At 34.4% G+C, this 72,089-nt stretch overlaps 3 protein-coding genes and 1 pseudogene across 3 annotated transcripts; all 4 read right to left on the bottom strand.

Annotated features, from left to right (window-relative positions):
- Window positions 1-5,462: 5,462 nt before the first annotated feature.
- LOC128216233 (polypeptide N-acetylgalactosaminyltransferase 3-like) lies at window positions 5,463-8,266 on the bottom strand (annotated as a pseudogene).
- Window positions 8,267-25,476: 17,210 nt separating this feature from the next.
- Window positions 25,477-31,344, bottom strand: LOC128216839 (uncharacterized). Its single transcript, XM_052923521.1, has 5 exons — window positions 31,232-31,344; window positions 30,084-30,094; window positions 28,703-29,023; window positions 25,886-26,098; window positions 25,477-25,679 (listed from the first exon to the last, which is right to left on the bottom strand). The coding sequence occupies exons 1-5, from the start codon at window positions 31,306-31,308 to the stop codon at window positions 25,477-25,479; spliced, it is 825 nt and encodes a 274-aa protein (XP_052779481.1). The 5' UTR covers window positions 31,309-31,344.
- Window positions 31,345-41,902: 10,558 nt separating this feature from the next.
- Window positions 41,903-45,853, bottom strand: LOC128218353 (uncharacterized). Its single transcript, XM_052926002.1, has 5 exons — window positions 45,706-45,853; window positions 44,767-44,787; window positions 43,693-43,980; window positions 42,507-42,692; window positions 41,903-42,331 (listed from the first exon to the last, which is right to left on the bottom strand). Exons 1-5 carry the CDS (start codon window positions 45,773-45,775, stop codon window positions 42,129-42,131), a joined length of 768 nt encoding a protein of 255 aa, XP_052781962.1. The 5' UTR covers window positions 45,776-45,853; the 3' UTR covers window positions 41,903-42,128.
- Window positions 45,854-61,692: 15,839 nt separating this feature from the next.
- Window positions 61,693-69,360, bottom strand: LOC128218128 (uncharacterized). The gene is made up of 5 exons (XM_052925678.1): window positions 69,221-69,360; window positions 67,356-67,376; window positions 64,741-65,019; window positions 62,505-62,696; window positions 61,693-62,000 (listed from the first exon to the last, which is right to left on the bottom strand). The coding sequence occupies exons 1-5, from the start codon at window positions 69,288-69,290 to the stop codon at window positions 61,795-61,797; spliced, it is 768 nt and encodes a 255-aa protein (XP_052781638.1). The 5' UTR covers window positions 69,291-69,360; the 3' UTR covers window positions 61,693-61,794.
- Window positions 69,361-72,089: the final 2,729 nt, after the last annotated feature.

The raw sequence follows: 72,089 nt of genomic DNA, 5'->3' as shown, positions 1-72,089 counted from the left end.
TTAAAAAATCAGGTCTGGTTAAAATGGTACATAGGAACACATAAGTATTAATTTTGAAATAATTTCTGAAACGCATATTTTCTTACAGCTTCTCTCTCACAGATTTACCATTTATGCATTTTTTGATTTTTTGTCGTTGAAAGAGCAAATTTTTGCGTAAATATCTGCAAACCAATGATATAAGATTGCTGAAATAAAAAATCAGATTGTAGATTTTCATATTTCCATTCAAAAATTAATGTTTTATGGCTTAAACCGTTAGTAACGGTTTAAGAAAAAAAGCACAAAACATCATTTTTTAACTTAAATAGAAAATACTACGATCGTATTTTTTGTCAACAGTCTTATATAACTGGTTTCCATTTATTTTGACAAAAATTGGCTCGTGCCAAGACAAAAAATAGTAAAGATGTCAAAACATTCAATCTGTGAAAGTGCAGCTTTAATATTGATTATACATTATTCGGTTGTTTTCTTTTACGCGTAAATATGAGGGTGTCAAGCCATGTCTTTCATTATCAGAAATAATTAGGAGATTAAGCGGAGTACCTTTTTAAGCACGACACTTGAGCGAGCCATCGATGCCTGAAGGTTTTTTTTTTTATTATTTTCGTCCCAATATGTTACACAAGATGGGAGCAGGAAGGGTGTTCGTCTCCTTAACTAAATGTTTGAAGAACACATATATAGAAGACACAATTACTAGCGTTTTAAGGGAAAAACAATTAGTGGAGTTAAAACAAACTTAAACTAGTAAAAAAGTTGCATGCATTTATCCCTCATAGCCTTTTCTTTTTTATTCTCAATCTCTGGAATCAAGCATTTGCCCTTTCGGGGTAAATATAATTGTACTGTTCGTCCGGGCGTATATAGTATGCCTAGAACGTCACCGAGTTTGGAAACTTCATCCAATCCGGACAATGAATAAATTAATAAAAGGAGCATTTGTTTTTCTAACATATGTTTTCATAAACATATATTCAAGCTTTGCTCCAATGATTAATGAGATAAACAGCAGGTTTATAAATCAGTTATACGAAAAGTATATCAGAGTATATATTTGAATGTTGAAATGGTAAGTTTTACGCATCGTTTTTAAGCATTCAGATTCAATATACATTGTTTTAACATTTGAAAGATAGTCTTACTTCATCTAACTTAAAATAAAACACTCTGACTTAAATCCACAAGTGAACATGTATCTTATAATGTTATAAAGCATAATTTTATTACAATATCTACAAAATGAATATATAAGACATACACCGCCCTCAAATTGTCTAATTTAACAAAAATGTGTCAATATCGGAGTAAAATGTTATAAGAACGAACTATATCGGACTATTCATAGCTTAAAAATTCGCGGGCAATTACCCTCAATCGCCCCTAGCCACTTTTAAACCATACATGTTTGATTGAATTTGAAGGGTGCATGTCAGAAGTCTTCCCTTGATGTTACGCACCCTCTTACTCCAAATCCTGGATTTATTGAATACAATATAGTTCGTGGCGAACTGTAGGCAGTGAAAAAGGGTACTGTATCTGACTTTTTAATAACCGTATGAGACTGTTCTTGCAATATCCCCATATTGAACACCCGTAGTCAATAATGTTAGCGCTGTAAAAACACTCTTTGCTTTTCTCCAAGTAGATGGCAATTTGAGTTGTTATTCGCACGAACGTGAGCAATTAGTCTTCAAAACGTTTAGTAATCTCTATTTACATCGGAAAGGCACGGTAAAAAGGCCAATCGGCAAGTAGCCGTAGAAAATATGGTCGGCTTTGGTTATTGGTGGAAGTATTTCTACACCAGTCAGAAGAAAGAATAGGTATACATAAGTAAAATAATGTATTATTTAAGTTACTTTAACAATGGTCGTACCCTTATCTATTGCTATAAGATATTCCACGAGAAGAAAAGGGTCGTATTAAATATCGATATGTGTTCGTGTTAGAATGTCATGTTGGGTCTGAGCGAGAGGGGTTAACCTTCCCCCAAAAAAATATTTCCAGAAAAAACGATAAGAAAAGAAACAAGTTCAAGTATTCTGTGCAAAATTATTTAGTGGAAAAAACTACACGTGTGTGAGTAGTTTGGTATGATCAATCCATTGCATGGTATTGTCGGTGTAAATTTCAAAGCATACGTAAATGTAGAATTTGTACAATAATCTGATTACACGAGTATCACCATAATCGTAAACTGTCGTGATCCGGTTAGCCTGTCAGAAAACTTTGGCCATTTTTCTTCGAATACAACCTTTACCATTTTTGGTAAAACAACCAAATATATATCGACGGTTAATAATGATTGGGATCTTTACATCGAACTTCGCTGCAAGTTGTTCGTGCGGTAATTTCAATTTAGCAGTTAAGTGTTTACTAGTCATAAGGGCTCCGAATGGTATCATATTTGAAAAGGGTGCAATTTGAAGGCATATTATGAGGTTATTTGCAACTGCTTTAGCATGTCACTAACTATGGACATTTGAACTTAATATCTTGAATGTTTTATAAGGCGTTAAGAAAACAATAAAATGTCATCATTTCTAAGTAAACAAAATACCAAATTAGTCAAAAGTCAAAATTTGTGAACTTTTTTCAGCATGTTATTAAGGAGTACGTCAAGGTGAATGCCTTTCACAATTTTTTATTAAGTATGTATCATAATGACAGAGAGAATACATTTATGCAATAAAGAGTACATGGTATCGAACAAGAAGATTTGAAATTACGTTTGTTATTGAACGTGGACAATATTAATTTGTTTGGAAAGAAATAAAAACAACTATGTACAGAATTCATTTAATGTTTTAGGTGATTTTTGTGATAGATAGAAGCTGACGATAAATATTGAAAAAAAACCCACTACAGTTATGTTTTTTTCAAAAAGGTTACCACAACATTTGCTTTTTAAATATAAGAATAAAGAAATAGTAAGTCATTTCAAATACCTTTTAACTTTTGGTTAAACTGTGTACGTGTAGAAATAACAAAAACATTAAATACGCGTATACTATGTCAAAAAAAAACCCGAATTGATGCAAATCATAACAAAATAAATGTTACTCTCTCAGTTAGGCCTCACGAAGCGTAGTTAAAACAAGGCGTAGGGAAAACGTTATTATTCTTACTGCTAGTTTAACAGAGACTAACGGACAATTATGTTCAAAATTTAAATTCATATATCTGAATCATCTAGGTCAATGTTTAACAGAACTATGTTCAGTTTTAAGATAATGGAGTCGCTCCACGTAGTTAACATTCCAAACTACAGAAATGCTTGATCTAGGATTGGCTTGACATCACACAGGTTAACTGCGGAAACCGGAAGCTGGTGAAGATGAATTTCATTTTGTTTTGGAATGCGATAGTTATAAATATATCAGGACAAATATAAATAACTACTTTTGGCGTAATCTAAGTTTCTTTTAGTAATTAATTAACAGTGAAATTTCAGTTGAAATATAAGTCTTTAGAAATAATTAAGACGCCAATTAGTAGTTCGTTTCGTACTTTTCCGTAAATGTTTGAAACGAGTACATGTTGTCTCTCTTGACTTGTTGTTCTATTTATGGTAGTTATTGACGTCGCGTAGAACCTTAAGTTCATAATTGTTAGTATTACAGCACCTGAGATTTGTATGCCCCAATTGGTGGCAGATAGTTATCTGATCGTATGTCCGTCCATTCCCACGGTTTCCAATCTATACATGAAGAACGCTTATCCAAATAAAGGCACAGGGTGCTTAAGCTTTGTAGGCAGGTAGATCATGACCTATAGATAAAGCCTTTAGATTTTGAGATCAGTTGGTCAAAGGACAATGTCGTTGTGACCTTAAGACAACCTTCAGCTGAAAATCGGTTTCCGATCAATATTTGAAGAACACTATGGCCCAAGGTCCTCAAACTTCGTAGGCAAGTTGGTCGGCTTTAGAGGTCAGTGGGTCAAAGGTCGAGGTCGTTGTGACCGTAAAATGAGAATGCGCAGATTCCCCATCAATAATTAAAAACGCTTAGTCCTAGAGACCTCGAACCTAGAGGTCTCTTAAAAATGACCAACACTCTATTTTGACGTCAGTTGGTCAAGAGTCAAGGTCCTTTAATAGCTGAAGAATGATTGTATCCACAAAGGTGGTATGCTGGTAAAGTGCATCTGCTTCCTTTTAGTCATGTTTCAAGAACTTTCGCGGCGCCTTGATGCTTTGCATGAAAATAAGTCTTGTTATAATACTATTATACTGCATAATAAGCATAAAAATGCAATAATTAAAGTATATCACATAGAGTTATTTAAAGATATTTTGTACAAATATTATGCCAGATAACATCTTGCTGTACCAGTATATTTACTTTGTTGTCAATTCTGCAATGCTATCGATCTTGTCAGATTTGCTTGCATAATATGTATATATATTTAATCTTGAACGTCTAAAAAGTTATTAACAAACAAAATAATAATGTTGACTGACAAACAGAGGGACGGACATGGTGATCATTAATGGGCACCAACATAAATTTGCGGGGTAATAAATATACTCTTCAGTGGGAATTAAGTTTACATATAACTAAATTATTGTTAAAACTCTATATGTATAGAATCAATTAAAATTATAACTATTAATCATTTTAAGAACTTCTTTTACTTATGTACCGGCACACATCCGAGTTTCGTCGTATGGCGGATTTGTCCGAGCTGTTGTCATTACCGATCAGCATCGTTACAGTTAGTGTAATGCGTTTCACAAATTGAGGTTACAAACCACTAAATAAATCTCTTGTATATTCTATAGCGAATTGACCAATAAGACAGATGTATTGTGTTTTACTACACCCACTACCCTTAAACGGCTAATAAGAAAGATGAGATGAAAAAACGATTACTTGTTTGCTTAACATAAAACAACGATATTCGATAATATGACACGGCGTAGGAGTACAAACAACGCAACGAAAATGTATACATTTTATCTCAAGTAGATCAACCATGTTCATGAAGTTATTTCTAAATAACAAACCATTAAGCTACAACACTTTAAACGGCGGAAAGTAGCCAATTAACTGAGATGGCATAACCACCCTGATTCTCTGTCATATGTTATAGAAGGGAAAACGCAACACAAGTAACACTGAGAAGTTTTTTCCAAGTATGTGTGATTTGTTTTTATCAAATGAGCCTTGAAAAATGGATCAACAGTATAAATCTTAGTACTGAGCATATATGTTCAAACAATAAAATCGAACCACGCGAATTGGCGGGATTCGGTTGTACAAATCAAGACAGATTCAACATCATTGCAATGGTATAGTACAGAAAAGCAGATGTGTATTATCCATGGGCATTTCTCTTTTGGTATAACAACGTAATCTTTTTGTCATTCACAACATAGCATTAAAACTGTTACTTGAATAAAATACCAAATATTGGCCATGCAACTGACTGTAAAACACGTGTATAGGGTTTTAAGGCTTTGCAACAGCTTTGGCACGTTTTTCCCCCCAGATCCAACTCTGAGCAGGACTACGGTCACAGTTCGTCATCATAGTCAATATTCCATTTGTTGCGGTAATACAGAGATTTGAAAAATCTTCACTCCGTATACTTCCAACAGGTTCATATATCCACTTTGTTCCGTTTTCGCCTCTATCCACGTGTCTTACGACATCAACTTTCACAGTATCTTCTTCTATGACAACAGACACTGTGTTACCTTCTGTGGAGCGAATTTGTCCAGTAGGTGTCAAAATGTAATACTGATTTGCTGGAATCACAGGATGACAAGGATACTGAATTAATTTGAACGCTTCATTTTCCTTTGCCACATCTAAGCACACATTAAAGGATTTGTTGTAAACTTGACCTTTCCATTGTATATCCTTTGGAATATAAACGTCCGAAATGGATTGAACAACGTTGACGAAGTATTGGTATGGCTTGCACTTATTTCTTCGTCGAATAGATATTCTTTAGGACAGGTCACCTATTGTAAAAATTCTGGTGCTCACATCAAGCCACACACGCGCAAATCGGATCTTGTTTCTTGAGTGAAAATCGTTTTCTTTTATGAAACCACCCCATGGAGTAATTCTGCAAGATAACAATTATACATTATGATCAGGCGAAACAAATGTGTGTCCTGTTTCACGACATATCCTTATATTTGTACCCGACCCTATATATTATTTTCACATTAAATAAAAAAAATTATTTTACCTCTAATTCTGGAATGTTTGTGTATGTCTTTTATTTTGGAAGTTTCTTGTACCGGAAAACTGTTTTATAGACTGCATTTACTTTTGATGTAGATAAAATTGCTGCGGTTTTAAAAATGAAAACATAGCTGAGACAGTTCCTAACTAGTGTTTCTGTTTTCCTAGCCAATATAAACGATATAGACATAAACGATGTGTGTATATACATTGTAGTATATTTATGTTAAGAAAACATAAATTTTCATTTCTGTCCCCTGTGTGGGAAAAGGATATTCAGATACAGCTTAAGCTAACAAAAAAGAAAAATTCGACCCTGATTGTTTTGCAGTGAAATAAAAAACAAACATGTTTCCATTACGACTTATACGGGCGATGCTTTCTGCCAAGTTCAATAGAAGCAAACAATAATCTTAGAAAAACGTTGTTGCCGATGATATGGAAAGTCAGCTCATTGGTATTCAAACACTTCAATATTACATGGTAATTGCATCCCAAAGCGGTTTTGATTGTGGACTTGTCTTTAGGCTTTTTATCTATGTGCGCAAAAAACCTAGAAAAGCCAATACAGTAAACCCCGGATATAGCGAACGCATCGAGACTTTAATGTCCGGGGTAACTTATATCCGGAATGTGTATAGCGAACTTTATTATATAAGGAACAAGGCGAACAAACGAACAAACACACGTCGAACGTTCAATTATAGAAACCACATTCATTTTATGGCATTATTTTGGTTTTCAAATAAACTCTGTGATATTAAACTTTGCTATTACAGTTTGTCTTTGTTTATTTATTTACTTCTGCATGCGTGCCTCCTTTAGGAGAGTTCTAGGGACAGTAACTGCAATTTCGTGTATTCAGTATCAGTATGCCTCACACTGTATTTCTCAGCGTATTGTACGTAACATAATGAACAAAGAAAACAAGGTACAACGCGCATATTGTATCATTGAACACGTTGGTGGGTTTTAAAAATCCGTCATTTGTATTTGCTCTACTTTTGCCTCATTCTTTAACGAGTATGTGTCACTGATCGCTGTTATATCAATACCCCGATCAAAAATGTAGTGTGTGTTCGGATTTTTATCATTGCCATTAAAAATAATTGATCTATAGTACATCTTTCTGATATTTTTAAACCCTTAACATGACGTGGATGGTCTTACCTAAACATATGAGCGACGGATGAGCACGGAAACATTTCGACCCGGCCTCCAAAGAGCCAAGTTTTTACAGAAATGTCAATCTGTTCGCTCTCCCAAATGGCCGGGTCAAATCCACTAATGGACATGAAAAACTCTTTGCGCATGACCATCATCATGCCTTGAATAACTGCATACGGAATCGGCGCAACACTCTGATTACGCGTTTGACGGAAATCCTCACTGTAAAAGGTCCACCTTTGGTCAAGAGTCACGTGGTCAAAGAATGGGAATTGTTCATCAAATATAAGGTTATTCGGATCGTTATTAGAGAGCTGGAAATGGAAATCCTCTTGGTTTATACTGCCAACATGAGAGCAAAGCAATGCATTTGGCTCTTGGACCAAACGATGAAAAAGGGGTTCAACCCATTTAGTTCCGACCTCCATGTGTCCGTCCAAAACAGCAAAATACCTGGCTGTTACTGCTTCAATTCCACTTTGGCGCGCCATCATAAGACCACGTGACGTTTCATGGCGGACAATGCGAACTTTTTTTTCAAAGCTTTTGCGTGTATCGCTACTTCTAGTCTTAGTTTAATATCTTTTGATCCATCGTCTACCAGTATTATCTCCTTCAGAAGTTTTTTCTGGGGTCATTTGTAAAACGCTGTAGACAGTCCGGAGTAAAATACTTGGCCATCCATCGCGGAAAATGATCACCACTCCAAATTGCGGCATTATTTTTCTTCGTAAACTAACCAATTCGCTAATGAATGTGTTGAATCTATGCTTATCGTTATTCGCTTTAAATTCCGGCAAAGAAATATTTAATTTTCCAATATCAACAGGTATCCCACCTTCTCCTGGCCCGTAGCGAATTCGTTCCGTCACATTTATAGATGTATTCATTTCTTTAAGTATCTCACTCAAACTCAGTTTATTCTTCTGAAATGTACCATTAATGTCAATGTCATTCGAAGGTCTTTCAAACTGCACATTGTGTGTTTTGTGAACTAGCACCAACAATGTTACAAGATAAAAGAAAAGAATCCATTTCTGCAAAACTTTGAGATTCATTTGCTGTTTATTTGCCATTCGGATTTTTTTTAACGGATTGATTTTTAATTCCCTCCACTTTCTAAGCTGACTATTAAAACTCAAAGCCTTTTAATTTTCAGTTAACCCCCATGCATCCGTGCACAGCTTCATGAAAATCCTAATACGTATCTACGTTCAAATAATATGATGATTACGTTTTGTATCACAACGGCCTGAACTATCATTCATTAGATAACAAAGGTGACGCAGCCCAATCCAATGGAATTGCTCTGGACATATGCTTTATCAGGCTGATGAAAGAGCAATTGTTTAAAAATAATGCCATTGTTTGTGCTTTGTATATTCACAAGCATATTATTTCCAGGTTTTGCAATTTCAGTAGTTATGCAAATGGTACATAGTAGAACATTAATATGAATGTTGAAATTACTTTACGTACCACATATTTTCTTAAGATTAAATATATATTGTACGTTTTCTTTAAAACGTATATATGAGGGCGTCACCCTGTCCCTTCCTCTGGCAAAAATATTGGTAAGATATGTGGCAGACCTCTAGCATTTTGAATGGTTCGCACGCACACTTGAGCGAGCTATTTAAATATGAACGTAGTTTATGAGTTTAGACTCGATGTGTTATACAGGGTGTGCGCGGGGAGGTTGTCTCCTCCATTAGGATTTTTTTGGAAACGAAATACAAGGAAGAACCATTTTCAAGTATTCTGGCCGTCAACTGTCACTTGAAATAAGGTAGTACCACCCTAATGGACATCTCATTTCAAAATATGATCAGCTTGATAATTTCTAAACGCGTATCATTGCCTGGATTCAAAAACAAAATATCAAGATTTTTACCATCAAATAATAATTTTAGCTAAACTTGAATTACCCTACCACCCCCCCCCCCCTCCCATCACCCGATAAAAATATAATCATTTCTTGCATACAGGTCATATGGTATGCCAATTTTAAAATACTGTTTTCACAGTAAAAATTAGAACATAGCCGTTTTAAAGCTAAATGAAACAAATTGTAGAAATAATCATGACCTGTTCTTTGTTAGTAATTAGCTTTAACCTTTTGGGAACGTTTTGCGAATAAAAATACTTTACCATCTCATTTAAAAAATAGAGTTTTAAATTCCCAACTACCTATTTCAACCGGGCCAGAAAGTAATAAAATCTTAAAAAAACGCTAATATCTATGTATAGAAATGTATTTTATTATTTTTCAATGAAGAAAATACAATATAAACTCCTGTAAAAATGTAAGCTAATGAAAAAAAGATGATCAAATAATAATAATATATTTGTGCTTCTGGATGTATTCGAACCTCTGCCTTGAAACCATCAATAGATTTGTAGTCCCTTGCTGAACAACATAGGCTAGGCGTTAAAAAAGTCTAAAGTTGTGGTTTTCATTACGGGTGTGCTACCTTAACCAGCTAAAAGCCACTTCTAAATGATATTAATATTATATTAATAATCATTATTATTATAATAATCATAATAATTATAATAATTATAATAATAATAAAATAAATAAATAATAATAATAATAATAATAATAATAATAATAATAATAATAATAATAATAATAATAATTAATTGTTTAATAAGGAATGTTCATCTTTGGAAACAAAAATATCAATGAGTCCGCGTCGATTTCGGGCATCAGAAGTATCCATGCTCTCAGTAATAATTTAAACCTAAAAAGTCATATAAAATACATGTAACACCGAAAGAATAAAGTGTACAAAAGCTGAACGACGTTTCAAAAAGTTTTGAAAAAAACTTAAAAGCTAAACACAAACTAATATTAATGATCAATCACAAATTACCACAAAGCAGTGGTTTGACGATTTTAAACGAGTTGATTAATCCCGACTTGCCGGACGTAGTACCAACAAGAACAATTAGCCATTTAATTTCAGATAGTGATATCGCAACATGGATATTACAGACGATGATATGTTTGATAACATCAGATCGTTGAAATCTAATACGGCAACAGCGGGTAGACTAACTGTAAATCATTTCAAACACAGTATTAATCATAAAGTATCAATACTACGTAATACTAGAATATTTACTCTTATATACTCATCGGGTGACTTTCCTGAACAATGGACATCGGAACTGGTGATACTCATACACAAGAGAGGAGCTAGAGATGTTCCCGATAATGATAGGGGAATATCCTTAATAGAAATATTTAGTATATTAAACTCTTTTAATACACATTTGACTTTTTTTATTGTGACGTGTTTAACAAAATAAATGAAATAAAGGCGGGTTTCAAAACAGTTTCTTCCTAAATTGATAACGCTTTTATTTTAAATTCTCTCGTATCGAAATACCTTTGTAAAATAACGTGTACAATTATATGTTGCATTTGTGGATTTTAAAAAGGCTTTCGACTATGTTAATCGAAGTAAGTTATATGTGTCATTGCTAAATCTCGGAATTAATGGTAAACAAGGCAATGCAATACAAGCTATATACGTGTCTGTAAAAATGCGAATAATAAAACTGTTATGAACGATGTGTAATTAAAACTTGTCCTCTGGGACTGCACCAAGGATGTAATTGAAGTCCAATTTTATTTAGTTTGTTCATTAATGAATTGTTTGACTTTCAAGAGTAAAACTGAGTTCGCGTAATACAGCTTTCACCTGATAGTATTGAAATATTCATGAGTTTATTTGCTGATAATGTAGCACTTATGTCAGATACAGTTAAAGATTTTCAATATCAATTTAACCAGTTGGATGATTATTGTGGAAATTGGAAACTAAAGGCTAATGTAAACTAAACAAAGATTGCTGCTTTTAAAAAGTGGTGGTTGCCTCTCGATATAGGAACATTGGTATTATGATAATGAAAAAGAATGTGTTAATGGTTTTAATTATGTTGGGGTCTACTTTAGTTCTACTTTGTCACTGAATAAACTGGACGATAGCATGGCTGTTAAAGGCAAACAGCTTCTTGTATCATTGTTGATTCCTTGTATGACCTAATGCCTTTATAAAAACATAGGTATTTCAAAATTGCTGACGCAAAAAGTTCTACCTACATTATTGCATGGGTCCGAAAATTGGGAATTACATAGACATAACGTTAGAGAAAGAGTGCACAACTATGACTGTTAAGGGTTTCTTTCTATACCTAAGTTTACATGTAATGCGCCACATTTAGGAGATTGTGGTCGACTCCCGCCGTATATCTTTTCTTGTAAGCGTGCTATATGCTATTGGTTAAAAGTTCTAAAGTGCACAATTATAAATATGTGTGTAAGTGCTATGCAATTTTAATGTCTTTTGGTTGTGTTTTGTTTTTAATTTGGTAACCCAGTTAAGAAGACATTTATTATCAAATGGTGTGGCTATATATGGGAAGTTCACTGTATTACTAATAAAAATGCTTCATGTCAACATACCTACAACGATTTAAAGCTGCACTCTGATTGAACGTTTTGACATTTTATTTGTTGTCTTGCAAAAGAGCATTTTTTTTGCGTAAATATCTGTAAACTAATGATAAAAAGACTGCTGACAAAAGATCAGATCGCTGATTTTCATATTTCCGTTCAAAAATGTTTTATGGCTTAACCCGTTACTAACGGTTTCAGGAAAGGCATAAAACATCATTTTTTGAACTTAAATATAAAAATCTGCGATCTTATGTTTTGTCAGCAGTCTTTTTTAACTAGTTTCCATGGAGTTTCGCCCCAAACTGGCTCGCTCCAGGAAAATATAAATGTTCAATCTGTGAAAGTGAAGCTTTAAATCGAATTATGAGACTGAAGCGCATGTTAATGCTCTTTGTAATAGGGAGTTTCGGAAAGTGTTTGCACGTTTTCGAGCTTCGGCTCATTCTCTCGCAATTAAACGTGGCCGCTTTACAAACGTTAAAAGATAACTAAGGTTTTGTCCTCATTGTAAAGATATCACAGAAACCGAATTTCATTTTCTATTTGCATGTTCTTTGTATGATAAAATTAGACAACATATAGGTAGAAAATTCTATGAACCCGAATATAATAAATTTTAATATATTGATATCTTGTAACATTGAAAATGTTGTAAAAAAACTGCACACTACATGTATTTATTTTCAGCTTTTGAAAATATATTGTATACCCGGTGAATAGTACATCGACGTAAGTGTATTGAAATGTACTTAAATATCATACTTTGTTTTGAAATGTGCTATTACATTTAAACACCGCCATTCCAAACACCGTTTATCCGAAAGTATCGCTTTTTCGAAATAATTTTTCGTTGCCGATTTTATTCCTTCTTTGTTTATCTAAATTTTTAATCTATAATCCGAAATCGCTAGTCCGAAATAATCGCTATTTGAAGTAAAAAAATACAGTCCTAATTTGACATTTCACACCTTTTTATCAATCCTTATTTCGAACTTGATCATCTCACAGTTTTTCCCACCGTACTGCGATAGCACCCGGGCACGGGCTTGAGGTGAAAATAAAGCACAAGTAGCGCTTGTTTAAGAATGCCATTGAGCACGCGTATGTTGCAAAAATCGATGTCAGAAAATCAGCGATTTGTTTGGGTGATGTAGTTTGTATATACTTGCTGGTTTACTTAACCTGAATAGCATTCGAAAATGTCAAATTCGATCGCCACATTGCTCAATGTAGGTATACTACGTGATAAATTGCGTCATAAATGCTACGTCGGAAGGCAATATTTTGCTTCGAATGATGACTTTCAACAAAAATAACTTCACTTTTTCTTCACCATTTTAAATGAAACATAGGGCAGTCCACGCCGCTCACGGAGCCCCGCTGTCGGTCTTTTACCAGAGTTTGATTGCGAGTTTAGTTTCTTAAAACACTTCGACAAACCTTTTCGCAATACGGTCGTCTGCCGGAGCACTGTCAAAACTATTTTGGTTTGCAAAGTGTTTGATTAAACTAATCACCTATCAAACTTCGGTAAAAAACGAAGGCGGGGCTCTTTAAGCGGCACAGAATGCCCTTTGTTTTATTTAAAATGGTGTAGTAAAAGAAAAGTTATTTTGATTTAAGTCTTTTTCTTAAGCAAAATATTGCCTTCAACGTAGCATATGTGGAGTAATATATCACGTGGTATACACACACTGTTGCTCACATGACCCACAACCGAACAATCCGGACCGAAGAATGGCCCGGTAATCATTCCGGACTGATATCTGGATGGGTAATCAAAGGGAAGCTTGTTAAGCGACCGGTGTTTAACGGTGTTTAAATGTATTTTATCCATACTTACTAATTTTCAAATGTATGTTGTGCGTGATTTTTGCATGGACCTTCTAGCAGCAATATGCCAACATAGTATTAAATAATATACACGCACCTGCTTTTAAAGCTTCACACATTTTATTTAAGATTCTTTAGAAATCTCCGTTATGAGTAACCATGGATTTGCATGTAGCCATTATCAATACTTCTGACTGATTCTTAAAATCAGCTCTCTGTGTTTTTTCATACAAAATATACATCGAAGTCCTCGGCGTTATTATATACTACTACTACTACTACTACTACCGCTACCACTACCACCACCACCACCACCACCACCACCACCACTACTACTACTACTACTACTACTAATAATAATAATAATAATAATAATAATAATAATAATAATAACAATAACAATAATATTATAATCATTATTGTTTGTATTATTATTTTTATTATTATTGAGAATAAGTCACATGTCAATGTTAAAACTAGAAAGATACATTTACATATAAAATTATTAAACATTCTGTTTATGAATGCATTTATACTTAAACGTTCACTGACAGACACTGAAAGGAAATGACTTTTAATTAAGCATATACATATGTCAAAGAACATGTAAAATAGCTTACAAAACTATATTGTGATTAAATGATTCAACAAAAGTAAATAGAATGGTCATTTGATGGTATAAAACAATCTTCTTGTCGTAAATAGCCTGAGAGGTTAGAATTCTCGTCGAAAGGGATTCTTTCGCATTCGGAACTCCTCGGCCATTTTCTTTTATCGAAGACATCCTCGGATATAGGCCGGTAAATCAGTTAAAGTAGTTCGTATTTTTTAGTTATATCATTAATTAAATGTTGTGTTTTAGAGTTGTATTTATTGATCTCAGTTTAAATTGATTGCCAATGAAGTGTATTATTGCAAGCATAATGAAGATTCCCAAGAGTTAAGTCATAAAGTTTAACTGCTTAATAAAAATACTACGCGATCTACTTGCAGCGGACTTAAACGTACCACTTTTTGAGTAGGTAAACCGTTCAAATACATCCGAGATTGGTTTCGAAAATAGCCGAGAAAATCCGAATGATTCTTTCGGTGACAGAGTTTTGACAATTGTGATTTTATTATCACGTGTCTACGACTCACTCTCTCGTTCGAACGACTTAGAATGTCGTGGCTACGACTCACTTACTCGTTTGAACGACTTAGAATGTCGTGGCTACGACTCACTTACTTGTTCCAACGACTTAGAATGTCGTGGCTACGACTCACTTACTCGTTCCAACGACTTAGAATGTCGTAGCTACGACTCACTTACTAGTTCCGACAACTTAGAATGTCGTGGCTACGACTTACTCTCTCATTCTAACGGCTTAGTTATGTTGTGCCCACGATTTAGAGGTAACTTAGTCGTTGGAAAGAAATACTTAAAAGTGGCCACCGCATATTAAGAGAGAGTTATGATAGAGTTTTTAAGTCGTGGCAACGAGATAAAAAAAACACACACATGCCACCTTGATAAATGCACAAAGAAAACGTATTTTTTTCATGTTCACCGTATATTCTTTATGTGCAAGGCATAAAAGACAATAACATATATATGACGATATTTTTGTGCAATCAACGGCGTCTCGGTCAATCAAAATAAAAATATTTTCAGATGATTTTTTTGCAAACATTGTAGATCCGATTGTGTGCATGCCATCGCGATTTATAATAACATTATACCACTGTCAGATTAAGCCGAGTGTTCGAAATTATATTTTGTCTAATTGGTCGTATTTTTTGTAGAATATGTCGTACATTAATTTTAGTAAGTCAGCAGTCAGGCGTTATTTATTTAAATCAGGTGAATCGGTAATTTTGATAGAGACTATGCCAGAAGATCAAAATATAATCTCGACATAAAGGCAGCTCAATGGTTTATTTTTAAGATAAATATTATGAACCGAATAGATATATTGGGAGGATTTCCAATAGATTAACTCTTTAATAGAAGTACTTTTATTATATTGACATCACGATTTTAACAAAAGATCTAACACTTTTAACAAACATTTTATTTAATTGCTTGATTAGGTATTTTAAATACCTATGTATTTACTTTATTAAATAAGACGTTAGAACGAAATGAAAACAAATATTAAGCTTACCAGTGACAATGTTTATCGCTTATGTAAGAATGGAACCCTTTACAATTTTTTTTAAGGCTGTACCCCCACAGATTCACCTGTTAGACAACTTGTTTATTTTTTGTCTCGGAATAAGCCAATATTTGCTTATCTGCAAACTAGTGATATATGACTGCTGACAAAAGATCCGATCGCAGATTTTCGTATTTCCGTTCGAAAATTAATGTTTTAAGGTCTAAAGCGTTACTAACGTTTTAAGAAAAATGCATAACATCAGTTTTTGAAGTTATATATGAAAATCTGCGATCTGATTTTTTGTCAGCAGTCTTATATCAATGGTTACCATGCATTTTCGCATGAATTGGCTCGTTCTAAGACATAAAATAAAAAAAAAGTTGTTAAAACGTCCAATCTATGAGAGTGCAGCTTTAATAGAAACACAAATTTTGACTTACTGTAGACGTATTTTGGTCGATTCCATTCAATGAAAATGTCAAAAGTAAGGTCACGATGCTCTTGATAATAAAGATTACATTAATTCACGAAAACACCCATTGTATACATATGTAAGTATTTATATATATACATATATATAAACAAACTAACAAATTACTATCACAAATATTAATTTAAGCTCAGAATATGTGTTATTGTACTCCTAATAAAAAAAAACTACAAGGAATAAATCATTCATTTAATAATTTATTTTATTTCACTCATTCCATTTCACTCACTCACTCACTCACTCACTCACTCACTCACTCACTCACTCACTCACTCACTCACTCACTCACTCACTCACTCACTCACTCACTCACTCACTCACTCACTCACTCACTCACTCACTCACTCACTCACTCACTCACTCACTCACTCACTCACTCACTCACTCACTCACTCACTCACTCACTCACTCACTCACTCACTCACTCACTCACTCACTCACTCACTCACTCACTCACTCACTCACTCACTCACTCACTCACTCACTCACTCACTCACTCACTCACTCACTCACTCACTCACTCACTCACTCACTCACTCACTCACTCACTCACTCACTCACTCACTCACTCACTCACTCACTCACTCACTCACTCACTCACTCACTCACTCACTCACTCACTCACTCACTCACTCACTCACTCACTCACTCACTCACTCACTCACTCACTCACTCACTCATTTTCAATTTTAAAATCTGCTCAGTGCTTAAATATATATTGAATGTTTGCACCTACCCTGAAATGCAATAATAGGCCTCGTGTCAAAGTCGCTGGTTGCCAAGTGGGTGGTTATTATTATTAGAAGTATTATCTTTTTTCTATATATTTAATACGTCTCAAATAAGTCACCAGATTTTCACCTTTGTAATCTACCTACCTATCGAGTGCTTTAGAAAACAGGGTACCCTATAAAAGACCCCGCCTTGCATAAAAGAAGCACAATGCTTTATCGGGGCTTGCCTAAGTTGTATTAAATTTTGTGGAGGTTGTTTGAACACCCAATGATGAAGGTGGTGCTGGTTTGTGTTGTTGTTGCTGTTGGTCTTTATTTGGGAGATGCTACAAGTCTTCGAGACCTGATTGAGAAAAATCAACTGGAGCAAGGTAAACTGTAACACTTATTATATAATTATTTTAACACTAATACAATGATATTTCTACCAAAAAATAATTATATTAATAACATCAAAAAATGAATTTCTAAATAAATATATGAATACTCTTATGGAATTTGGCAAAAAAAGTACTGTTGATTGTAAAGGGTTTAGGTTTAGTACCAGTGTCGTAGCTAAATATAGGCCTTGTTGGCATGGGCATACATATATTTTTTTTAAATGACAAAATTTAAACCCAAACATGCAATAAAAACCCATAGTTACTCGAACACTTTGAACATTTCAAAAGTTTGTTGTATTTTAACCAAAGTTTGGTCATTATTTGAACAAAATGCAGGGTGTATTGCTCGATTTTATTGTTATAATTATTTAATAATTTTTATATATATATATTACTATATGTATTACGACGATGTACTCTTGTATAAGTCGAATAAACTGTTTGTTCTGTTCTGCTCTGTTCTGTTCTATAATTGTAAATGCAATTAAGTGAGTGTAATGCACATATAAAAGTTCCCAAACTCACACAGAACCATCGGGCCTACAAGTTTTTTTATGCCTTGCTACGCCCCTGTTTACAAATGATATGTGCAAAGAAGAAACGTATATATTTTGATGCATTATTATGTTTAACTCATTTCACTAAAGTGATCAAAATAAGAAAAAACAATATAATTAATTTACATATTAAAACATTTATGCCTTTATAATTGGGGTTTTCAAATAATAGCTACGCCGCGATAACTCCAAAAGTAAGCGCCAACATATCAGTTATATTTTTAGCGGTACACAAATCATACGCTTTTTTGTTTTGATCATTAAAGTCAAAGTGTTGAACATGATAATGCATGAAAATTAAATACGTTTCCTTTGTGCAAGAGTATCAAGGGTAAACCTCTATTGTGCACCTTTAAAGCTGCACTCTCACAGATATACCGTTTTTACAACTTCTTTATTTTTTGTCTTGGAAAGAGCAAGTTTTTGCGTAAATATCTGCAAACCAATGATAAAAGATTGCTGACAAAAGATCAGATCGCAGATTTTCATATTTCCGTTCGAACATTAATGTTTTATGGCTTAAACCGTAGTAACGGTTTAAAAAAACCCGCATAAAACATCAATTTTTGAACTTAATAAATATCTGTGATCTTATTTTATGTCAGCAGTCTTATGTAATTGGTTTCCATGCATTTTCGCAAAAATTGGCTCGTTCCAAGACAAAAAATATAATAAAGTTGTAAAAACGGTATATCTGTGAGAGTGCAGCTTTAATAATGAGCAGTTCGTTAAGAAATGTACACTTTAAATGACTCGCTGGCAAATTGAAATTCACTGGTATTTATAAGGACCGGGCCAATTATTGTTATATTTGATATTGTCCTTAATGTAGCTTCAACTTAGTATTGTGTTGTAGCTTAAGCCTCCTATAATTTGTACTCTGAATGGCGATACATGTCATTAATCTGTAACTAATATATCATTCCTTTACTATAAGTGATTAAAGTAAAAAAAGTAAGTGATGAAGATTTTGCCTTTTGACGGCAATATGTTATGCATGTGCGTTTATTCACTCGCACACAAACTACGGCAAAAAAAGGAATAATGCCCTCGATTTTGTCATGATGAACACACGCATCGAATGTTTATTAACATTATGTTCGTCTGTGAATGTTGTTTAAAGACAAAAGGTGTGAACAACACCAACATATACATCAAAGTATCATTATGACTAAGTAATAATGCACCAGTCAATTGTTACCACGTGACCCCCCACCCCGGTCCGGGGAATAGCGCGGACTTTGACTTTTGGTCAAGCCAAGCCCGGGTAAAATCCCCACACTGCGGGGACGAACTGCTGGAAAAATCCCCGCAAAATGCCCCCGCACCCCAGGGACCCTAGGTAAGGACCATTCCCCGCTATTTTTTGCGCGAAGACAAAACCACCGCATTCACCCGGCACTTCGGGGCCACCTGAAAGGTAAAAACACGGCCCATTTCCCCAGCTATCCCCGGTATTCCCCCGGGTCTTCGGGGGGGGGGGCGTAGCTACAAATGACTGGTGCATAATAAGTAATTAATTCCTAGCTGATTGATAGCAACTAAAAAGGAACACCAACGCGGTTTTTGAGCAACCGGCTTTATTGTACAATTTGTCTTATTTACTTATAAAAGCAACTAGATTAAAGTAATGCAATGTATTCTTATTGTGGAGAGTAGGAAACAAACTTCTTAAATTTGGGAATTGTTAAACATAATCAAATTAATCGTTACTCCAAAATACAAAGACAAGACATTGTATAACATTTGATAAATAAATAAATAAATACTTATTTGCCGAAAATGGTCGCGATGCCAGTTATATAAGTAAGTCATTAGACAGAAGTAATAATACGTCGCGGCCAAATGCCCGTAATATATTTAACAATGCATTTAATTAATAACACATGTAAATTGCTTACTAACACAACCAATATAACAATAGTATAAAGGAGGGAGGGTTGGTTTGGGGTTAAATACTGGACGTCTGGACTGGACTATGACCAAAGCGGATTAACACATAAGAGACTATGGGTGACTGCGCATAAAAGTAGTTCCCATAATAATAATAATATTTTAGGCTAAAATGTGGTGAATTAAAAGTATTTAAAGAATTGTATATACACGCGTGTTGATTGCCGTAGCTATATTCGGATATTTTAAATATATTTTATATAATTAAAAGAGAAACTAAAAAAATGATATACGGTTCATAAAAAGAAAATCCTGTGAAAATATTTTTAAATCAGGCAAACGGTCCTTGAAGAGAAGATTTTCTATATAGATATATAGTAAAAAGTAGCCCCGCCCCTGGCAGCCATGTTGTTATACGAACCAAAATGGGGTGAAAAAAATTTGTTGATAGAGGATAACCTTATGAATGTCTCCGTGATTGTGTTTAAAAATAGGACCAGAGGATTCTGAGATTTTTTTCAAACTTTTCCAAATAAACATGCATTGAAAAGAAGTCCCGCTCCTTGGCGGCCATGTTTTTTACGAATCTTCATGGGGCGAAGGAATTTGAGATATGGTCAACTAAGGAACATTTCTGTGGTTTTCTTTAAAAAAAGGGGGGACCAGAGGAATCTGAGGAGAAGATTTTCAAAGTTTGCCATATAGACAAATATTGAAAAGAAGCTCCGACCCATGGCGGGCGTGTTTTTTTATAAATCAACATGGAGTGACGGAATTTGATAGAGTGCCACCTTAGGTACATTTCTGTAAAGTTGTTTCAAAATCGGACCAGAAGATTCTGAGGAGAATATTTTCAAAGTTTTCATTTTCGGTTGGTATGGCATACAGAGTTCTGCATTGAGCCACTTTAATCAAAGGAATTAGTTTGAAAATGTCCCAATGGTTTTGGAGGACAAGTTGTTTGAAGGAAAATGTTGACGACGGCGATGGGCGTTCTGACGAATCAATATAATCCAAATAGTATCCCTTACTGAATTTGTACAAACTCATTTATCATAGTTTTGACTGGTCATTATGTGAATTTATCCCTTATTTCAGTAGTTACCACGAGAACGAAAATTATTGGCAACATTTAAATAGGTTAAGTTAAGCTGTCAAAGTCCACTGCAATAAGCAAATGATCAGATGTAGCCATGAAATGAGCAAGTTTGTTCGCACATTTTTCTGCTATTTTATCGTCTGCCCGAAAAAACTGTACAGTGTCATTTGTGAACTACATATCTTAACAATCCGATATCATTTGGATATTCCAATTAATGTTTTGCAGTGCAGTACTATATAAGTTTAATTTACAATGTGAGAACACTACTAATTTGAATTCATTCATTTATAAGGTACGATATTTAAATACATTGAAGCGAAAAGTTATGCTCTGCGATGTGAATACTAAACATATGCACATTTCTTGACAGGGTCTTACCTGTCAAAAGATGATACACTGCTTGGCGCAATACAATCTGACCTGAATAACGTCGACAAGCTGAAAAGGGCTAAAGCGGCAATTCTACGTGATATGATTGAGAAAGAACAACTTGAACTAAGAGAAAGATCAGGTAAACTGTAATTATTGTTTTTATTTATTTTCAATTCATGGTTCGTATAATGTTTATTGTTTTGTTTGGTTCATTTTTAGTGATTTTATTTATTTACGTCGATTTTGCGATCCATACATGTGATACAGATGTGTACACGTGTGACATTCCTAAAATGAATCATTTTGGGATTAAAAATAATTCAGATGGTATGTGATTAATTATTTGTCGATAATTTTTCTACGGGCACTATATAATTTCACCGAAATCTAATTAGGTAATGTAAACTCAAAAAATAGCAATAATCATAGATATGATTACATATTGATATGATATTGATATGATAGTGCTATCATTACTCTATACTTTTTATTTGCACACAATCCCCGATAAGATCTTAATATCAAACTTTATGTGATAATTTGGAATACAATAAACATATATTTTTTGCAGGGTCGGCTCCGCAGGAAGACAAACTTGAACTCCGAGAAAGCTCTGGTAAACTGCATAGCTTCAGTAATGATGATGGTTTCTTGTGGCCAAAAAACGTTTTCAATTTAAAATTGATTTCTTTTGGCGATTTTGAGGTTTTCATTCTCTGTTCTGTAATGACATCATGTCGAAATCTATTTTCAACACTTTGTCTATTCAATGATTAAAGACGCATTATTCGTTGAATATATTCACTATTAGAAATCCTCTTAGTAACACCATCATTTATTATATTAAGTTGTGAGAAACGGAATTATAGCTATAGAGACCCGAGTATTTGTTTTCTCATCTTTCTCAAAAAGTATTTGAATTTAATAATTCAATACATAGTAAAAAAAAAAATCAAACGGCCTCTATAATGACGGACTACTTATACGTGTTGACAGGGTCGGCTCCGGAGGAAAAGACACTGCAACTCATGGGACTCTGGTAAACCACATTGCTTTGTTTTCATTTAATTGTGCATGGTATTCTATCTGAGGACTTATTATATGAATTGACCTCAGACGTTGTTATAAACAATATCATAACATAATGATTTAAAGTATTCTATTTCTTACCTAGTGTAGAACCATTTAAACTAGTCTATGTACGATACACTTTCCTAAGGAATTGAAATGATTTTAATTAGAACATGGGTTTCGCGACAGGGTCCTACGCACCGGAAGAAAAACTTCTACATAGCAACAACATGCTTGTTATGGCTTTTCGAAATCTGGTCGAGAAAGAACAGATTGAACGTAGAGAAAGCTCAGGTAAACTGCAGTGCTTTTATCTGTTTTTAATAATTGGTTATAAAATCATCACGTTAATATTCATGTGAATAACTACGGAAACAAGCTCAGTAGACAAAAGTTCAACCATATACCCGGTTTAATGGCACAGGGCAAACGCCAAAGACATGGAACACAAAAACTAAAAACCACAAACAAGAAACATTTCTGGTTGATGATTGCTCGTTTGTGTGTTCTATGTCTTTGACGTTGATAGATAGATAGATAGATAGATAGATAGATAGATAGATAGATAGATAGATAGATAGATAGATAGATAGATAGATAGATAGATAGATAGATAGATAGATAGATAGATAGATAGATAGATAGATAGATAGATAGATAGATAGATAGATAGATAGATAGATAGATAGATAGATAGATAGATAGATAGATAGATAGATAGATAGATAGATAGATAGATAGATAGATAGATAGATAGATAGATAGATAGATAGATAGATAGATAGATAGATAGATAGATAGATAGATAGATAGATAGATAGATAGATAGATAGATAGATAGATAGATAGATAGATAGATAGATAGATAGATAGATAGATAGATAGATAGATAGATAGATAGATAGATAGATAGATAGATAGATAGATAGATAGATAGATAGATAGATAGATAGATAGATAGATAGATAGATAGATAGATAGGTAGGTAGATAGATAGATAGATAGATAGGTAGGTAGGTAGATAGATAGATAGATAGGTAGGTAGGTAGATAGATAGATAGAAATAATAATAATAATAATAATAATAATAATAATAATAATAATAATGATAATGGTTATTATTATTATTACTAACCATACATAAATATAAAGTTTCATATTCGTTTTTAATTTTGTTTGCCTCTTTTTCGTTACTTTATATTTACCTTTTAATAATAATAATAATAATAATAATAATAATAATAATAATAATAATGATAATAATAATAATAATAATAATATATTGTTATTATTATATTTACTATCTTTACATATATACATATGTATATATATATATATATATATATATATATATATATATATATATATATATATATATATATATATATATATATATATGTTGTTATTATTATTATTATAATATTTTGAGGCGGTTTTCTCCCTTTAAAGCACAGCGTTAACTTGTATCAAACTTTTTGTAATCAATAAATATTAAAATGTGAGAAATAGTTTTTATACTATGTGAACTGTTTTATTCTTTCAGCACTTCTCAAACGCCTGTTCTAGCAGAAGAGCGAATAGTTTAGGAAGAAAGTGAAGCAGTATAATAAAATCCAATTTTGTATAACTATTGGCTAATTGTACAGAACTTTGTTAAAGTTAAAGGCCTAGTTTATGCCTTCTATAAGTGACCCCAACCGTGTATTTGTACACAACCTCTATTAATTTATCTTAATCTAATTGCCTAATTGTCTTATCAGATTATCCTGCTGTGCAGTTTGGGATGTTTTATGATAGAAATGGACCCTAAATGGCCCTGAGCCAATAAACGAATACACAGGAAATTGGCCCCTATTGTGACACCAGTAAAATTAGCAGGAGATGCACAGCAGGGGATTATCATGCCAAACATTCCTTAAACTAGAGCTTTAACATCGTGGTTAACGGCATTGTTGTTATGTTTTAAACGTGAAATAGTTGATAATGTGCTCGTGTATTTAGATATATACATGTTAACATGAAAGGGCTGTGCGAAATCTTGTTAGACTTGGGGTAGATCAAAACATTAACGATTTAACTTCCAGAGCATTAATTATTTGAAAGTTAACAACGATTAATTTAACAACGGTGCTAACTGTTATTAAATTCTAAACAATCGGCCTACTAGTCCGTCAAAATACTAGCAAAGTGTGAACAAATGTTATTAGTTAACATATGATTTAACGGGACAAAACTTACTTTAAATTTATTGGATGTCATTGAAAATATGAATGCATTGTTATTTTACTCAGATCTGTTTGTTTTTCTTCCTTTGAAAGATATGTGTTTTGTTAATGAAACTAAAAATGGATTAAAATATAGAAATGAGTTTTATCTGTTCCTTATTTATCAATTAAGGTTTGTGTCGTTATTTAAATATTTCGACCATTATTATCGTGACGATTAACTGTTACCTTAAAAACATTACCTATATAAAAAAGTATGATATAACATAACATGTCAGTTTGTGTCAAGTTTCGTAGCTATCAGTCGAGGCTAAATGGCAGATATTCGTAAAACTTGGCAATGTCATCAACCGAATACTGTACGCCATGCAAGTCCTCCGTAACTAGGCATATCATAACTAAGAGATGTTTAAATCTTAAGGATCGTTTTAAGAAGAATATTTCAACAAACATTATTAGAAATTATATATTTATTGCATACACTAAGTGTAAAAAATACATTTAACCTGAAAATGTAAATGCATCGGTAATATAAGGCATATAAAGGTTAAAGTTAGATACAGGGATTACATGGAATGTAATAAATACTTGTATATAATGATCAAAAGGTTGTTTTTTTGTCTTTTATAAGTTTTGGAGAATATTGCGGTGAAAAATTATTTATTTTTCTTTAACGTCCACTTTCAAATTCACATTTCGTTTTCAACGATTGTTTGTTCTTTGGTTTTCAAATTACTTTATCCGTGTGTCTATCTTCGGCGTTGGTAAGTTTGGCCCGAGTATTTCCGAAATTCGTAAGATTTCCCAATCTATGATGTCAGTTCCGGTCTATTTTCCACCATTTCCGGCATAGTTGACGTAAGCGGAGGCACAGGTTTCGGAGTACTGGTTCCAGACGAGTCCGGCAGGGCAGCTGTTTACATAGAGATCCCCCCATAGATCACACTGGATAAATTTGGTTGGGTCCGGGTGAGGCCAGAAAAGCTTGTTGTTAGCGATGTTTTCAGGTGAGCAATTGTTGGCGAGGGAACCTGAAAATAAATAATTAATTGTATGTCCATCGAACCGTGACCGTATGATACCGGTAAGAAATGTTGCGGCTGTGAATTTCATCAGCTTGATTAACATTGACTTCATGTATGCTTTTGTTTTTCATTCCCATTGTCAACATTAAGAAACTTTTGTAAACAACACTTTAAATGCTTAGAGTTTTCAAAATAGGCCAATGAAAAGTTACCTGCGCCAGTGCCGGGGCCTGTTCCGCCAGTGACAGTTCCGCCAGTTGCGGGGGTGACAATGATACCTCCGGTTCCAGTGTTTCCGGTTCCAACATTGACATTGAAGTTGTACACACAGGAAAGACGGCCCTCATCCCAGACAAGACCACTTGGGCACGGAAGAACATTGGGATGTCCAAGCATATCGCACTCGATGAATTTCGTGTTGTCATCTGAAATTTTGTCATGTTTAGATTTAAGCAAATAAAACTTTAGAATTATACATGTTAATTTATAATGCTGTCATACAAAATACGTATCGTTGTAGTATTATCACGTTAATCATTTGGATAATTAAAATCAGGTGTTTTAATAATAACAGCTACCCGAATTTCTCGAAACTTCTTAAAGTTTTATTATAGAATAGTCAACCCATTATGGCCTTCAGCCAATAAACAAACACGAAGGAAATTGGCTCCTACTGTGACACCAGTGCATTTAACAGGGGATGCACAGCAGGGGATCATCATGCCAAACTTTCCTTAAACTAGGCCTTAAAGTAGATTATTTCCATAAGCCAAAATACATAATAAAAATCGATTTTGATGAATAAAATTTGGTATATTGCGATAATCATAAAGATATTTTAATTACGACATAGCGTATAAAAACTCTTAAAGAAGTAAAAATAACGCATATTATAGAAAACTAAAATAGTGAGCTTAGCTTAATCATATTCTAAGGGACTGAAGAAGTTTCGAGTAATTGGGGAGGTATATGAAACGATAGTTGCCTAACTTATCCTAGCTAAAGCCGGTCGCAATCAGCACGTTCAGTGCTTTGATAATACACTTATATATATATAGAACATTTTATTTCGTTCAAGATTCAAATCATTTATATAACTGAATACATTTTTGGCATGAGTTAATTTAACTTACAGTTTTAAGAAAACTGATGTATAATGTTGGGAAATTGTGAGGCCTGGTATTATTTTAGCACCATTAAATAAGGTTTAATGTGTGGAAAGAATATCTAATGTGTACATAGAGACAGAATAAATACATATAATAGGAAAACTTAAATAGGTCATTTTATTTCCATTGGTAAGCCGTTCATATTTTGGATGCAGAGATATGTTGGTGCCTTTTAATTTATAACGTCAAGATTATTTCTATGTTTAATTCAAATTCATTAAACATTAAATTATTTAAATTATAAGCCTTATAGCGCTACTATTATTATATGATGAATTAAAAAGAGGTAATAGAACGAAACTTTTCTATGATTATTTATCAATCTTAATTATTTACTTTTACATAACTTAATGCCTATATTAAAAAAAACATTTCGGTAAAAACTTTGAGAATATTCAAACTTAACATTTTGTAATTCAAAAATGAAAAATTATAAGTAGCATTTTTTGTATAAATTATGGATGGCTTAAAGTTGAAATTAAGAGCAAAACAATAAATACCCAGAACTTTATCTGTAATGTGATTTCTGTCATTTAATTCACAGTATTTATTAGTAATTAGTTATTAGAACCCTTTCAAATGATCACATAATTATAAGAGGTAACCAGATATCAGAATTTAACATCTAATTCAATGGCTTGATAAAACAAATATCTTATAGTTAAATGAGGCCCAATTTTTTAGATGTTTTTAAGCGTAACTTGCTTAAGGTAGACTAATTCATGAAGCAAAATTTCTGATGAAAGACTTCGTTTGGCCTTTTTATTTGGCAAAACGGCTCTCTGGTTTGGAAGATTAACATTAAAAATAGGCCGATTATTAAATTGTTAAAGTTAACAACCTTGTTAACGTCATCGTTGTTAATTTCGAATAGTATTGTTCTTATCCGTTTCATAGGTACACTTGTTATTTGCAATATTCCTAACAAGATTTTAAATTGCTGTTTCAGCCGTTCTTTAGCGTGGTCACATGATCAAATATTTGACGTTTAAGAGTTAACAACGCTTGTCGCTAATCAAGTTGTGAACTTTAAAGATGCACTCTCACAGATTGAACGTTTTTACAACTTTTTTTTTATTTTTTTGTCGTGGAACGAACCAGTTTGTTCGAAAATGCATGTAAACCAGTCATTTAAGGCTGCTGACAAAAAAATAGATCGCAGTTTTTTATATTTAAGTTAAAAAAATGATGTTTTGTGCATTTTTCTTAAACCGTTAGTAACGGTTTAAGCCATAAAACATTAATTTTGGAATGGAAATATGAAAATCTATGATCTGATCTTTTGTCAACAGTCTTTTATCACTGGTTTGCAGGTATTTACGCAAAAGAATGCTCAATCCCAGACAAAAAATAAAAAAAAAAAGTTGTAAAAATGGTAAATCTGTGAGAGTGCTGCTTTAACGGAGTTCTGATACCGGCTAAATATCATACAATTCCGAGGCATAAAACACTTCAGCTCTCTAGTTAAGTAATTGAAGCCAACTTTCAAAACATGGAACAGAAACGATCGGAGCACCTCGGCCATTTTTCATCGAAAACAACCTCGGGTGTATAAGAACGGTTTACAATGTCAGAATTCATTGCATTTAACTACGCTGTAAGTATATCGCGTAGTAATCTTAGTTTAGCTGTCAAAGGACGTTACTCTTAGGAATCTTAAGTATTCATGGAATAATACAATTCGCTGAGAATCAATTTGAACTAGGTAATACAAAATGCACGTTAAAACACTAAAATTAATTAATACTAGTATTATTAAATGCACGAACTACTTCTACGAATGCATCGGCATACAACCGCCGTTGTGTTTTATGTAAATTTGCCGTGGTGTTTCGATTGAGAACGAAAAAGGAAACTCACTAGGGACGGAGAAATAGATGTTTCCGGCAGCGAGCGCCTGGGCAGTGCAGGGGTTTCCACTGGTGCCGGTATTTCCGGTGTTCACTGGTGGGTTCACAACGGGACCGGCGGTACTTCCGGCAGCCACGGGCGCCATGGTTGTTGCGGCCGCGCTACAGGTTGATGTAAGCCCGTTGTAGAGCAGGTTCTCTGGGCACTGAATGATGTACATACGTCCGTAACGGTCGCACTGGATGAATTTGGAGTTGTCCGAGGGGTGGGGGAAGTACACCTGTTGGCTGGGGTTGTTCGTGCAGGGGTTGGGGACATTCTTGAAAGAATCTGTAAAACAACACGTTGATCATATTGAGATATATGTTATCTTAAAAATTGTTAAAATACACCAGCGGATTTACAGTCCTATAAAGATGCATTAGTCTGGCCAATGTACGCAATAAAATAATATATGGAATTATGTGCGTCCCAAGATTTTGTGACACAAGGACGTATGGACGAGCGGACAACGGGAAATTAGATGCGTTTTCTTCAGAGTTATTCTTAATCATTGAAATTTTGCTAATGTTTGTCAAAAGAAGTACAGAAAGTTTGTAACACTTGATATCCAAAATTGATATTAAATTAGTAGTACCATACTATTTTGGTTTAACATTATTACTCATAATGTGCTCGTCTTTCGTTTTGCTGACGCTTGAACATACTTAATGACCATTCTTCGGAACTCCTTGGCCATTTTCCATCGAAAAACAACTTTGGATGTATATGGACAGTTTACAATGTCAGATTCCCTTACATTTAACTACGCTGCAAGTAGATCGCGTAGTTATTTCAATTTATCAGAAACACATATGGACTTTTAATTATTTGGGCAATAGTACAATTCACTTGGAATCAATTTCAACTTAGTTATATAAATGACACTACTAAAACGTTACAATTAATTATAATTATTATTTTTTTATGGAAAATGGCTAAGGAATTCCAATTGAAGGACCATCTTTGGGGAAATGGACAACGATATAGTTCTTTGTGCTTTGTAGTACCTATAAGGATCTTTGAGTCCGACCCCCACCACCTAAGCCGCCACCACCCTCCCACCCTCCCCCCATACACGCACCCCTCCCCCTCCTCCTGCTCTTTGGCACGCACGCAGAATACAGATAGTTTTTAAGGAGTAATTGGAACCCAAGGGCGGCAGTTCGCACACTTATAAAATTTGACATTATTCTGTTCCCGTACATATTTGGAAAAAATTGTTGTGAAAATATGTTACCCATGATTTGGGCTGAAAATGAAGGAGTATTCGGTACGCATGTGAGGGTGGGGGTCGGGGTGGATTGTTACCCTTACGTATGTGTACTGTTAAATACAAAATGCTACTCACCTAGGCAGTTACTGGCTTGACCTGCAAACATAAAATAATATTTTTTGAAATATACGAAATGAAAACATAAAACAAAGTTCCGGAGCCGCATATATTAAGCAACTTCATGACAAATTCAATTCTTTGGGCTTTTTTTCAGAACTTTGTTAAAGTTAACAACGTTGTTAACGTCATCGTTGTTAACTTTTAAATCAATATTGCTCGGTAAGTTTCAGAGATACACTTATGATCTGCCGTAATCCTAACCAGATTTGAGACAACCGTGTGTGTATAGCTGTACTTGATTTATTTTAATATATAAGCACATCGTCAAATATTTCACCTTTAAGAGTTAACAATGATGTCATTAATCCCGTTGTTAACTTGTACACAGTTCTGAACAATCAAGCCCTAGTGTTTGCCTAATAGTTTCAATCCCCGGTAATTGACATCAAATTAAGTCAAATGTATTCATAATTAAGACAATTTTCTTGCATGTTTTCATATTTTTATTTCAATTTTTTTTGTAAATTTTTATAAAGCTGAAAATTGAAAAAGTGCTCGTTGTAATTGACAAAAAAATAAGTGACATTTTAAAACTTTTTTTTTTGTTAAATGTGTACTCAACCTTATGAATATGTCTCTTTATTAAGAATGGTTAATTTGTTTAATCGAGAAGAATTAAGTCGAGACAACCTAAATTGTCACTTGAATTCGGAAAGCGCCTCATATTTTTAAAATGTACATGCAAGTTAAGCGAAACTAAAATATGACATGAATAGTATAAGCAATACCGTCGAAACTCGTTGGCTCGAAGTTCAAGGGATCGGCGAAAATACCTCGAGCCTCGGCATAATCGAGCCAAGCGGGAATGCGTACATTTATTACAAAGAAATCGGTCCTTTACATACAGTTCGAGCGAACTAGGAATTCGAGCCAAGCGAGTTCGAGCCAACGGGTTTCGACTGTATATTAAATAGCTCTCGAATCGAACTCTCAGTTTCATTGCACCTAAAGTTAAGAAGACGCTTCACATTACTTAAAAAGCACATGCAAATTAAGAGAAACTTAAATATCGAATCCAAAGTATTAGAAATATTATTAATGAATTCTCAATTCAAAGTCACAATTTCATTGTTTATATATATGTTAATAACTAATAACAAAACAACTTACGCCTTTCTCTTGCGGGCCCCGCAGCGACGAACGCCACCATCAAACTCAAAGCCACAATTTTGATCATCATGAAATATTTTAATTATTACCCGGACAAGAAATGTTAGTTAACTGATTTGCGGCGTATCTAAGAAGCCCGGTGACTTATATACCCGAGTTGGTTATCGCGGGGCAATGAGGCCGGTCTTATCAGGGGTAGCATTGAGTGAAAAGGTGTCGGTGGTCACTATTTAAAGAGGGATGTTCAAAATATTACCCGTGTTCGTGCTAAGCGCAATAAATTAACAAATGATGTAGCAATTGTTCGTAAAACAGGCGTTTTGACGTTGATGCCATGCATTTAAAGTTGTATACTGAACAAGTGTGTCGCGGAGCGAGAACCAAAGCTCGTCTGTTTTAGTTTCAGTTTAGTCGGAATGGGGCACATGTCAAAGACAAAAACAAACAATCACAAACCAGAAACATATAACAACAGCAAAGAACTCCAAAGACAACATATTACATATATATTATATAGAAAATTAGGTGTGTTTATCAGGGATTGTAAAGTACCGCCTTGGAACGGTCAGTAAAATGTTTGAGACTCAAGACGAAAAACTGAATTCTTAATAAAACAAGAGCTGTTGCAGTAAGTGACGAATGCCCCCGAAGTGCCATTCAGTTCTATGGATTATGTAACTACTGATATGCATACATTCAGGAAGAGCTATCATACACATAAAGCATAACCAGGCCCCAATGGTATTTGATGTCAAATTTGGAGGAGCGATTTAGTTAAAGGAAGAAGCATGAGTTTTGCACCCGAAAGACTTTTTATAAACCTAACACACTGCCGATTCATTTTAAAAACCCTCCAAGCATGACAAAGTTATAGGCCGGACAAGACCATCTACACTCTATGTGCAAATATGCAGAATTAAAAACTGATAAACCTGTAATTGTAATCTGGACCTCTATGGTACAGACGCGGTTCTTGCACGCGACACGTAGTTATTTATGTATGGAAAGCGTGTGCAAATTTGTTTTAAAAGTTACAGCCCGGACACAGAGAACCGGATGGATGAATATACGCACGATCGGACGGAATGTGCAATTTAAATATGCTCGTTTGCATATTTAATGTAAAATAAAGATCATCAATTTTGTTGAAGAAATCTGATGAAAATCTCTGTGAATTGAAAGGAGTGAATTACAGCCTGGTTTAAAATTTTACATTTCCTGGTCTTAGTCAGACTCAAAATGTAAGTAGAGTATTATAAACCAGTGTGTTTTTCCTTCTGATCATTTGTTAATGGGGCTGTGGAATGTCAGATTTGAAAAAAATAAAATTATTTTAAATTAAACTGAAAACTCATTTTTCACTAGAAGTTAACACGAACACAAACGTACAGATAGAGAAGATAAAATAATGTGATTTTGTTACTTTAACAATACTACAACCCATCGGTAAAACCCCCGTTTAGGGTCCATTTTATGTTTTATTTTTAAGACATAAAATTGGGAATTTTAGTTTTATATTTAAAAAAAATATTTGTTTTATCATTGGAAAATTTACAAATTGCGTCCCCAAATTTGTCGGATCTCCCCCTCCCCCATCACACACACGCACGCACACAATGCCACAATTTTATTGAACGTCCCCTCCGGAGAAGGCCAGGGTGGTCCCGGGCTTGTTTACTCGTGTGCTTCCTGACACAATGCAATCTACAAAGGGTGTCCACAATATACAACCATATCTAATAAGGCCACTCAAACACTCAGAATATCACAGAACAATATTTGCATAACCCTCATTTTAAGATGGTCTATAGTCATGGATTAGTATGGCATGAAACATGCTGTGAAACTAATTTTTACCATATTATGGTTGGCCAATCGCGTATGGTGTTTTTTTTCGCTGACAAAAGCCTTTTTTACAAAATAAACAGATAGGCCTCCATGAAAAGAAACTCGATACTAATAAAGTTTGTATTTAATGGTAAATTCAGAAAATATAGTTGACTAAACATTTTCGATTTTAATGATGGTTTTAACATTAGTAACCCAAATTAAATTAACTTTTGTCTTTACAAACGAATAATTAGCCATCGGATGATAACAACAAGGTGTATCGCAGCTTAACGAGCTTCAGTTGGGCGATAGTTACAAAAGCACCTAGTCACGACTTTAGATAGGGTGATGATAGACTCATTAAAGCTTCTTAGCTACCCCGGTATGTAGGCGAAGCCCTGGATTAAGAAGGGCAATATGGCATAACACCGGCTCATGGAGGCTGCTCTAACACCGGACGTTTGTCAGTCATACCGCGGCTGACGTCACTGATTCTATTTTTACATATATTGTGTCAGTAAGTCTAGCACTCGATTTGCGAAACAAACGTCGGCGACCTCTGGTTGAGAAAAGGCAAAATGAAGGCATTTACTAATTAGTCATTGCCCTATGGCGTGGTCTTTGAGCGAAACTGTTGTGCATGTTGGAATTACTATTTTTATCCCGGGATCCGACCAGTTGTGTATCCAGAACAAATAAAGTCATTCTCGTGGATAGCGCCTGTTAAAGAATATTTTACCGCGTAGTTATGACTATCGTTCAATGAAATCGCGACTTGATCAATCCGAAAATGGACATTTTAATCGAAAACAACCTCGGATGAATATGGACGGTTTACAATGTCAGAAATCGGTACACTTTAGGAACGCAGCAAGTAGATCGCGTAGTAATTTCAATTTAGCAGTTAAACTTAATTACTTAATTAAGACACTAGAGAATCTTAATAATGTTTGCAATAATACACTTCAATGGCAATCAATTTAAACTTAAGATCTACAAATACAACCTAAAATACTGCATTTAATTAATAATATAATTCAAATTTTTACGAGCTACTTCAACTGATATACTAGCATATACATCAAAGGTTGTTTTCGATCAAAATGGCCGAGTTCCGAATGGGACCGTCTTTGTAGCATTTGGAGCTCCTTTGTCAGTTTCCAATAAAAACTGCCTCGAATGTATGCCGGTACAACAGAAGAAGTAGTTCGATTTTTTTTAATAATAGAATAAATTAATTGAAGTGTCTTAACGTGCTTGTAGTATATATCAGTAAAATTGATTGCCATGAAGTGTTTTACTGCATCAATTATAACGATTCCAAATAATTAATTGGAAATTACTACGCGATCTAGTTGTAGTGTAGTTTAATGTTAAGATTTCTGACATTGAAAACTGTCCGTATACATCAAAATGGCCAAAGAAATCCGAATGTCTTTGTAGATATTTAGTTTAAAATTCGGATACGACCGGTATCCACGAAAATGTCTTTATTGGACAGTTCTCGAAATCTGGCACAGGCGGTATGTCCTGCCTACACGAATGGTCGGATCCCGTGATCAAATTTGTACGTTATATCGAGTCGAACTTTACTGTTCATATTTTGACATATATAGTGTCAGTTGCGTTAGAATCATAATCAAACTGATGGTCAATAATCAAGAAGTTTAAAACCAGGGCCCCATATTAAAGTACTACGCAAATATTTTCAAGCCGTGTTAATCGCGGAAGTTCTTTGTTTTTTCCATTTCTTAAATGAATCAATTTAATTGCCCAGAATGAAGAGGGTTAAAAATAAGGTCCCATATAAGATTGCTTACACGCAGATATTTAGAGCCGCGCCGATCGCAGGCGTTCTTTCTTTTGTCCATTCATTTAACGACATCATAAAAGTGCATTCCGGTTGCCTCGAAACGCCAATGACATTTCATAAGTTTAGCTGAAATTGGGTCAATTTATTTAAGAACATAACACGATAACATTTTAAGAGGGGGCATTCCACTAAATGATCTCGGAATATCGGAGTTGCAAATGGTATTCCAAAATTAGGTCAATTCCTTTGAGAACTCATGAGTACAGACACGATAAGGTCTCAAGTGGGGGCATTCAACCAGGCTAATAGTTTCACCCAATGCTTTCAAGTATGTAAAATTTGCTTATCAACTTTAAGATACGAAAATGAACTAGTTGTTATAAACTTGGCGAGGTTAAGTGTCTGTGTTACACTCTTTAATAGTTTTGTTTTACTACGATCCACTTTACTTAATTAATTAAGTGTCTGTATTTTACCTTCAATAGATTTGTTTTACCAAGTTACAGTTTAAAGGGATAGAACTATAAAGATTGAAGCAAACATTATTATTTTTTTATTACTATTTTAATGCATTTTAATGTTCAACTTATTTGAATAAAATTATGAACAATACAAAAAAACAGATAAAATAAACTAGCCTTTATGTATTTTTCAAAAAATGGTAGCTACGTGGCCAGTTAAAAAAGTTAAAAAGCGACAAACTATCGCTTATATTTTTATCTTTTCACAAATCATGTTTTTTATCATTTAAGTCAAATAATTTATACATTGTTATGCATTAAAATTAAAAAGTATATATTAAATTATGTTCACATCAGCCTATATAGTGTGCTCCTTTAACTTAAAACTGTTATCATTGTCTGCTTGTGTTTACCCATATTTATCAAACAAGTTCCATTCACGTTTAAGTACATAATACTGATACAGCTCATTTTGAACTTTTTTACATTGAACTTAACCACGTCTGGGTCAACACTGTACTATAAACCTGAGCTATCACAAAAATAATGACTTACTACGCTCACCGCATTTACATAGGATGTTATTAATTGACTCTGGCAAATGTTGAAATAAGAATCAAAATAAACGTTTATAACCGTTTTTATACTTTGTTCCATTTTGCAAAGGTTAAAATTACTGTAAATAATTACTTTGTCTCTTAATCAAGCGTAAACAAAATTCTTTATTTCCATTTATCCCCCCCCCCACCATAAATTTTTGCGTTCTGATCGATATGTGGTATTTTTTCAATAGTTTTCTAAATTAACGAATTTATTACAGTGAACATATTTGAATTTAACCATTTTAGATTTAAAATTTCTACAACAATGAAATACCCTGATACACGAGTGCGAAACACTGGCTCCAGAAATTTTAGGAGCTGTATATAAAAAAGAGCCAATGGCACTTCCGAGCTAGAGCAAAAGAACGGACATCATCATAAAACGTAAGTATGACTCGTTATTTTATCTAATATCACATTTATGAGGGCTTATTTGAAAAATCAGGGAATGCAGTGCCATATAAATATGTTTAATCTTCACGCGTATTCTGGTTATTTTGTAAACATATTGTTTATGGAGTTATAAGACCGATTCTCCCATCAAACACATGCATGTTTACAAACGAAAGTAGAACATTTTCACCATTTTTCAGCTGAATTTCCCTCAAGTGGCTTACATTTAAGATAAAACCAGTATTATCGAGTGCTTTTGTCGGGAATAAAAATGACCGCTTGGTTACCTGAATAAGCATGTATATACACTTTTTCTGGATTGAGCTTGAGCCAAAAGCCAGGGAGCTTGAGCCAAAGCGCACAGACTGAGCCAAAACATCGTAAAATAATGCACACAACTCGGCAGATTTGGAATAGTTGACGTTCTGTATTTATAACTTGCATTAAGATATTGTTGTTGGTTTTTACAATATCTAATTATTTATGAATACTTAATGCAATTCATCTGATAATGGGCGTTGTAATCTCAGAAATGGCTAAGCAATCCTTTCACAACATCTATAGGGATCTATACGCATGCGACACGTTTTCTCTATGTACAGAACACATCTGCCAAGTATTTTTAAAATCCCTCCCTGTGTGACAAGGTTTACTAGCAGAACACGACCAACTATAGTCTACATGTATTTGAATAGATGCAGCATTCCATATCGATAAACCGGAAAGTGTGACCTTGACCTTTGCGGTAAATATGTGGGTCTTGCAAGAGACACGTCGTCTTTATATACTAAACACATTTCCAAAGTAATTTTAAAATCCCTCCCTGCTTGATAAAAGTAACGGTCTGGACACGACCAATTATACTCTATGGGGATATATGCAGCATTCTATATTGATAAACCTGTTAGGGTTAGCCATTCTAAGTTGGGTCGTGGGTCTTGCCCGTGACGCGTTGTCTTTATGTAGCGAACACATGTATTGTAATATTGACAAAAGGTTGGCATTTAAATATTGATCAAGTTAAAGATTTTGTCTTAAAAGAAATGTATATGTTGTTAAAAACGGAATCCGTTTTCGTATTGACTGCCCCTTATATGAGGATCTTAGGTATCTTGATCTTGTAAACATGGGAACTATTGTTAATAGTGCAACTTGATTTGAAAAAAAAATATGACTGAAGTATGATTTTATTTTATTATTTCATTATCGAACTATTTGAAGATTTCATTTAAGTTAAGGGATGATTTTTAAAAGTTATATCGAACAACTTTTCAATTTATCATATATATTTTTCATATCGAGCCACTGCTATTTATTTATTTTTTGTTATGAATCATATCAAGAGACATATTCTTGTACAATTATCTGGATTATATAAATTTTGTTGTAAAAATACATTGAACACTTTAGATTTGTAGTTTGGGCCGGTGGCTTTTGTTAAGAAATAAAGCATTATTGTATTTTAAGTGTTATTTTGTCATTTTAAAATCCCTCTCTGCATGACAAAGTTTCAACCCGGACAGAGAAAACCCGAAAAGCCTGTTTAGTGTGACCTTTGCCTTTGAAGTATGGTCGTGGGTATTGCATGCGAAATATCGTCTTTATGTACCGAATACAAGTGCCAGATAATTTTAAAATCCTTCCGTGCTTAACAAAATTACAGCCCGGACACAATCAAATATACCTTTTGTATTGGCATAATCAGCATTCCATAATGATTGATGTTAGAACGTGGGTCTTGCAAGCAACACGTCTCCTTTATGTACCGGACACATAAGCCAATTTCTTTTGAATAATATCCGTACATGACAAAATTACAGCCCGGACTCGACCAACTACATCATATACTCCATATGGACAAATGCAGCATTCTAAAATGATAAGATCATAAATGTGACCTTGACCTTTGCTGTTGGGACGTGGGTCACGCCACACATCGTCTCATTTTATTTTCAATAATATTTTGTTGCATAAATGCTTTTACAATGTAACACTCAATACAACATAAACACAGACTTTTTGACAAATAATTTATTATCAAACATGCAAGGGATTGGGCCACGAGTTTTACCAACATCAGTTACGGCCCTCTCCCAAAACATCAAATTGGTTACCAAGCAAAGGTATTTTTTAGTTAGATAGTAATGGTAATGTTTGAAACAACGGACACAACGTTCGCCACGGTTTGTTTGAACAAATTTTTAATTTTACGCTTGAAAGAGTTGGTGATTACCATATAGTAATATATTAATCGAATTTCATAATGACAAGGACGACGGTAACGTTGAGTGGTTTTATATAAAAATAAATTCTAAACGTATATTCATTGTTACATTTTTTTTCTTTTTTTCTTTCTTAAATCTAAGGACAAGCATCGTTCACGATAATTGGAAAATATTATGATAAGAACGTAGGCAATTCACTAGGAGTATGCTTGTATACTAAAATCACATTTGCATTTCTCTTCAGTCGGACAAAGAAACCCACCCTATTTTGGTAATAAGTCTTGCAATTGATACTGAACATGTTAGTCCGTTTACAGTCCGTGCAGCTTCGTATCGGAGTTTTTCTAATGTTTCCTTTTCATATAGTGTACTGTTATCCCAGACTGTTGCGGCATATTGAATAATTGGTCTTATAAGGATGCATATACTTGCCCTTTCGGCGCCAAATAAATAGTCAAAAGTTCCTCTCAGTGCCAAATTAATTCCTGGAAGTCTAAGAGAATTCTACCAAGGTTATTCACTTGACCATAACTTTTTTGATTATAAAGCTTTTCTCTTCAAATTTTCACAGTAAATTAATTAAATAATATATTAAACATAAGATCAAAACAAAATGATTTTTTAAAATTTTATTATACGAAATATTTAATAAATTACATAATAAATTTAAAAAAATGAAAAATTGTCATTTAGTTTATAAATATTTAGTGATTACATTTATGTACATATCCTTTCTTTACTTCTTATACAATAGAAAAAATGACTATGTTAAAATGAAAACATTTTTGCTTATAAACAAATCTACATGTGTACAAACAACACATCTAGATAGTTATGCATCAACATTATGGACCATGCGTCCAGCTTCCTGAAAGTTCTTGTTTGTGTGAATGACACGGGGCTGCCCACATAGGAATGTTGCACTCATTGCATTTAAAATATGTTTGTTTTATACTCCATCCAGGAGTCTGTCTGTCACTTCGCACTGCACAATCTGGTCGATGCTTCTTCTTTTCGAATATTCCCCTCTCCCGATCGCTCTACCTTGTCCCCTCAACCTCTTGTCCGTGGTCTTAAATAAATAATAAATAATTCTATAACAGGCATAAATCAATCTAGGCATATGTTTAATTATCAAACTGCATTATAAATTGAGAATTTGATCAAAATAAGCAGCCAGAACTCAAAAACAGACGAATTTGAAGATATCATAAAAAAAACGACCGCCAACCTCTCAACCTACTGGGCAAAGTTTCATCCATATATTTTTTTTTTAATTTAGTCTTCTTTTATTTATATTATATTGAATTACTTAGCTACCAAGTGCTTATTTCTTTATTTATGGTATATTTGACATTTTCATGGGAACAAAACATCAATAATAACAGAAAAAAAAAGCATTATTCAAACTAACCTGAAGGTGTTTGTGGTCTGATTGACGGATTAGAAACAGTTTTTTCACAAATATCGTCATTCGAACTTTCATTTGACATATCCGAATCCAATTTCGATGTCCGGAATATTACTATTACTGTCATTACAGATCGTATTTAGCACTTCCTTGCAAGTATAAGCCCGCTTCCTTTTCCTGGAAGCCATCTTGAATTGTCCAAGTCGCTCTGCGATTTTAATTCACTTTAGAAGACTGTAATTAATTCAATTTTACGTGAAAAATTATTTGAGAATGCGGAAGTAACATGAAAAAGCCTCGTTCTGAGTCGAAAGTAGAAATCACTCGGCTCTGTAATAATATTTGAGCGTAAAAATAGCGAAAACACTACCCTATCGTTTTGTCGCAAATATGCGACTTTGGCGGTCAGCCTAGTTGTCGCAATTATGCGACTTTGGCGCCGAAAGGGTGGGTTTTACGATGCAATTTATATCTTAAAGCATGCATAGAACCAATATTTTCTAGGAGAACTAATAATTTTGTTTATATGGTGATGCCAAGTATCATCGGTAGTCAGTTTTACGTCTAATTGGTTGTGATGGTCGCAAAGTACTTGAGGAGTAGTAACAAAGACGAATTATGGTTGTTTATATAGCTTCTGTTAATGAAGGGTTGAATTGTACCAGCTATTGCTTAGATCATTCAGAATTTTTTTTGTAAATCTGACTGAATTTAACTCTCGTTGTAAGTGGTGCTCCTTGGTGATCTACAAGCGAGCTATCCTCTACTTCTTGCAGATGCTAGAGTATAAGCAAAATCGTTGATGTAAAAAAGGGAAAGCAGTGAACCTAAAACGGAACCCTTAAGGACCCCAGCTGGGATTTGCTTAACATTAGAGAAAGAAGTGCCAACAAAAACTCTTTGAGACCTATTTAGAAGCACTTTTCCTGAAATTTCGTATTCCTGGAGTTACAATATGAGGACAAGATGCCATGCTCCGTCAAACGCTTTGGATATATCACAAAAAAACAACACTAGTTGATTGTTATTAAAGGATAAACACATTTGGTACATTTATAAATATATATTAGCTGGTAAACCGTCGAGTGGTCAAGAATAATTCCCGACTTTAGTTTATAAATAAGGTTGTTTTGGTGCATATTATTGAACAAATGGTGTTTAAACATGATTCGTTCCAAGACCTTTCCAACAACAATTATCAACGTTATTGGCCTATAGATGGACACAAAAGTGCGGCCACCCTTTATTTTAAAAGAGGTATTACACTTGCAAGTTTCCGTTTTGTGGGATATATAATTTCCTGAATCGATCTGTTGAAGATAATACGCAGTGTAATACAAAAAGTGGATACAGTATGTTTAACCTTATTTCGTCTGGACCACTTGCCTTATTATTGCCAATGTTATCGAGGACGTCTTTTGTTGAGTCCCAGTAATATCATTTTAACTAGTTCGCTATTCGTGTTTGTCCCTTAGATGACTCAAGGTACATTATTATCGTCAATAATCTGGATGGAAACAAAAAAGGTATTGACGGAACTTGCCTTTTCTGAATCAGTAAATGCATAAATAGTATCCAAGTTTTGCAGTGGAGGTATTGCATTGCTTTTGCTGCTGTTTTTTTACAAGCATTCTAACTGTTATCTAATGAAGGCGCGGATTGTATGATTTAAAAATTAATGTTCTCTTTATGTACCGAAAACCTGTTTGACAAAGGAAAACCGGATGGAAAGACGGACGTACGGTGTGATTTTAATATGTCTACCTTCGATGAAATAAAATATAAATACAAATATAAAATTGATATATATTGTTCCTACTGTTTCGTAACTTTTGCTGCTAATGACCAGATATTTACAGAACTTAAGGCAGTGTTATCACCCGAATACTGAACGCCAAGCTTCTAGGCATATATCATAACTAAGAGATGTAAAAAACTTCAGCTTTTATTTAAAAGAAAGCGAGGAATATTTCAACAAATAGTAGTTTGTGTATTTATTGCATGCACTTTATTTTAATGTTAAAATATAAATACATGTACATCGGAAAGCATTACATGTATATAATGAAAAAACAATTTTGTGAATATTGCGGTTAAGAATTAACCATTTCTTTTTCCCGGATTCTAAATTTATAATATTGACGTCAGTTCCTGTTTAGTTCGCACCAGTTCCGGCATAGTTGACGTAAGCAGAAGCGCATGTTTCGTAGTACTGGTTCCAGACGAGACCAGAAGGGCAGCTGTTCACAAACAGATCCCCCCACAAATCACACTGTATATATTTAGTTGGGTCCGGGTGAGGCCAGAAAAGCTTGTTGGCAGCGATGTTTTCAGGTGAGCAATTGTTAGCGAGGGAACCTGAAAAAATAAAATTAAGATGTTTCAATGAACATCGAACTGTGTTCGTTTGATTCCGATAAGAAATGCGGTAACTGTGAAGTTCAACTGCTTGAATAACATTAATATCATATAAACTTCACAAACAGCTATTTAAATGCTTAGATTTTTTGAAAATTGTCAAATGAAAAATTACCAGTTCCTGGAGCGACAGTGCTACCTCCGCCTCCGGATACAGTTCCAGGTACAGTTCCGGTTCCGCCACTGGCACCGAAGTTGTACCTACAGGAGAGGCGGCTCTGATCCCAGATTAGACCATTTGGGCAATGAAGGACATTGGGATGCCCAAGCAAATCGCACTCGATGAATGCCGTGCTGTCATCTGAAATGATGAGTTGTTTCTATATACTAAGTGATTAATAAACATTACAAATATATATACTACTTTATTAAGTTGTCATACACCATGTACGTATATATAATGTTTGATTTATGACTTAGTATATAGAAACAACTATATATATATATAGTCATAAATCAAACATTACACACACACACATATATAATGATTTATAAAGTTTGAATACACAATATATATTGTTTCGGTAATATTAACTTATTAAATTAATGATTTAGATATAAAAATCAGTGTTTTTGATATAATTACAGGTACAGTGAACCCTGCTTTAAAGAAGGGCCCCCTGCCTTATCGGGCCATTCCAAGTTTTACAATATAAAGTACGTGGATAAAGCGGCCAACTGTATAACGCGGTCGCGGTCACTAATTATTGACCCCATTAAGCCATATTAACACTCTTTAGCGGCTACTAATCCCTTGCCATTGACACTTTCGCTAATTATTGTTCCAATGCACAGCTTTAATTGGACACAGAAGTTTACGGAAAAGTACGACATCCTCGGATATTTCCGTCATCCAATGAAAATGCATATAACATTACATGATTGCCATCTTATATGAAATGAATTCTACGATAATTTGTTAATTCATCTATTCATTTCAAGTGTAATCTTGATCTTAGAGGACAGACGTGCATGAGAAAATTACAGCACAGGAGCGACCATCTTTACGCTATGTCCTTATATGCAGCATTCTTCTGTAAACAAACACAGAGTGTGAGCTGGATCTTAGTGGTAAGGACGCGAGTCTTGCACACAACACGTCGTCTTTAGTTGTCGAACACATGTGGCAAGTTATTTTAAAATCTGTTGTTACAAGAAACAGTTCTTGTTCATATTTAAATGAGTGAGCACATCATCTTATATTTGACCTTTAAAACCATGTTAAAGGCAAAAACGCTCCAGCGGCGCAGCAAACTAGTTGAACACAAATTGCATTTTATGGAACGAAGAAGGAAGCTTACCAGGGACGGCAAAGTAGATGTGTCCGTCAGCGAGCGCCTGGGCAGTGCAGGGATTTCCATTCACTAGGTTAACAGCAGGAATGTTGCTTCCTTCGGAGGGCGCGGGTTTCGCGGTTGTTCCACACGTTGACGTCAGGGGGCTGTAGAGCATGTTCTCTGGGCACTGAATGATGTACATGCGTCCAGATCGGTCACACTGGATGAATTTGGAGTTGTCGGAGGGGTGGGGGTAGTAGACCTGCGAGCTCGGGTTGTTGATACAAGGGTTGGGGATATTTTTGAAATAATCTGTAAACATACTCATTGATTATATTGACATACCGCTCAAAAGTGCTGTAAAGTTTCATAGCTCCGACCAATACACGCGCTATTAATGGCAATATGAGCGACACAAATTTTGGAGACAAAAGGACAGGCAGACACTTTTTTAGAAGAACAGACGTACAGACAGGCGGGCAATGAGAAATCAAATACGTCTTTTATTCAATGCGTTCCGAGTCATTGAATTGTTGCTAATGTTTATATTCCGAAATGATGCATTTTGGTCGTAAATTATAACTTTCTCCTGTATTAAAGTTAAAAAACTTTGAAGACTTTAGAGGGGGCGCTGGGTTCGCTACCCCTGGAGTGTGACGGGTGATGGGGTAACGCATGATTTGTGCAGTAAATGAGTATTCGGTACGGTAAAACTGCACCCTCACAGATTGACTATTTTGACCAAAAAATGTTGTCTTGGAATGAGCCAAAAAATGCGTTAATGTCTTAAAACCAATGATAAAGGACTGCTGACAAAATGTCAGATCGTAATTTTTCATATATACGTCCTAAAATTGCTGTTATGGCTGAAAGCGTATCTACACTTTAAGAAAAAACCGGCAGTTTTCCCCGCAATTGAGATCTGTTCTATTGTGCGTTATCTTATATGACTAAATTGAAGGCGTTGATACCAAAATCAGCTGATTTTGAGATCAAAATCAAAACTGGCAAAACCTGTGAGAGTGCAGCTTTAAGAAGAAGAACGGGTCGTAGGGTACTCTATAGTGTGTATAATACTAAATACAAAATGCTACTCACCTAGGCAGTTACTGACTTGACCTGCAAACATAAAATAACATCATTTGAAAGTTATAGACCAGAAATATGGAAATGAGTTCGACAGACAAAATTAAGCTCAGTGAACATTTCCTAGTTGTTTTTACTTTTATTTTAAAACCCCTATTCTCTCATTATGACACCAGTGCAATTAGCAGGAGCTGCACAGCAGGGGATTATCTTGCCAAACATTTCTTAAACTAGCAGTGTGTCTATACCACGTGATAAATTAAGTCATATATGCTACATCGGAAGGCAACATTTTGCTTAAAATTAACATTTAAAACAAAGATTACTTTTGTTTTACAATTTCAATTTAAATCAAACAAAGGGCACTCTTTGCCGCTTAGAGAGCCCCGCCTTCGTTTTATTACCGGAGTTTGTTAAGGTGATTAGTTTCATCAAACAAACCTGATTCCAAAATAATGTCTCGACAGTGCTCCGTCCGACGGCCGTATTGTGAAAAGGTTTGTCGAAGTGTTAAAAGAAACTAAACTCTCAATCAAACTCTGATAAAAGACCGAAGGCTCTGTAAGCGGCGTAGACTGTGCTATGTTTCATTTGAAATGGTGAAGAAATAGTAACGTTATCTTTGTTTTAAGTCTTTATTCGAAGAAACGACGTTGCCTTCCGACATAGCATTTATGACGCAATGTATCACGTCGTATACACACACTGACTACTAGGCCGTTAAGCAAAATATTGCCCGACGTAGCATATATGACGTAATTTGTCACGTGTCATACACACACCGAATCTACAATGCCTAAACTCGATTTCAGAAAACGCATCATATTATTTCCTAAAATGCACTTGCAAGTTAGGCGAAATTAAATTGTAATATCCGAAGTACTAGCAATATAGTAAACTAATTCTCAAATCAAAATTGTACATAAAACTATAAATCACAAAACAACTCACGCTTTTCCCTATAAGGTCCCGCAGCCACGAACGCCACCATCAAACTCAAAGCCACAATTTTGATCATCATGAAATATTTTAATTATTACCCGGAAAAGAAAAATTAGTTAACTGATGTGCACCGTATGCTTGAGGCGCAGTGTCTTTATATCCTAGTTGGTAATCGCGTGACAATAGGACAAGCCTTATCAGCATATCAATGAGGAAAAAGTGTCGTTTTTTACAAAGGGATGTTAAAATGTAACTCTTTTTCGTTCTTTATAAACTACAGAATGACGTAACAAGCTTGTAAAATTAATTCACGTTTTGACGTTGACGCCATGCAATTAAATTTGTTTGATAAAACATTACAATTAATTAATTATATAATTCAAAAAAATATGAACTACTTCAACTGATGTACGGAATACATCCGCATACATTTCGATTAAAATGGCAGAAAAGTTCCGAATGTTTTGTTGCTACCGTAATGAGCATAGTTGAATAACAGCAGGCATTGTACGAAAACTATAAATACAATATATGATAATTCAAAACGGATCCTAAATAGTTATATGATAACACATCAACCCCCCCCCCCCAACTTGGAGAGTATTTACTCATGTATTTAGTCTGAGTTAGAGACTAAAATTCGTAACTGAAAATCTTCATAAAGATATGTAAAATAAGTATCACCACAATATTGATAATGAAACATTGCGTAGTCACCTCTGTCAAAGGAATAAAACCTTTGAAGTTCAGCTTTTGATTTAAATTTCCCGTTTCTGATTTTTAGTTTCAAGTTCAAGAATGTTAGTTAATATAAGACAGGGTCATATTAATAAAACTTCCTAAGTCAATTCATAACTTATTTCACTTTCCTAATTTAAGTATCTCTTTATTCTTGTGAAATAAGATAAAATTTAAGAACTTCAGAATTTCCTAAATACCGTATTGAAAAAAAACACTCTTGAATGTTAATAACACTTCTTCATTGCATTTCATTTGCCTGACTATGACAGTTTTAAGAAATCGACTTAAGTTAGGAAATGACTTACAATACTTGATGAAAAAGTCCCCAGGGGTCGTATTAATAAAACATCTTAAGTCATTTCCTTACTTAAGTTATTTTCTTAAATTAAGATCCCTCTTATCATATGGGATAATGGCTTACTAAATTCTTAATTCCTTTATTGCCATTGCCTTTTTTGAAAATACATTATTTTATGTTAAAAACACTTACATTTTTCTTAACATTTGGTTCTTGATTTTTTTTGTAGAAATTGACGTCAGTTAAGAAATGACTTCATATGTTTTATGAATACCGGCCGAGTGTTTTTCTTCCTCTGACCACTTTGTCAATGAGGCCGGGGCCATTCTGATTAAGAAATGTTTCATTTTGACATAAATTGGGAATATAATGATCGTTTATGAGATACGAGTAGGTAAATCATCGCTCTTTAGTACTATGAAGGTTTTCTAATCATTCATACCGCGCGAATTGGTGTAAATTACGTTACTGTTAAAACGTTACATAAAACGAAACGTTTATATAGAAATAATATGTTACACAAAGTGCTTATACAAATAAAGTCATGTTATTTTGCATTTTATATCATATATTTAAGGATCAGACTGTATATGCAAAATTTATTAAATAAATAAGAATAGTTATGCTTCAGCGAAATTGTTTAAGAATAGCATATTCCATTTAACACCTTTTTAACAAGAACAGGAAGGATTTAAACATAGACAGAAAAGATATGATAACAATTGTTTCTTAAAAGGGGTAAGACACCAGATGGTCCAACAATACAGTATTTCTTCAAACCAATCCTATAATTATCAATAAGAACTAGTATGAGGCCGATAGTACATCGTTTTACATCATCAAAATAATATTTCGTCGCTACAGCTGAGTTTCATCCGTTTAAAAACAGCGCGTTAAGTTTTCCCAGCGTATAGTTTGTATATTAAGCTAATTGAAATCACTTGATTAGTACAGATACATATAGCGAAGCTATTTTTAAATTCATTGGGATTTACCTGGTAGACATTCCGAATTAGAAAAATACGCAAAAACCTGCAAAAGATACATGTGCCGTAATCGATGTGAAAGATCACGAATTAAGTAAGATTCAATGCGTTGTACACAACGATATCATTTGTTTTATCAATTTTCTTACAATGGTATCATCTTGTGTCTAGTCCCTTTAAGAATACAACAACACTTCAATAAAAAACGGTTCATGTTTCTATTCAATTCATTAATTTTAAAATTTTAAATCAGGAATTCTATTTGGATTTTTAACATCTGTAATGGTTACGAATTTCGGTTCAAAATTGCTCGGACCCCACCCCACCCACTCAACAGATTGCATGCCCATTTGTATTGAACGCCCCTCCAGAGAAAGCCAGGGTGGTCCTTGCATTGTTTATTCGTTTACTTCCTGACAGAATGCAATCTTTAAAAGGAATACACAATAAACAACCATATCAAATAAGGCCACACATACCACAGAAAGACAATTGCATAACCATCATTTTCATATGGTCTATAGTCATAAATGAATACAGCATGAAAACAATGCTGAGAGATCATAATATCGTAATAGCCAATGATTAAAGGTGTTTTTGGCTGACGAAAGCGTTTTTTTATCTATATAAATAACAACAACACAGATATGTCAAACTTTATAAAATGAAAACAGATACCAATACAGTTTGTCTCAAATAACAAGTTCAGAAAATATCGTTGACTAAACATTTTCTTTATTAATAAGCGAGTTTTGACACCAGTAACCCAAATCAAATTTACTTTTGTCTTAACACACGAATAATTATCTATTTGGTGATAAAACTACGTGTATTGCGCCTTAATGAGCTTTAGATGGGCGATAGTTACACAGGCACTCAGTCACGACTTAAGATAGTGTGATGAAAATCTCAATGAAGCTTCTAAGCTACCCATGTATGTAGGCAAACTCCTAGATTATAAAGGGCAAAGTTGCAAAACACCTGGTTTCCAGCCTTTTTTATGCAATCGGAACACCTCGCCTATTTCCCATGCATAACAACCTCGGACGAATATGGACGGTTTACAATATCAGAATGCTTAACATTTAACTGCGCTGCAAGTAGTTCGCGTAGTAATTTCAATTTAGCAGCTAAGCCTTATGACTTCTATGAATGTTATGGCGTTTTGGTTTGTAAATCAAACTAGTTTCAGTTTCAGTTTTGCAAATGAATAGTGTTGTGTGCACAGTTTTAACAACATGGTGGAGCTTCTGCAATTAGACATAAATTCTGAATTTCTTCAAAATAATTGATACCGCAGATGTCTTAACTAATTGTTGTTTCAACTAATCTCTCAATCAATTCTGGTAAAAGACCGTAGGTGGGGCTGTGTAAGCGGCGTAAACTGCGCTATGTTTCATTTTAAATAGTAAAGAAATGGTGAAATTGTTTAAAGTCTTTTTTAAGTCAAAATATTGCCTTCCGACGTAGCATTTACGACGTAATTTATCACGTGGTATACACACACTGTTAAATAAGTGTCTGTGTTTGCTTTTAATTGATTTGTTTTACCAGGTTACACTTTTAAGGAGCACTATAAAAAAATTATTCGAACATTAAGTGATATCTACTAGGCTACGCATTCTCCAGTTAAAAAAGCGCCAAAATATCGCTGATAGTTTTTATCTGTACATGTTTTTATTTTGTTTTGATCATTAAGGTCAAACAAATGTAGCATTAAAATGCATTTAATTTTAACAAAAATAAAAGTCTTTTGCATCAACCTATATCGTTAAGCTAATTTTAAGTTACAACTATTATCATTTTCTGCATGTGTTTACCCATTTATACTAGGCATTTTCTATTTATAATTGAGAATTGAGTAAATTGAGTAAATTGAGTGTCATACTCAAACTTTCTAAAGCTTACTTCGCACGCCGCCTTTTTACATAGGATGTTATTGATTGACTATGACAAATGGTGAAATAAGAATCATAATAGAAGTTTGTGACTGTATTATTAAACTTTTTTTCCATTTTTATTATTGTGTAAAGGTTAAAAATACAGTTAATAAATTACTTTATTTCTTAATTTCGTAAACAATAGTTCTTTGTTTCCACTTACCCGACATATACTATTTTCTCCACCTTACCCTATATTTGTTCTTGCGTTTTAATCGATATGCGTTTTTTTCAGCAGTGTTCTAAATGAACGAATTTATTAAAGTGAACATGCTCATATTTGACCATTTCTTTTTTGGCATTCTGTTTTGCCATGAACAGAATGTGTGTTTATATAAACATAATGTTTTTTTTATAAACAGAAAGTGCTGTTTTGCCATGAACGAAATGTGCTGTTTTGCCCTGAACAGAATGTGCAAAACTGTCCATGTGCTGTTTTGCCATAAACAGAATGTGCTGTTTTGCCATGAACAGAATGTGCTGTTTTTCCATAGACAAAATGTGCTTTTTTGCCATGATCAGAAAATGCCATTTTCATAAACATTATGTGCTGTTTTGCCATGAACAGAATGGGGTTTTTCATAAACAGGATGTGCTGTTTTGCCATTAACATTACGTGTTTTAAGAAATGTCAATGGAAGGACTTGCGAAAAATCAAGTGTCATCTGTGACGCTCAGTGTACTTATACAACAACTGGAAACGTTCGATTGACTTCCAAGAGCAGCACGCTTATAAATACGTGTGATTTAATCCGCTTATTATATTGACCAACTTTTGACTTTATATCATACATTACAATGAATGGAAATGTACACGTATACAACTAATATAGAGTACTCAGAAATGCACATTAACATGAAAATGTAACAAGAATAGAAGTTAAAAAATACATTACTTTACATTTAGTATAATTTTTTCGATACTTTTGTTTCCACACATTATTGTTAAAACATATGCATTGTGCAATGTGAATAGTACAGCTTTAACTTTCCCTTTTGAAAGGTCATGCTTAACTTAAATGAATATAAAATTTGCTTATTCACTGACTACATTGACAGATTACAAATGCATGTGCAGGACCTATATATGTGTACAACCTAAGTTACGTTTTTAGACAAATTTGAAAACCTTGGTTATATTCTTTTCACCATATTGTCAAGAAACCATTTACTGTGTACTTTATCAAAGGATAAACAAATGGTTTATACCAATGTTATATTGTAAGACGAGTAAGTTTTGTAACGAGTCTGTTCCGATTTTCGCTACCTTTCGCTAGGAATAGACACACAATCAAAACCTACCTCACATTATTACGTATTTATATTTTATTTTGCGTGTTTATATTCTTGTACATTTTGTTTATTGACACACCCTAAATGGAAAGGTTATTTTACACCATGCATCTTATATGTTTGAAATGTGCATTAAGTAGAACATCAGAAATAGTGAGTAGAGCATTAGAAGCCATACTATTGTAAATGTATAACGGATTTGTCTTTATGATTGAAATTACTTAAGAATATTATACAATGTATTTTTGCGTGCGGCAAATTAACAGTCCACATCTTTGTTTTTCATTTATCATTTTTGAATTCAATACATGAACAGATTGAGAGAAAATTAAAATATAACATTTTATCCAAAAATAAGGTGTTATTACAAACCAATGCATCTAATTCTAAAATCAATTTGCGCAATGCAGTAAACATAGATCAGTCGTACTTAATGATTTCTAATACAATTGTGATATAATTAACATGCAAAGAAATACATACAAAAGTATATAAATTATAAAAAGTAACACATTACTAAGTTTGATATTAATTTAACACTATTGTCCACACACTTATTTTTAACAACACTACATCACGCTTTTTAGTTTACTTTTTTGAGAGCCCATATCATACTGCCTTTTAAAAGATTATAAACATACGTTTACATATACCCTAAATAGAAACCAAATTTTTCACCTTATCTCTGATATAAATAGCTAATATTGGTTACGCATCGTTTGTAAAGTAATTTAGAATAAATCAAATGATCTAATGGTCTTGAGAAAAAACACTGATACATACAATCTACATGTTTTATAATGCGTTATGGTTTCTTATTACAATGATTTTGAAATGGATATTTTTTAGCATATGGAGACGAAAATAGCAACACTTAATGTTCGCGAATTAGGCAATTATCAGAAAAGGAAACACATGTTTGAATGGCTTAAATTAAATCATTATGATATATGTATGCTTCAAGAGGTACACTGTAAAAAGGAATTGATTCAAAAATGGAAAACAGAATGGGGGGGGGGGGCTGACTGCATATTTAGCGGAAACAAATCAAATAGTGAGGGTGCTGTATTTCTTTTTAATCCAAAACACAAAATTTAAATAAAACAAGAAACAGGACTGATAGAAGGTAGACTTTTAATTGTTGACATAACAATACATGACTCAGAAATTTCATTGATAAACATATATGGGCCAAATAAAGATGATCCACTGCTTTTCTTACAGCTTGAAAATTATATTCTCAACAACAACGACAAAACATTTATAATAGTGGGAGACTTTAACACAGTTTTAAACGAGAATTTAGACAAGAAAAATGGCAAAACTGGAACTCATAAAAAATGCAGAGCAAAATTATTGGAAATGTTAAGCTCCTCAAACTTAAGCGATGCATGGAGACTAAAACATCCCGAAAAATTACAATATACTTGGCACTCGAACAAAAAACCTCACATCCACTGTAGACTTGACCACTTCCTAGTTTCTGATGATTTAATAAACATTTTAGAAGAAACTACTATAAATCCCGGCTATAAAACAGACCACTCACTGGTATCAATTAGTTTAAACACGTCGAAGATAAAACGAGGCCCGGGGTATTACAAAATAAATAACTCTGTGTTACTAGACCCAATTTATCAAAACAGCATAAAAACCTGCATAAAAGAAACGGTGAGTAATAACACCGAAAGCAATGCAAATACGCTTTGGGAACTGATAAAAGGTTCAATAAGGAATGAAACAATTAAGTTTACAACTCATCTTAAAAAGATTAAAAATAATGAAAAAACAAAACTGCAAAATGAAATACAAACATTAGAATCAGAACTCAATACGAATAACAAAAATGAAATTGATCAAATATCTGAAATTATCTTAACTAAGAAACAAAAACTAGATGAAATAACACAAACACAACTAAACGGTATCATATTAAGAGCTAAATCAATTCACGTTGAACACAACGAAAAGAACACGAAATATTTTGCCAACCCTTGAGAAGAAACGCGCTGAAGGAAAATCAATAAATACTCTAAAGGTTAAAAACGAGAGAATAACAGGTATAGAAAAAAATCTTAAACGAGGAAGTGCGATATTACACAAAATTATACTCTAAAGATAAACAAATTAAAAAAGAAGACATGGAACCCTTTCTAGAAAACCCTTACAGAACACTTAACGAAGTTGAAAAACATACATGTGAAGGCCTTTTGACCAGCTACAAATGTGAACTAGCCCTTAAAGATATTCAAAACAATAAAAGCCCGGGCTCTGATGGATTAACTGCAGAATTTTATAAAACCTTTTGGAAAGACATACAACAACACCTTATTAAATCACTTAACTACTCATTTACTACAGGACATTTAACACAACTTCAGAAACAGGGATTAATAACACTTTTACCGAAACTAAATAGGACCTTGATGAACTAACTAACTGGAGGCCCATTACATTACTTAACGTAGATTATAAAATAGCAACTAAAGCCATTAACAGTCGAATAAAAAGTGTTACCATCAATTATAAGTCATGAACATTCTGGGTTTGTTAAGGGTAGATATATAGGAGAAAACGTAAGGGTCATTTTTGAAATCATAGAATATTTACAAGAAAACAAAAAAACAGGACTCTTATTTTTGCCGATTTTGCTAAAGCTTTTGACAGTTTAAACCACAGTTTTATCCTTGAATACATAAAATCATTAAAGTTTGGACCAGATATTTTAAAATGGGTAACTCTATTCTACAACAACCTTCAGAGTCTGATAATCAATAATGGACATTTATCGCAGTCATTTGGACTCGAAAAAGGCGTTTTACTGGGCTGCCCATTGTCGGCTACATTGTTTATAATTTGCTTACAAACACTATTTAACTATATTGCACTAAACGACGACATAAAAGGAATTAAAATTAATGACAACATTATAAAGCAAACCTTTTTTGCCGATGATTCAACATTTTTCAATAATGGTGACAAAAAATCCTTTGAAACACTCGTACAAACCCTAGAAATGTTCAAGGCCTAAACCTGAACACCAATAATTCAATTATTATGAAGGTGGGATCATTTGAAAACTCAAATATACAATTTTGTAATACCAAAATATTATGCTACCACTTTAGGAATGACATTTACAAATGATAGAAATGCAAATATTACAAGAAATATTGATAAAAAAAATTCAAGAGTTTAGAAACGTATTAAAACAATGGCAACACAGAAAACTGACACTGATGGGAAAAGATACGGTAATAAAAACGTTTGCTCTACCTAAGCTCATTTATCCATTTACTGTATTAGCTAATCCAACTAAACAAATGATAGATGATATAAAAAAAATACATTTTTGATTTTATGTGGGATGGAAAACCGGATAAAATAAAAAGAATTATCCTTTACCAAGACTACGAGCACGATGGACTTGAGCTTACAGATAAAGAATCATTTTTGAATTCAATTAAAGCATTATGGATATAAAAATATATAGACCCGTCAAATAATGGACTGTGAGTGTGCGTATGTGTGTGCGTGTGCGTGTGTGCGTGCGTGTTTGTGTGCGTGTGTGCGTGTGTGCGTGTGTGTGTGTGCGTGCGTGCGTGTTCGTGTGCGTGTGTGCGTGCGTGTTTGTGTGCGTGTGTGTGTGTGTGTGTGCGTATGTGTGTGCGTATGCGTGTGCGTGCGTGTGTGTGTGCGTGTGTGCGTGTGTGTTTTGTTTTTGCGCGTGCGTGATTAGTTTTTTGATATTCTGAAAATATGAAACAATATAGATATGTTTTTGATTTATAATGTGTTTGAGATTATCATTCTGTTATTATATTATCTATGTTCAAAATAAATGAGAAAAAACGTGTCACCTTGAACGTTGGGGTCGTGGGTTTTGCAATTTACAGCAATTTACCGCCTTCGTCGAGCACGTGTGCAAAGTTACTTAAAACTACCTTGTTCACGACAGTTTGTCTTTATGCACCGACACAGGTGCAATATATAATCCCTACGTGCATGACAAACTAACAGCAAGAACACGACCAACGATACTCTATGTATAGGCATATAAGTAGCATTCCATAATGATAAAACTTTAAGTGTGACTTTGAAATTAGAGCATGGGTCGTGGGTCTTGCTCGCGACATATCGCCATTATGTACAGAAGACATGACTGTGCTAATATATTTTAATCCGTCTCTGCGTATGACACGATAAAAGCCCGGACATGGAAACTATTTGTGCATATATGCAGGATTACATTATGAATAAACTTTAAGTGTGGCCTTGAACATTTAAGTAGGGTCGTGGGTCTTGCACTCAACGCATCGGCCGTATGTACCGAAAATATGTGCTATTTTTTTTAATCCGTCCCTGTATGACAAAGTGATAACCACGACATAGCAAACTATACTGTATGATGATAAACATGTATGCAGCCTTCCATAATGATAAAACTGTAAATGTGACCTTGACCTTTGCAATGGGGACATGGGTCTTATATGCGACACGTTTATGTACAGATCACATGCGACAAGTAACTGTAAGATTCCTCTCTGCATAATAAAATACACAGGCCAGACACGACCAACTTTACTCTATGTGAACAGATGCAGCATTCAATATTGATAAACCGGTAAGTGTGAACTTGACCGTTGCGGTAGGGACGTGGGTCTTGCACGCGTCACGTCGTTTATGTACATAACACATGTGCCAAGTATTTTAAAATCCCTCTCTGCATGACAAGATTTACTGGCCGGACAAGACCAACTATACTCTATGTGAATAGAATCAGCATTCCATATTTGATAAACCGGTAACTGTGACATTGATGACCTTGACCGTTGCGGTACGGTATTGAGCGCGGCACGTCTTCTGTATGTAAAAAACACATGTGCCACTATTTGACTATATTGCACTAAACGACGACATAAAAGGAATTAAAATTAATGACAACATTATAAAGCAAACCTTTTTTGCCGATGATTCAACATTTTTCAATAATGGTGACAAAAAATCCTTTGAAACACTGTACAAACCCTAGAAATGTTCAAGGCCTAAACCTGAACACCAATAATTCAATTATTATGAGGGTGGGATCATTTGAAAACTCAAATATACAATTTTGTAATACCCAAAAATTTGTATGGACATCCGATTATGCTACCACTTTAGGAATGACATTTACAAATGATAGAAATGCAAATATTACAAGAAAGAAATATTGATAAAAAAATTCAAGAGTTTAGAAACGTATTAAAACAATGGCAACACAGAAAACTGACACTGATGGGAAAAGATACGGTAATTAAAACGTTTGCTCTACCTAAGCTCATTTATCCATTTACTGTACTAGCTAATCCAACTAAACAAATGATAGATGATATAAAAAAATACATTTTTGATTTTATGTGGGATGGAAAACCGGATAAAATAAAAAGAATTATCCTTTACCAAGACTATGAAAACGGTGGACTTACGCTTACAGATATAGAATCATTTTTGAGTTCAATTAAAGCATTATATATAGATATAAAAATATATAGACCCGTCAAATAATGGAGACTGGAAAGTATTCTTTCATAGAAAACTAAAAAACTACGGTCATGAACTACTACTAGAATCAGATTTTGATCAAACAGTTATAGATTATATAACACCGAAAGGAACTTTCCTAAATGATGTACTAAAATCCTGGTTAAAAATAAAAACCACATTTAATGAAGAGAAGTCGAAAATAAATGTAAGTAAAACAATAATTTGGAATAACAAAGAGATAAAACAAAACGGCCACACACTGTATTTTAAAGAATGGTACCAAAAAGGCATACAATTCTTCGAACACATATACGACTACAGGGTAAATGAGTTTTACAGTTTTGAAGAAATAAAAAGCTTATACGACATAAATAAAAACGATTTCTTAAAATATTTGACACTAGTTAATTGTATCCCAATTCATTTGAAAACGAAGATTAAATCCGAGAATATCAATCAAAACAGACCCCAAATAATTACAGATAAAATAAAGGAATCGAAACAAACAAATAAGTTTCTATATTCGACACAACAAAAAAAAACAAAATCAAGCCATCATCAGAAACTAAATGGCAACTAACATTCCCGAATATAGAAAATATTGGATGGAAAAAAATATATAATACAATCTATATAAGCTCGAATGATACATCATTACGAAATTTTCTATATAAATTCTTACTAAGAATAATACCCACAAATACATATTTGCATAAATGTAGAATAAAAAATTCTAACTTATGTGATTTTTGTAGTGTACAAATCGAGACAATAGATCACTTATTTTGGGACTGTTAGAAAGTTAAACCACTATGGAGTGCCTTAAATGACTTTATCAAACAGCGATCGATAAATATCGTTATAACGAAAGAAATAGCATTTTTCGGTATCCATATCAAATTTAAACAAACACCAACATGTAATTTCCTTATTTTAATAATGAAATTTTATATATTCTTAATGAAATACCGAAACACTATCCCATCATTCAATGCCTATTTACAATACTTAACTCTCAGGCAATACAAAACGATAGATATGATTACCACACTCTCAAATGGAATGTATTAAAATTATAATAATTTTAAGATAATCAAGATACCGATTGTATACAGAACCAGAATGCATATAAATAGTATAGATTCTTTTTTTTCCTTTTTTTTACACAACCACATAGAGTAAAATCATGAATAAGTGAAGGGGAAGTGTTAGTGTGCGTGTGTGTGTGCGTGTGTGTGTGTGTGTGCGTGTGCGCGTGTGTGTGTGTGTGTGTGTGTTTTGTTTTTGCGCGTGATTTAATATTCTGAAAATATGAAACAATATAGATATGTTTTTGATTTATAATGTGTTTGAGATTATCATTCTGTTATTATATTATCTATGTTCAAAATAAATGAGAAAAAAAGTGTCACCTTGAACGTTGGGGTCGGGTCGTGGGTTTTGCAATTTACATACCGCCTTCATCGAGCACATGTGCACAGTTAATTAAAAATCCCTTGTTCACGACAGTTTGTCTTTATGCACCGACACAGGTGCAATATATAATCCCTCCGTGCATGACAAACTAACAGCAAGAACACGACCAACGATACTCTATGTATAGGCATATAAGTAGCATTCCATAATGATAAAACTTTAAGTGTGACTTTGAAATTAGAGAATGGGTCGTGGGTCTTGCTCGCGACATATCGCCATTATGTACAGAAGACATGACTGTGCTAATATATTTTAATCCGTCTCTGCGTATGACACGATAAAAGCCCGGACATGGAAACTATTTGTGCATATATGCAGGATTACATTATGAATAAACTTTAAGTGTGGCCTTGAACATTTAAGTAGGGTCTTGGGTCTTGCACTCAACGCATCGGCCGTATGTACCGAAAATATGTGCTTTTTTTAATCCGTCCCTGTATGACAAAGTGATAACCACGACATAGCAAACTATACTGTATGTGCATATACATGTATGCAGCCTTCCATAATGATAAAACTGTAAATGTGACCTTGACCTTTGCAATGGGGACATGGGTCTTATATGCGACACGTTTATGTACAGATCACATGCGACAAGTAACTGTAAGATTCCTCCCTGCATAATAAAATACACAGGCCAGACACGACCAACTTTACTCTATGTGAACAGATGCAGCATTCAATATTGATAAACCGGTAAGTGTGACCTTGACCGTTGCGGTAGGGACGTGGGTCTTGCACGCGTCACGTCGTTTATGTACATAACACATGTGCCAAGTATTTTAAAATCCCTCTCTGCATGACAAGATTTACTGGCCGGACAAGACCAACTATACTCTATGTGAATAGAATCAGCATTCCATATTTGATAAACCGGTAACTCTGACATTGATGACCTTGACCGTTGCGGTACGGAATTGAGCGCGGCACGTCTTCTGTATGTACAAAACACATGTGCCATGTTGTTTTAAATTTCCTCCCTGCGTGACAAGATTTACTAGCAGGACACGACCAACTATAGGCTATATAAATAGATACAGCATTCCATATAAATAAACCAGTAAGTGTGACCTTGACCTTTGCGGTAGGGATTTGGGTCTTGTACGAGACACGTCGTATTTATATTTACACATTTACCAAAGTAATTTTAAAATTCCTCACTGCTTGATAAAATTTACGGACTGGACACGAAAAATAATACTCTATGGGGATAGATTCAGCATTCCATATTGATAATCCTGTTAGTGGGACATTGACATTCTAAATAGGGTCGTGGGTCTTGCCCGTGACACGTCGTCGTTTTGTAGCGAACACATGTATTGAAGTATTGACAAAGGGATGGCATTTAAATATTGATAAAGTTTATAGTTTTTGTACATTTTGTATTTATAAAAATGTATCTGTTGTTGAAAACGGATTCCGTTTTCTTATTGACTGGCCCTTATGTAACTAAGGTATATATATATCTTGTAAACATGGAAACTATTGCTTATGGTTGAACTAAATTTAAAAAAAAAATATGACTGAAGTATAATTTAATTCTATTATTTCAGTATCGAAGTATTTGAAGATGTTGTTTAAGTTAAGGGATGATTTTTGAAAATGATATCGAACCACTTTTCTATTTATTATTTTCGATACTGTTGTTATGAACCATGTCAAGAGACATATTCTTGTACATTTATCTGGATTATATAAATGTTGTTGTAAAAAGACATTGAACACTGTAGATTTTTAGTTTGGGCCATTGGCCTTTGTTAAGAAATAAAGTTCTATTGTATTACATAGTGCTGTTTCGTGTAATTTTAAAATCCCTCCCTGGACACCGAAGAAAAACTAATAATATTGTATATATGGAGAAGCCAAGTATCATCAGCAGTCAGTGATACGCCTTAATGTTTGTGATGTTCGCAAAGTACTGGAAGAGTAGCAACAAAGAGAAATTATGGCTGTTGCTGGTTTTTAAGTGTGCAGAAAATAGCCTCTGTTTTTGAAGGGTTTAATTGTTCCAGCCATTGCTCAGATCATTCCGAGATTGTCTCTAAATCTGACTTAATTGTACTCTCTGTGTATTTGGTGCTACTTGGTGAATCTACAAGCGAGATATCATCTACTTCTTGAAGATGCTAGAGTATCAGCAAAATCGTAAATGTAAATAAGGGAAAAGCAGTGGACCTAAAACGGAACCTTTAATGACCCCAGCTGTGATTTACTTAAAATTAGAAATAGAAGTACCAACAAAAACCTTTTGAGACCTATTTAGAAGTAAATGAGGTAACCATCTTAGAACATTTCCTGAAATTCTGTATTCCTGGAGTTACAATATGAGACCAAGATTCCAAACTCTGTCAAACGCTTTGGATATATCACAAAAACAATACTGGTTGATTGTTTGTCATTTAAGGATAAACACATTTGGTACATATATATTAGCTGGTAAACCGTCGAGTGGCCACAAATAAATCCCGACTGGTGCTTTTGAATAAGGTTATTTTGGTGCATATTATTGAGCAAGTGTTGTATAAGTGTTTAAACATGATTCGTTCCAAGACCTTTCCAACAACACTTATCAACATTATTGGTCTATAATTGGACACGGAGGTGCGGCCACCCTTTTAAGGAGCGAATTGGATCATTCAAAAATTAACTTCGTCTTTATGTACCGAACTACATAATGACAAACATACAGCCCGCACAAGGACAACCGCATGCATAGACGGACGTACGGTGCGATTTTAATCTGTCCAACTTCGGGGGTATAAAATTAAATACAAAAAAGGAATTTATATTGTTCCTACTGTTTCGAAGCTACCAGTCGCTACCAATGAGCAGATTGTTATTATATACTGCATGTCATGTTTTTCCTTTCCGGATAGAAAATTCCGACCCGAGGGAACCTGTGTTGCGAGGTAACGAGGCTTGCCGAGTTACCGGCTACGCAGCGTGACCGAGGGTCGGATTTTTCTATTCGCAACAGATGATCGATAATGTTTCTAGCATACCTTGAATTACATTTTGTTTGTGAAAAAATACATAGAAAATCGCATTTTTGTACATTTCACCAAACAGCGATGATGTTTACTGACTTCATGACGCGCAGTAATTTTTGTACAGTGCATACGTCAAGAAGTTCCTTCAGTATCACGTCTTTTAAGGGTTATTTTGTATTCTTTTGTAGATTTCTTTTTTGTAAAGATAATGTTTATGGAACTAATCTATTGAATGCTCATAATTATGGTTACATAGAGTGTATAATAAAAAAGTATTACGTCACAGCGCGTGACTCATCTGGCATGGGGGTACCAGATGGAACTTTTCAGCACGGCTGAATTCACCGAAATTGCCTATCCGGTGTGCTAGAAAAACATAGAACTTGGCAATGTAATCAACCGAATACTGTACGCCATGCAAAAATCATCCGTAACTAGGCATATCATAACTAAGAGATGTTAAACTCTTAAGGTTTTTTTTTAAAAAACGAAAGGAATATTTCAACAAATTGTATGAAAGGTTTAAAGATTTATTGCATGCAATAAGAGTAAAACTTACATTTTACATTAAAATGTAAACACACCGGTTATATAAGCATAAATTGTATATATTGAACAAATTGTTGTTGCTGTCCTTTGTCAGTTATACATTTGTTGTGAATTCTGCGGTAAAGAATTAACAATTTCAATTTCCCGTCCATACTGAAATTAATATTTCGTTTGCAAAGTTTTCTGTCCCCCCCCCCCCCCATATAATCCATCGGTTCCTTCGGCGTTGATTCGTTTTGTCCGAAGTTTACCGAAATTCGTACGATTTCATAATATTTTTAATTGACGTCAGTTCATGTTTATTTCGCACCTGTTCCGGCATTATAGTTGACGTAAGCGGAAGCGCATGTTTCGGAGTACTGGTTCCAGATGAGACCAGCAGGGCAGCTGTTTACAAAGAGATCCCCCCACAGATCACACTGGATAAATTTAGTCGGGTCCGGGTGAGGCCAGAAAAGATTGCCGGCAGCGATGTTTTCAGGTGAGCAGTTGTTGGCGAGGGAACCTGAAAATAAATTTAGATTATAAAATGTACATCGAACCGTGACCGTATGATTCCGATAAGAAATACGATAACTGTGAATTTTACAGGTTGAATAACATTTAAGCTGCACTCTCACAGATTGAACGTTTTGACAATGTTTTTATTGTTACGAGCCAATTTATGTGAAATTACATTGATATAAGACTGCTGACAAAACATCAGATCGCAGATTTTCATATTTAAGTTCAAAAATTGATGTTTTATGCATTTTTTTAAACCGTTAGTAACGCCATAAAATATTAATTTTCGAACGGAAATATGAAAATCTGCGCTCTGATCTTTTGTCAGCAGTATTATATCACTGGTTTGCAGATATTAACATCCAAGACAAAAGATAAAAAGTTGTCAAAACGGTAAATCTGTAAGAGTGCGGATTTAACATCATAATTATTTAAATGAATTAAATACTTCACAAACAGCAATTTGAATGCTTAGATTTTTCAAAATTGTCAACTGAAAAAATACCAGTTCCTGGGGTGACAGTGCCCGTTCCGGTTCCGGTTCCGGTTCCGGTTCCAGTACCAGTTCCGGTTCCGCCATTGCCCTGGAAGTTGTACACACAGGAAAGACGGCCCTCATCCCAGATAAGACCAGCTGGGCAATGAAGAACATTGGGGTGCCCAAGCAAATCGCACTCGATGAATGCCGTGTTGTCATCTGAAATGATGATTTGTTTCTATATCCTAAGTGATTAATAAACATTACATATATATATATATCTTATATCGATATAGAAAATAGTGCTTTTGATATAATTACAGTAACAGTGAAACCTGCTTTAAAAGGCCCTCTGCCTTATCGGGCCACTCCAAATTTTAAAATATAAAGTACGTGGATAAAGCAGGCCAACTGTCTAACGCCACCATATAATCACTCATTAGCGGCCACTAATCCCTTGTCATTGACATTTTCGCTTAAAAATTGTTCCAATGCACAGCTTTAATTGCACACTGAAGTTTACGGAAAAGTACGACATATATATTATTATTATATTTCCATCATCCAATGAAAAACGCTTATAACATTACACGATTGCCATCGTATTTGAACATTCGGAACTCCTCAGCCATTTTGGTCGAAAACAACCTCGGATGTATATGGACATCGATTTACATACTCAAAATCGGCATGTTTAAGTCGGCTGCAAGTAGATCGCGTAGTAATTTAATTTAGCAGTTAAACTTAATGACTTAACTCATGGGAGTCTTAAATATGTTTGCAATAATGCACTTCACTGGTAATAAATTTAAACTTAGATCAATAAATATAAACTAAACACAGCATTTGATTAATAATATAATTGAAAATAGATACAAACTACTTCAACTGATGTACCGGCAAACATCTGAGGTTGTTTTTGATAAAAATGGCCGAGGAGTTCAGATTGCGTATATGAACTGAATCCTAAGATAATTTGTTAATTGTCCAGCTTGTCCCTTCTAAAGCCGGTAAGCTTTTTTCCCCCTAATTTTACGCATTAACTTGTTCGGTGTACAATGATGCGAAATTGTGACCCCATATTATTTACAAGATACAAGTGACAAGAATCGTTATTTAAAGTCGGGTATGTGTTACCAAGAAACATTAGCTCAATGAACATTTTCCGACATGAATAACAGACATACATAACATATGAAATAATTATAACAATAAGCTTGCGACCTGGAAATTGGAAGCATTTAAAAGGGTTTAATGTGTAGAAGAAGAATATGTTACAATTAAACCGAGTCAACATTGCAAACACTTCGTTTTGACCTTGACCGAGGTCATTTTATTTCCATCTTAAGATGAAATTAACAAAAGATATCACTGAAAGTGACGAATGCCTCCGAAGAAGTACTCGAGTGTCATTCAAAGATCAGTAAGAAAAGTAAACAGTAGCAATTAAATGTGTCACTGTGGATAGAAAAAGTAATTAAGTCGGACGTACGGACCTTAGATGTAGGGACATGGTGCTTGAACGCGAAAATCTCGTCTGGATATGCCGAACACATGTGACAAGCTATTTTAAAGTTAAAGCCCGATACGTCCTTCTATACTCTATGTCCATATCCATATATGCAGCCGTTAAGAAACACTAAGTGCGGCCTTGGCCTTAGAGGTTGGAACACAGGTAGTTCACGCGACACGTCGTTATGACACATGTCAAGCACATGTGGCAAGTTATTTTCAAATCTGTCTTTAAATAAGAAAGTTACAGCACGGGCACGACCATCTATATTATATGTCCTTATATGTAGCATTCCACAGTAAACAGACACTAAGTGTGATCTTGACCTTAGAGGTAAGGACACAGGTCGTGCACGCAGTCTTGGTATATCGAACGAATATAGCAAGTTATTTAAAATTATGTCCATATATGAGAAAGATACAGCCCGGACATGATAACCCATTCTCTTTGTCCTTATATGCAACATTCCATAGTAAACAAACACAAAGTATGAGCTTGACCTTAGAGGTAGGGACACGGATCTTGCACGCGACACTTCATCTTGGGTTGTCGAACACATGTGGCAAGTTATTTCAAAATATGTTCTTACAAGAGACAGTTGTTGTTTATATGTATGAGTGTGTTTAAATGAGTGAGCGCATCATCAAATATTTAACCTTTAAAACCATGTTAAAGGCAAAAAACGCTCAATTTGCGCAGCATACTAGTTGAACCCAAATTGCATTTCATGGAACGAAGAAGGAAGCGTACCAGGGACGGCAAAGTAGATGTTTCCTGCGGCGAGCGCCTGTGCAGTGCAAGGATTTCCATTCACTAGGTTTACAGCAGGACTGATGGTTCCTCCGGAGGCCGCAGTTGTCCCACACGTTGACGTCAGGGGGCTGTAGAGCATGTTCTCTGGGCACTGAATGATGTACATGCGTCCAGACCGGTCACACTGGATGAATTTGGAATTGTCGGAGGGGTGGGGAAAGTAGACCTGCATGCTCGGGTTGTTGATACAAGGGTTGGGGATATTCTTGAAATAATCTGTAAAAACACTGATTATATTGAGATGTACCGCTCAACAGTGCTGTAAAGTTTCATAGCTCCGACCTATACACGCGCTATTAATCTCAATATGAGATATTGAGATGTACCGCTCAACAGTGCTGTAAAGTTTCATAGCTCCGACCTATACACGCGCTATTAATCTCAATATGAGATATTGAGATGTACCGCTCAACAGTGCTGTAAAGTTTCATAGCTCCGACCTATACACGCGATATTAATCTCAATATGAGATATTGAGATGTACCGCTCAACAGTGCTGTAAAGTTTCATAGCTCCGACATATACACGCGCTATTAATCTCAATATGAGATATTGAGATGCACCGCTCAACAGTGCTGTAAAGTTTCATAGCTCCGACCTATACACGCGCTATTAATCTCAATATGAGATATTGAGATACCGCTCAACAGTGCTGTAAAGTTTCATAGCTCCGACCTATACACGCGCTATTAATCTCAATATGAGATATTGAGATGTACCGCTCAACAGTGCTGTAAAGTTTCATAGCTCCGACCTATACACGCGCTATTAATCTCAATATGAGATATTGAGATGTACCGCTCAACAGTGCTGTAAAGTTTCATAGCTCCGACCTATACACGCGCTATTAATCTCAATATGAGATATTGAGATGTACCGCTCAACAGTGCTGTAAAGTTTCATAGCTCCGACCTATACACGCGCTATTAATCTCAATATGAGATATTGAGATGCACCGCTCAACAGTGCTGTAAAGTTTCATAGCTCCGACCTATACACGCGCTATTAATCTCAATATGAGATATTGAGATACCGCTCAACAGTGCTGTAAAGTTTCATAGCTCCGACCTATACACGCGCTATTAATCTCAATATGAGATATTGAGATGTACCGCTCAACAGTGCTGTAAAGTTTCATAGCTCCGACCTATACACGCGCTATTAATCTCAATATGTGATATTGAGATACCGCTCAACAGTGCTGTAAAGTTTCATAGCTCCGACCTTTACACGCGCTATTAATCTCAATATGAGATATTGAGATGTACCGCTCAACAGTGCTGTAAAGTTTCATAGCTCCGACCTATACACGCGCTATTAATCTCAATATGAGATATTGAGATGTACCGCTCAACAGTGCTGTAAAGTTTCATAGCTCCGACCTATACACGCGCTATTAATCTCAATATGTGATATTGAGATACCGCTCAACAGTGCTGTAAAGTTTCATAGCTCCGACCTATACACGCGCTATTAATCTCAATATGAGCGACACAAATTTTGGAGACAAAAGGACAGGCAGACACTTTGTGACAGAAAAACAGACGTACAGACGGGCGGACAATGATAAATCAAATACGTCTTTCATTCATTTTTTTCTGCGTCATTGAATTGTTGCTAATGTTTATAATCCGAAATGGTGCATTTTGTTTGTATTCTATTACTTTATTTCTCTTGTATCAAAATAAAAAAAGCGTAACTTAAGATTTTAGAGGGAGGCGCCGGGTTTGCTACCCCCTGGAGTATGATGGGTGGTGGGGTAACGCGAAATTTGGGCAGTGAGTGAGTATTCGTTACGTTAAAGCTGCACTCTCACAGATTGACCATTCTGATAAAAAACAAATCCTGTCTTGGAATGCGGCAAAAAATGCGTACATGCCTTGAACCAAATGCTACAAGACTGCTGACAAAATATCAGATCGCAGTTGTTGACATTTACGTTCTAAAATTGCTGGCGAAATGCGTTTCTTTCTAACACTGCGGTTTTCCAAACAATTGAGATATGTCCTATTGTGAGTAATCATATACGACGGTATAAAAGGCATTGGTAACAAAATCACCTGTTTCTGAGACAAATACACATGATACCCTGGGCAAATCAGCTGTACAAATTGCGTACTCATGAATACTTAATAAGGTAAAATCCAGCCGCTTGATTGGTCGCATGAGACACTCATGCGGTGCGGAAATGACCGAGAAGTTACGGATGTAATCTCGGTTCGAAATAATCCAATGAGATCACGGCTTACAAATCGCTTTAGGCAGGATATTGTTAAATATGCCGATAGCTCTTCACAAAGGAGATTCTTTCCTTCTGGTTATCGGCTATTTCATTGGTTGGAAAATGCGAATGAATATTCAAAGTAAATATATATTGTACTAAGTTTCTATAGCAAATTTGCCCAGGGTATCATATAGGTTATGATATGCTGGGGTGCCGAGAATGAGACAAAAACTAAAAGTCAAATCTGTAAGAGTGCAGCTTTAAGAAAAAGAACGGGTCGTAGGGTACTCTATAAAGTGTATAATGCTAAATACAAAATGCTACTCACCTAGGCAGTTACTGACTTGACCTGCAAACATAAAATAATATTATTTGAAACTTATAAACCAGAAATATGGAAATGAGTTCGAGATCGCTTTAATGACAAAATTAAGCTTAGTGAACATTTCCTAGTTTTGTTTTACCTTTATTTTAAAATCCGTATCCTTTTCATGAAATTTATTCAAATGGATTTATAATTTATACAGTTCTGTTGCATGTTTTAAGATTCATGTTTTGAAAAAAATGCAATTTTCTACAGAGTTGAACATTCAATCTTTGTTACTCCTGGCAATTCAAAAACACATTTTTTATGTAATTGTCCTTTTGTTGTCTGAACGTGCCCTTTAACATTTAAAAACAAAAACTTAGTAATACTTAGCAAGTTAATTCTTAACAAATAAGAATGGACAGAGTGAGCGTATCGAACGAGGCCTTCTTAATCATACAGAAATTACTTCAGGTCATCTAGCTGACTATAGTGTATAGGATGAGTGACAGTAGGCGGACCTTCAAACACCCTTAAAAGGTGAAATACTTAATGATTAAGCTTAAAACTGATTGATTTTATTGGCTTAAAATGCAGGTTGTATTCTAATGAATATGTTTTTTTTATTAAATATTGTTAATGTGTTTCAAATAAATCTCGGTGTGTGCAAACCACGTGATTAATTGCGTCATAAATGCTACGTCGAAAGGCAAAATTTTGCTTCGAATGAAGACTTGAAACAAAGATAACTTCACTATTTCTTCACTATTTTAAATAAAACATAACGCAGCTTACGCCATTTATGGAGCCCCGCCTTCGGTCGTTTGATTGAGGGTTAAGTTTCTTAAAACGCTTTGACAAGCCTTTTTACAATACGGCCGTCTGACGGAGCACTGTCAAAACATTGTTCTGGTAACAGGTTTGTCGAAGTGTTTGATCTTATCAAACTCCGGTAAAAAAACGAATGCGGAGCTCTTTATGTGACACATTCGGAACTCCTCGGCCATTTTATCGAAAACCACCTCAGATGTATGCCGGTACATCAGGTGAAGTAATTTTTTGAATTATATCATTTATTAAATGTAGTGTTTTAGAGTTGCATTTATTGATCTAAGTTTAAATTGATTGCCAATGAAGTAAATTATTGCAAACATCATTAAGATTCTCAAGAGTTAAGTCATAAAGTTTACATGCTAAATAAAATTACTACGCGATCTACTTGCAGCGGACTTAAACGTACCACTTTTTGAGTATGTAAACCGTCCAAATACATCCGAGGTTGTTTTCGATAAAATGGCCGAGGAGTTCCGAATGTATGTGACATAGACTGTCCTTTGTTTAATTTGAAATGGTAATTTAGTAAAATTTAAGTAATCTTTGTTTTACGTCTTCATTTTAAGCAAAATATTGCAATCCGACGTAGTGTTAAACGGCCCGCTGTAGGCGGACATGCGTGCATAACATAACATTCCGTTATATACGGAAGTACATTCATAGACTGACATAGTACGTTGATGTGTTTGGTTGGTAATATGCAAATTATCAAAGCCCGGGCTCCGTGTGGATTGAGAATTTGCTGTATATAAAGACCAGTGGACCCGTTCAGGGTCGAGCATGCTTTTCTCTGAACGGATCTGTTGGCCTTGTTATGTTCGCACGTTTCAATAGCATATATGACGTAATTTGTCACGTGTCATACACACACCGAATCTACACCGCCTAAACTTGATTACAGAAAACGCTTCATATTATTTCCTAAGAAGCACATGCGAGTTTGGCGAAGTTAAATAATAAAATCCAAATTACTAGCAATATAGTTTATTAATTCTCAATTAAAAAATCACAGTTTCATTGACCATAACACAATAAATAACAAAACAACTCACGCTTTTCCCTATAAGGCCCCGCAGCGACGAACGCGACCATCAAACTCAAAGCCACAATTTTGATCATCATGAAATATTCTAATTATTACCCGGACAAGAAAAGTTAGTAAACGGATTTGCGTCGCATGCATGAAGCCCAGTGTCTTTATATCCGAGTTGGTTATCGCGTGACAATAGGGCAAGTCTTATCAGCGTATCATTGAAAAAATAGTGTCAATGTTCATTTTTTTACAAAGGGACGTTAAAATGTAACTCTGTTTCGTACTTAATAAACTACAAAATGATGTCACAAGCTTGTAAAAACAGACACTTCAACGTTGACGCCATGCATTAAAATTTGTTTGGTGAACAAGTGTGTCGCGGGGCAAAAACCAAAGCTCGTCTGTTTTGTTCTCTGTTGGAACAAAGCTCATCTGTTATTAAAGGGACTAGACACCAGATAATACAACTGCAAAAAATGAAATTTGTCAAAAACTTACATAAAAATTATATCGTTGTGAACAACACATTGAATTTTAAATACTAATGTATCACATCGCTTACGACACATACATGTGTGTTTCGATGTTTTTTCCGTATGTTTCCAATTCGAAATATACTGAGTTTGTCTACCACGAAAATCCCAGTTAATTTAAACATAGCGTCGGTATATTTATATTTAGTAGGCACGTGACTTTCACATGCTAAATATACACACTTTAAGCTGGGAAACCATTTTGTGCTATTTTTAAACGGGCAAACGCAGACTGGTTAAAGACGAAATATTATTTTAATCATGTATTGTATGTGCTTTCGGCCTCATACTAGCTCGTATTGACAATTCTAGTCTCATTTTGAGAAAATACTATGTCTGCCGATTTTGGGATCATCTGGTGTCTAGTCCCTTTAAAGCCAGGGTTTTGGGAATTAAAATAAAGGCGTTTATTTAGTCTTTTAACATATGTACCAAGATTCATGTAAGCAAGTTGAACATCTTTTTTGAGTAATGGCCAATATTACAGTTTTAGCAGTGCCGGTGATGAATCGAAGACGACACAAAGGCTATGCCAATTCCTCATCCCTTTTCTTCGAAAAGAAACAAGTTAATAAAAGAGACGTAGTAACGCCACAATGACGTCACACATTAAAAGTTTAATAGATTACACAGACGAACAATATATATATATATATATATATAAATGTTTTGTCAAACTTAAGATTCGATTTTTGAAAACTCCTAAACTCCTTACAGTCAACAAGACCCAGTATATAATGTATATATGTTCGAAAGAAGAAGTTTAAAGCGGATGGTCGGTTGTCCGGTTAGCGTAGCGGTAAGCGCGCTCGCTTCTAATCTAGTCGGGTTCGATTCCCGACTTGGGCGCATGTGCGTTTGGTTTGTGGTCCCCAAGCCGGACAATTGGGTTTTCTCCGGGTACTCCGGTTTTCTCCACAACACATAAGCATACCATCACGTAAAACCGTACCAACGAGAGTGATTAATATAATGTTGTAATAACTAGTTTCGCAATCGTTGTTTAAACAAAAGAGGACAAACGATTTCCAGCTGAAGGAAAACGAAGCAACAGCTGCTGTAATTAATAAGATGCCTACTATCTGTCGTCAAAAATATTTAGTTTCCAGAATACCAGCACATTTCTCGGAAATAAACGTTCAGCGATTAGAGTATAGGTTTGGAACCGAGTCGATTTTCCGAAATTTGCAGTCAAACAGAGTTGGAAGACTTATCAGTTGGCCAAAATAATTCCATGGTTACCTTCTATCATGAATTTCAATTTTGGTACCAATAAACGATACAAAACACTGGTTCAAATTTGGTAGTTAACTGTCAAAATGCATTGTTTTAAACTTCCATATTTCATGAAACAGTCAAATCTCAACCGTGATATCTTTAACTAGACCCTCTCGACAAGAAACTATTACTTGCACGAGTACATTCACTCTTAAATGTTCATGACGCAAACATGTGCATTTTTAATTCGGAAGTCTTCGGCCATTTTTCATCGAAATCAACCTCGGATGTTACTTTTTAAATTTATGCCGGTACATCATTAGAATTTCTTCGTAAAATTTTAAATAATGGTATTAATTAATAGAAGTGTTTCAATGTGTATTTAGTATTACTAATTTTAATTGATTACCAGTGAAGTGTATAATTGGATAAATAATAAAGATTTCCAAGAGTAAAGTCATTAAGTTTAACTGCTAAATTGAAATTACTGCGCGATCTATTACCGACGTAGTTAAACTGTAAAGATTTCTGACTTTGCGAACCGTCCATATACATGCGAGGTTGTTTTCGATGGGAAATGGCCGAGGAGTTCCGAATGGAGATCACTATTTGTGTGTGACCAAGGGGTATAATATGTGAGCGATATCTTAAGTCAGTTTTGTTGCCATTCGGAGCTCCTCGTCCATTTTATCGAAAACAACCTCGGATAAATTTGGACGGTTTACATACTCAAAAAGCGGTACGTTTAAGTCTGCTGCAAATAGATCGCGTAGTAATTTTTTTGGCAGTTAAACTTTATGACTTTACTCTTGGGAATCTTAATTATGTTTGCAATAATATACTTCACTGGCAATCGATTTTAACTTAGATCAATAAATACAACTCTAAAACACTAGATATAATTAATTTTATAATTTAAAAAATTACGAACTACTTCAACTGATGTACCGACATACATCCGAGGTAGTTTTCGATAAAAATGGCCGAAAAGTTCCGAATGTTTTGTTGCTACCGTAATAAGCATAGATGAATAACAGCAGGCATTGTACAAAAAACTATTAATATAATATTAAATGAAAATTTAAAACGGATCCTAAACGGTATACGTTTTATGATAACAAATTTGAAAGTCTGAAT

The sequence above is a fragment of the Mya arenaria genome, chromosome 14 (genome assembly GCF_026914265.1).
Source record: "Mya arenaria isolate MELC-2E11 chromosome 14, ASM2691426v1".
NCBI lineage: Eukaryota > Metazoa > Mollusca > Bivalvia > Myida > Myidae > Mya > Mya arenaria.
Note: the sequence above shows the minus strand (reverse complement) of the source record. Positions and strands in the feature narration are given on the sequence as shown.

What these genes read in the sequence shown, in the direction of transcription:
- LOC128216839 (XM_052923521.1), bottom strand. Translation starts at nt 31,308, where the DNA reads ATGATGATCAAAATTGTGGCTTTGAGTTTGATGGTGGCGTTCGTCGCT. An exon ending in CATCTATTTCTCCGTCCCTA is followed by an intron (nt 26,099 to 28,702) that starts GTGAGTTTCCTT and finishes ACAAAATTTCAG; the next exon opens with ATGACAACACGAAATTCATC. An exon ending in AGGCCCCGGCACTGGCGCAG is followed by an intron (nt 25,680 to 25,885) that starts GTAACTTTTCAT and finishes ATTTATTTTCAG; the next exon opens with GTTCCCTCGCCAACAATTGC.
- LOC128218353 (XM_052926002.1), bottom strand. Translation starts at nt 45,775, where the DNA reads ATGATGATCAAAATTGTGGCTTTGAGTTTGATGGTGGCGTTCGTGGCT. An exon ending in TCAAGTCAGTAACTGCCTAG is followed by an intron (nt 43,981 to 44,766) that starts GTGAGTAGCATT and finishes GTATGTTTACAG; the next exon opens with ATTATTTCAAAAATATCCCC. An exon ending in CACTGTCGCTCCAGGAACTG is followed by an intron (nt 42,332 to 42,506) that starts GTAATTTTTCAT and finishes TTATTTTTTCAG; the next exon opens with GTTCCCTCGCTAACAATTGC.
- LOC128218128 (XM_052925678.1), bottom strand. Translation starts at nt 69,290, where the DNA reads ATGATGATCAAAATTGTGGCTTTGAGTTTGATGGTCGCGTTCGTCGCT. An exon ending in GGGGCCTTATAGGGAAAAGC is followed by an intron (nt 67,377 to 69,220) that starts GTGAGTTGTTTT and finishes TTATGTTTGCAG; the next exon opens with GTCAAGTCAGTAACTGCCTA. An exon ending in CATCTACTTTGCCGTCCCTG is followed by an intron (nt 62,697 to 64,740) that starts GTACGCTTCCTT and finishes TCATCATTTCAG; the next exon opens with ATGACAACACGGCATTCATC.